At 37.7% G+C, this 60,138-nt stretch overlaps 3 protein-coding genes across 4 annotated transcripts; 1 reads left to right on the plus strand and 2 right to left on the minus strand.

Moving 5' to 3' along the window:
- Positions 1-1,798: 1,798 nt before the first annotated feature.
- SCYL2 (SCY1 like pseudokinase 2) lies at positions 1,799-32,226 on the minus strand. Of its 2 annotated transcripts, XM_058022503.1 has the most exons (19): positions 32,059-32,226; positions 28,132-28,335; positions 24,022-24,179; positions 20,015-20,159; positions 19,231-19,380; positions 18,393-18,614; positions 17,440-17,556; positions 15,970-16,095; positions 14,339-14,515; positions 11,164-11,175; positions 10,909-11,031; positions 9,467-9,580; positions 8,888-9,020; positions 7,026-7,144; positions 6,328-6,428; positions 5,713-5,779; positions 5,503-5,589; positions 4,281-4,400; positions 1,799-3,695 (listed from the first exon to the last, which is right to left on the minus strand). In XM_058022503.1, exons 2-19 carry the CDS (start codon positions 28,306-28,308, stop codon positions 3,045-3,047), a joined length of 2,799 nt encoding a protein of 932 aa, XP_057878486.1. In that variant the 5' UTR covers positions 28,309-28,335; positions 32,059-32,226; the 3' UTR covers positions 1,799-3,044. The 2 variants fall into 2 exon arrangements, with proteins under 2 accessions (XP_057878486.1, XP_057878487.1); XM_058022504.1 differs by lacking the exon at positions 11,164-11,175.
- A 93-nt stretch (positions 32,227-32,319) lies between these two features.
- DEPDC4 (DEP domain containing 4) lies at positions 32,320-44,667 on the plus strand. The gene is made up of 9 exons (XM_058022824.1): positions 32,320-32,404; positions 33,877-34,303; positions 34,833-34,984; positions 35,481-35,667; positions 37,233-37,459; positions 38,292-38,434; positions 38,629-38,754; positions 39,990-40,068; positions 42,459-44,667. The coding sequence occupies exons 1-9, from the start codon at positions 32,320-32,322 to the stop codon at positions 42,674-42,676; spliced, it is 1,644 nt and encodes a 547-aa protein (XP_057878807.1). The 3' UTR covers positions 42,677-44,667.
- A 1,830-nt stretch (positions 44,668-46,497) lies between these two features.
- On the minus strand, positions 46,498-55,275 carry ACTR6 (actin related protein 6). The gene is made up of 11 exons (XM_058022459.1): positions 55,071-55,275; positions 54,299-54,416; positions 52,578-52,646; positions 51,284-51,407; positions 50,393-50,528; positions 50,249-50,305; positions 49,488-49,586; positions 49,245-49,323; positions 48,387-48,558; positions 47,683-47,821; positions 46,498-46,911 (listed from the first exon to the last, which is right to left on the minus strand). Exons 1-11 carry the CDS (start codon positions 55,136-55,138, stop codon positions 46,782-46,784), a joined length of 1,191 nt encoding a protein of 396 aa, XP_057878442.1. The 5' UTR covers positions 55,139-55,275; the 3' UTR covers positions 46,498-46,781.
- Positions 55,276-60,138: the final 4,863 nt, after the last annotated feature.

Raw genomic sequence — 60,138 nt, forward strand, 5'->3', positions numbered from 1 at the left:
AGGTTCGATATGAAGGGCAAAAATTTAGTGTAATTTACTGTCTTCCTCAAGGCATTGTAAAGAGTAACTTATTACCAGGTTACTATTTCATTAACAGCATTTGTAGTTTCTCAACCATGTACCAATTTCAAACCTTTGTTCTTTCTCTGCTTTACTTTACATGAGGACTAGGCAGACCCTCTGCTAGAGGCCAAGCTACATGTAGCACTGCTTTCTATCCAAGTTCAGCTACAGGAGGCTCCTGGAATACCCACATTTTGTAACATTGTCCCTTCCCTTTGTCTTTCCCAAAAACCACCTTGGATGTGAAGCACAACTGCTGCTCTCAAACAATTCACTCTGGCCACAAAACAAGTCTTCCAGCCTCTTGCAAGGCCTCAGAACCACAGCTTGTAAGTGGAGAGATCAAGTTGGCCAAGGATTCCTAAAGAAAAACTATTGTAGCAGGAGCCAAGTGGCACATGGCCATGGTGACTTACCTCTTGCAAGTCCTCTTTCCTTTAAGTTAAGAAGAAATCATTTGAGAACTTCAAACACACTGAGTTTCCTGACACACTAAACAAGAAGCATCTATGTGAAAAAGAGAGTGGACTCAGTGCTTTTGTTTTATTGAGTTAAAAAAAAATTTAAATAACTGGAAGATTTTGTTAGAGCTTTTGTAAGCACCCTTTCCAGTTTTCTTTGTTGTTCTTCCATTCTGGGCATTCTGAAAATTGCAGCAAACAAGAGAAATCAAAGTTATGCTCTCAAATATAAATGAAAAAAGGCCTCTTGCTTGAGTCAGATAAAGACCTTATTCCATTGCATTACCACTTCAAAAAAGAGCTTATTTTAATTTGAACCTGTAGGATTTATTTTTACTCTGTTCTTACAAAACAGTGTATGTTCTGGTATAGCCCATGCCAAAAGCACATACCCAAGCCACACAGTTTAGGAGGTCTAGTAAATGAAATCAGATAATTTTTTTCTACTTTCCCTGCAATAGGCTAAAGTAAATCCAGTTCTGAAAAGCTCCCAGTCCAGACACATCAGGACACTGACTTTTATGACTGCCTTTGCCATAGATGTATTAATTTAATACATTGTAGAGTCCTATGAGATGTTTTTAATATAAACCTATTTTCCTAATAATTTAGAGGAATACAGATTCAAGTAATTCTTCAAAGGCTTGCCTTAGGTTACCCTAACAAAACACATAAAAGAAGACATGAGTGTGATTGAGAGTATAGAGTGCCAGCAACTGTAAATGAATTTAAATAGTTCAACAGTTCTAGTATTGTACTTCAATTTACATGGATATTTTAACATAACCTACAATGCTTACCATGAATATTAACAGCACATAAGCATCACAATGTATTAGGTATTGTTTTCCAGACCACAGATTTATTGGTCCCAGGTATTTTAAAATGATAGGACTAAAGCAGCAGCTATTATACATAAAGAATTCTTTAAGAAATATGCTTAATGCTATCACGGCTTAGAACTGTGGAAGTATAACAAAATACAAGTCATATTTACAGCATAAGGCCCTTTGGTTTCTTAAGCAGCAAATGAAAGAAGAGTTTCTTCAGTGAAAGGCTTTGAAAAATAAAGCAAGTAGGCTTTCCATAAAAAAGGTAACTAGTTCTTTCCTTCTCAAAATAACCATTTATAGTCTGCAAAATTCTAGGTAAGAAAGCTCTTGAAATTCTTAGGGAAAAAGAAGTTAAAACTCAACAGTAGTATCTGACAGAGCAGAGATTCCACCATGGGCAAGCTGAACATACACCTTCTGGAAGCAGAAGAAACCACTATGTGGATTTCTGGAGACCTTTATTGAATTTAGCGTAATACAATAAAAAGGATCTGAAATACCTGTGTATTTATCATACACTCTAGAGCTTACAAATCCGTATTTGAGAAATCACTTCATGTCAATCTATCCTTCATAAGGACTTGATTTAAATCAAAAGTAAAATGAAATAGTTCACTCTTAGTCAAGGCAATTTATGGCAGTCTGCTTTTTCATAAAATCCTGTGCAAATTGTATAAGGTGATCCTTTTTCATTGTCTCAATTGAGCCACAAATTAATTAATTCAAGATATTTCTGTGTAACTATGTGACATGTGTTTAGTTACACAGTTGGGGCAGTCAACATGAATTTTACATTTACATTCATTTTTTGAGGTTTCATAACTACAGGGTTTTTTCACATCAGTTAGAAGCAGCATCATACTAGCCAAAACAATAGAATATACAGTAAATGTGATGAAATCACCACATGTATTTTAAAATCCTGCTTAAGTGGTATGTTGCTTTTGCTATGGGGCTTGCAACAAGGATCTGGCATTATAAAAGAGATTGTAAACCAGCATGACCTTTGAAGCAGTGTTCTTCCTCTGTCCCAAACTTGAACCAAGTTTTAGAACAACTTCTTATGCCTGATGAATCTTGTTAGATCTTACTACCACATTCATTACATTGGCTTACATGAGACAAGAAAGTCAAAATATGCTCCCTTCTTAGTCTCGCCCTTAGTTATGGGTTAGAGTGCTCTCTGTATAATTTGGCTATCAAAATTTTTAGGTCAGCTGAAGAATTTTCTTTTTGCAAACTGTCATAGGACAAAATGACAGCTTGTGACAAATTCAGGCAACATGAGTAATTCTCCAGGTTTGCATCCAATAGCAGCATTATACCCCATAAGTATTTTTGCTGAACTTAAACAAAATTTTGTAGGGAATTTCATTGGACTTGACTGAGTTCAGCTCTGAATAATTTCAATATACTTCTTTTTCAGATGAATATACACATCCTACCTTCAGCACTCTCATGTTGGTAAAGAGACAGGAAATCTTTAGCATGTAAGATGACTTTGCACTCACAATTCCACTGCAGTACCAGGTGAATGAAACATCAGCCTTTTTTCCTGCCCAGAAGTCTCTACTTTGCTGGGTTGAAAGTTTCCCCAAGTCATGCTTTTATTAATAAAAACAAGATGTTAATCAGCTTACCCATGATCCAAATTTCACCAATCTTTGAAGGAAGAAAACAAAACATTTTACCCAAAAAGATCTTTTAAGTCATTGCTAGCTGAGCTGCTATTTGTCATTGTGTTTGCTGGTTGTGCAAAGTTCTGAGGGGAAAAGAAAGGATTACCCTGTATGCCAAAGCCTGGCTGTGCTAGCATGTTCATCTGAGGTCCCAAGGCTGTATTGCTCGCATTCGGGGACCCTGAAGGTGGCACAAACTGATTGACCCACTGGCTTGATTTCTGTTGAGCCAACTGCTTCATGCTAACTTTGGGTTTTTGAGGACCAAAAAGATTATCTAAAGCAGACATGTCTGGGGGTCTGTTTTGTTGCGTCAGTGGAGAGACTGCAGATGCAGCATTCATAGGACTGTAATTTGGCATATTGGCAGGTGGTACCATGTTCATCTTGGTTGCTCCTGTTGCACTTGGACCACTGAAGAAATTCTGAGTGGCAAGACCGGCTCCCATGGTGAATCCAGCAGTCTGAAACCCCATGTTTGTGTTTAGTCCATTTGTCATATTTCTCTTTGTGTTGTCAATGGGTGATGAAAATCCCATCCCAACACCCATAGAAGGAATGGAAGAGAAGCTGTTTGAAGATGCAACTTGAGCTTGGTTGATAGGACGGCTGGTCAAAGATGCCATATTATCTATCAAGGTATCTGTCAAGTCTTTTGTCTGCAAAATACATAAAATGCAGTTAAATGTTTTTCCTGTACAGACACTCTAGCAACAGTATTTTATTGTTTCCCCTGCAGACCCGGGGAAAATTAATTTTTCACAAATTAGAATTCATCGCACAGAATTGTGCACAAAATGTGCACAAATGCGCATGAAATACACAAGAGAAATTACAGTATTTGTGTTCTTTGCTACTTAAAACTAATTGTTATGCAATTTTAATTTGACATCTAAGACTCCACACAAAGCACTACTGTGACTGCTTAAATGCCCCATTCCTATCCCCAAATCTTATATATTTCCTTAAGAAACTCTTCAGAGAAAAACCTTTTTTAGTATGTCCTTTTTCCTTATCTAGTACTATGACCTTCCTATAATAATGACACCCTTGGAAACCCTAGCATTTTGAAAAGTGGAAATATTGCTAATTATGCAAATAGAAGGCACATGAAAATTCAATTTAGCTTTTCTCAGCTGTGCCGTTGAGTGACTCACAGGAGGAAAAATATGCTAAATGCATACAGCCCTTGAAAAAGCATCAGAGCTCCAATGGAAACAATGCAGTTGTTTGTTCTCTCTCACCTGCTTCACTGGAGGTGTCACTGTAGTTGCTTGGGGCTTAAGAGGTTGCTGGCTTTTCAGTTTCTGTGCCTGTTCTTGTTCTTTAGCTAACTTCTGCTTCTCTTCCAGAGTAAGTGAGGCCTTTAAAGGGAAAGTACGGGTAGTAAGTTGCAAAAAACGCTTATTCTGACATTCATATTTTTATTTCATCCTAGCACTGCTGTTTTAATAATCTGTGGTAAATCAATTATTTACACAAAAGAGAAAGGCAATAAGTGAAATCTACTATTATATTTACCATATTGCTAGAAAGTACTTCAAGCAAATAAATATAATATTAAGAGCAGCATAATGAGAAATTTGGCCAGATCTCAAATAAAAGACATATTTCAGCAAAGCCACTTTAGCTTTGTTTCCTTAATATTGGGCGTAAGAAAAAGTGTTCTTTACAGTTTTTGTTTTTATATGGTTACTAACTTGATCTAGAAATTCAGTGAAACCTAATATTGGCTGTGGAGTTGAAAAGGGAATTTCATTCTAAAACTGCTCAACAGTATTTTGAGGATTTTAACTCCACTTTTGCTAATACTACTGAAGGATGAAATAATTAAATCATTCCCCCTTACTTTAATGCAAGCATTCAGATAACTAGAAAAAAAATGATAAAACATAGATTCTGGGCAGCTATTTCTATAATTAGTACAAAAAGAATTTTACAATACTTAAAGCTTATGTTTACTGTATTACTGCTTATATTTTATATTATGCTACATTTTTCCTTTACTTTTTGTATTTAACCACATATTGACTGTTTTCACTTAACTTTGAAAGGTACAGTAAAAGTTAGTCTCTACTACTACTTAAAATTCTACACTTTATCTTCATTTCTCTTTGTCATTTTATCATAAGGATCCCTATTTTGCTTTTCCTACCTATATCCAGTGGTGAAGTTTCAGTTTCATTTAAATCTATAGTTAAGGAGAAAGAAAATGACCACAAATTTATAATCCTAATTGCTGCCTACTTCATTCAAACATAAATTCAAGGAAAGGCTTACATGTAAATTGAAGGATATGATCTGAACGTTTTTCATGGACCTTCTCATGTGACCATATAAAGCAGTTTTTCTACTAAAGCTTTAAATATTGTACCTATTTACACACTCTTTTTCTGAAACCCTATCAGCTTTGGATTAGACAGATGGAAAAAAAAGAATTAAAAAAAAAAAAAAAGCAGAGCACACCTTTCTCTGTATTGATGACATCTCATTCTCTTTACTATCAGATCCACTAGTGAGAAGGTCAGTTCCATTATTAAATACCTTGTCAATCTGTTTAAGTTCAAAGAAAAGAAATTTCATTATGTGAAAGAGTGCAATTTAAGGCTATGTAAATATCAACTAAGTGGTTTTAGATTTCAATGTTCTATGAGTAAGTTACATGTTGTTACTTACCTGATTGCCTGTACCACTAGATCTTGCCTCTTCAGCCCCACTCATTTGGTTGGCAATGTCCAAGGATCTACACAGTGCAGAGTATATTACAACAAGACAACTTTGCAATCACATCCATAGCATCAATCTAACAATGCAGATCATTCTTCTGCATTTAAATAATACCAAACAATTGCACTGAGAGCAACCACTTTTATATAATGCCTTCAGGAGACTGGCAAATGTTCCTTTGAGAAGTAGCAAACACCTCCTAATAATCTCCCATGGTCTTCATTTCTCCCTTTGAGGAGGGTGATCCAGACTTCAGGTATCCCAAATTATTTTGCCTTAGAAATCTCACCTCATATCAGGCTCCATAAAATAGCTCCAAGTACTTCAAAATATCCCAGCCTTCTAAAAGGCTGCAATGTTTATGTTTCTCTGATATGGTTTATTTCTCAGCAAGTACAGGAAAGCAGCTTAGCACACAGAAGTGGATCTTCTGCCAACTGTGCTTATTTGAGATAATTCTCAACTACTGAACTTAGAATTATCTGATTTTTTTATTGCTATGGCTAGTTCTCTAACATTTGCCAAAAAATGACTACTTCTCCAACACAAAACATTAACACTTACTTCTGTTGCTCTTGCATGACATGAAGTTGCTCAAGTTTTGTTTTATGCTCTGCTTCCAATCTATTGAGCATATCTCTTATAACACAAATAAAAGAATTGAACTGGAAAAGAAATACATAAGTAGTTTGGATTTTGCAGTGATGGAATTCAGATAGGTGTAACTTAGCAGGTAATACCTCATAAACCCATAATACACAATGTAAGATAGTGTAGACTTTTAAATAATTTATACTCCACCTTCATTCTCGTGCATTAGCAAATTACAAGCAGAGTGCATAGTGAAACACGGAAAAATACATGCCACTAAAAAAACTGAAATGGGCTAATGCAGACAAAACCTCTACATGAGTATTACCAGATTCATTTTCAAACAAACAAACCATCCTATTATTCCCTTTCCCAATATTTCATAGCATCACAGCATTTTATTTTAATACTTATTATGTTAGTAGCTAACTGCTTTTGCAGGGTATTTGGAAGGTGACAGTAATAATTTTGAAATTTTACACCAGATCAGTTAAATAGACTAAAAATAACAAGCTTCAAACACAGAAATACAGTAAAATTGGAAGGGTTTTTCTATTGCTTATTTTCACAATAGACACAGACATGCAGTAATGAATGAATTTATGACAACAGTTTAAATTTGTTCTCAGATAATTGTCAAGGAAAAGCATGCAAAACAGTTGTGCTCCTACCTGATTGAGATTAAGATTGTTCTCAATACTAAGAGGAATCAGATGGGGCAATACTTTTCCTGCAAGCTGTTCTTTGGTAATTCCCAACTTCTTGTGAGTAAATGTACATTTGTAAATACCTGACACAGAACATCAAAGTAGGAGAAATTGTTTAGTAAACAATGTGAACAAACTCGAAGCAGCACACTCATATATGTATTGATCTTCTGAGCAAGCACTGTGTTTGTGTGCAAGCAGGGACAAACGTGACCAAGAGATCTTAAAGGCTAAGTACTGATCCACAACAAACAAGAGGCTTTGCTACACTTCAGAACAATAACATGTCCAAAGACATACTTTGCAGCTATGAAACCTAATATTAGTGAATGTATTGTTCTGGCCAATTATCTGAGAATATGCAGCTCTGAATAGATGATGTGCAAGCAATTTGCCACAAACTGACACACTGCCACTTGAGAAAACAAGCTGCATCAACTAAGGACATGTTCTCTCCTGCTCACTACAAGTAGCTAGGATTAACTATCATCCTGGTCTCTGACGGTTTTTTTACAAAAACTGTTAATTAGAAGTTTTGGACTGTTACACATAGTATCAGAACTCATGCATAATCTTTATCTGTTTCAAATTCACTGGAAAAAAAATCCTGGCAGGCATGAGAGACCAAGTGTTAAGTTCTGTAGAGTTTCTGACAGGAAGAAACTGCTTAAATAGTCCAGGTTCTGGTGGCAAACACTGAACATACTAGCGTAAAAGACACAGCAGCTTTTCTCACTTTCTATGGTAGTAGAACAGAGCTGTCACCAAGACAAAGACAGTGAAGGACTGTATTATGATTCTGGAAGAAAGGAGAGCCTGCTGATTTCAGCCCATAATTTCCAAACCAGGATTCACTTACTCATTGTACCTGAGTAGAATTCAGAATTAACAGAACTAAAGTAAAAAATAGAGTCCCTTATTCTTAGATAGCAAGTAAAAATCAAAGCTGCAAGGGTTAAGGGAAACAGGCAGCTTTAGATCAGTACAGACAAGATGCCTTCTTGCTCTTTTGAGCAAATAAAATAGTGCTGCCATCACATATGAGTACAGTGTTTAATGAGGCAGTGCAGCTCAGCTGTTACAACTGGTCTACACAACTTTGGTGTCAGGAGGGGAAAGAGTCACTGTCTTCCACACTTGGCCAAGAGTCACAACTCTTCCTTGGCAGTGGCTCTGGTCATCTGGACTCCTTAAGCCCATTCAATTTGCTAAAATCACACACCCAGTGAAAGGCAAGCACCAAGTGGCAGTAGGAAAGCTCAAATGGGAGTGAGGTATCCCCTCCCAGCAGTACCAAACCATTTGGTTTTGTTAGTCATTTTGGGAGACCTCACCCAGACTGTGTTCCACTTCTGCCCACAGGCACAACTGTGTCCCTAAATATCCAACAAAATGAGTCTAACAAAACCTGCAGTAAGGAACAGCAGATTTGTACACCACCATTTACAGCATCTGCTATGCAAGAGAGGTAAAAGAAGGCAACAGTAACATGTCAAAAGCTCCAGCATCTGAAAGATGACAGTTCATATATTCTTCTGAAGTAAACAGCCCCTCTGACTCTGTGGAGCACCCAGTCCATGTAAGTGTCACAGCCCAAGAACTGCAGTGAGTACTCAGAACTGCACCGGGCCCTGAAGACTAAAAATATATGTACTAGTGCTCAAATGTCATACATAAGGTAACTGAACAGGGACATACTCAAGAACCAGAAAGGTTTTAATAGTCATTTTAGGGATACACTATGTAAACATGTTCAGTGGTAACACAGAAAACTCTCAGATTTACAATATCAAAGCACAAAAGAGAAAGCTGGAAGTACTAGTTACCTAAAATTCCCATGAGCACCGCAGGTTCCTTTGATGGAATTTGTTGTAGAAAAGGTAAAATATCATCAAGCACAAACCATTTATCCAAGTACTCCAAAATCTTGCCCAAACACACCAGTGAGTTTACCCGGACCTGTGAAGTACGATAAGAATTAAACAAAGTCTTTATTTATAGGAAAAAAACCAAAACAAATTTACAAAACTAGTAAGATAATCTTTGTACTGAAAAATTCAAGACAAGTTAAAAAACGCTTTTGTATCATGAAAGAAAAATGCTCGTTTTTATGCTCACAAAAACTTAGCTTTTCTGCATGACAAACATTGTCAATGTGTATTACTGTGGAACTCACTTCAGTCATTTTTAGACTATTACCCACACAGTAAATTGTTAACAACTTTAAAAATTGTTAGAGCAAAGAAATGATGCTTTTGCACTTTTAAGAAGTTTTTTTAAAAAAGTTCAGTAAGAAATCAGAACACAAGGATTGGCTTTTCTTTAAAGACACAACATGGTAAACCCAAAGTAATTAAAAGTTACAACATTTTCTGAACACTAGAGAACATTACTATGATACTCACAGCAAGAGAAGAAGTTTGCAAACATGCATTTTTAATTCTTGGAATTAATGAATTTTTCATTGATGGGTAATCTATTAAATTGGCAAACGTGGGAATTATGTTTAGGCAAAGCTCCTAAAAAAAACAAAACCACACAAGTTTAAAAAGAAACATGCATATTTATTATAAAATTAGTACTAATATTACTCAGTATCAGTTAGTCTGAAATGTCTTCTTAGGCTTTCCTCCTAAGGAAATATTTAAGGAAATCTTTTCAACTAAGCTACCCTTAATCTATCACACCTACTTAAAAATAGCTATAATAATAAAGCATCATGGCATGTTTACAGAATCTTCAAAAATGGATTTTAGAAAAAAGAGCATTCATAAATTCATAATATTTAAACAGCAAGAATACCTTGCATTTTCATGAGGCTCCTTTAGATAAAACCCAGCTATTACTACACCAAACTACCAATCTCTTACCAATCTCTCACCAATCTTACCAATCTCTTGATTTATCAATTTGATAAATCATATCAATACATTAACAATAATACCGCAGTAAAATGATAGACTAAATGATAAAAGATCATGTCAGGACTAACCATCCTTTAGCAACAGAAAAAAATAAACACATAATTTCAGTCCAATCTCAAAAAAAAGAGACAGTAATACTAAGTATATGTTGTAAGTAAATACGTCAGTAACCAAAGTACTGATGCAGAAAGAAACTCATGACAGATATATAGAAACAAAAACCTTTGCCCCTAATATTACAAAGCTTTGCAAAGGCAAAGTCACATCTGATTATCCAAAACCACCTTTCAGAAATATTTTGTTTTATTATCTCCCATTTCTGAACGTTTTTGGGTAACTGGAAGTTAATTGCAGTTGAATGATTAAAAAAAAAATCCCCAGAAGAACCTTAGAAAGGTAGAGAAAGCTAAGGAGAAAAAAAAATCATGGATATATTAAAAAATGTCACCAGAATGCAGATTAATATGACTTTACAGCACATCAGGTCTCCTGAGGTAACTGTCAGCACAGATGTTCTCACCAGCAGGAGCTCAGAATCAGCCACCTCTCACTGACTGGTACAGGCATGCATGCCTGCATGGTTTCTGCTGCACAGGCAGAGAAATATAAATGCATATCCTACTTCCTGCTATGGTGGCTAGTAGGAATCTAAGATAAGAGCATTAGAACAACAGTCAAGTGGTTACCTTCCTGGAAAACAAGGAAACTAAATTTTACTTTAATAGAAATAACTATTCTTTAATAAAGCATTCATCTCTTTCAACATTCGGGCATATTATACAGTTTTATCTTTTTTTTTTTAAGTAAACACTTTTTTACAAAACAAGTTTTTACAAAACTTTTTGTATGAGTATACAAAAAGTTGGCATGTCAGCTGAATGAGGAAAAAAGAAAGTTTTAAATAAAGGCTGCAACTACTATACCTGGATCTGAATTGAAGGTGCTTCCAAGGCTCTATAAACCATCGGTAGAACGCTGTTCTTTATTTCATCCGGTGGAGTTTTGGTTAGAAGCAAGTCCATTTTTTGCAGGAAGATTAACAATATCTATTCAAAGAAAGACAATTCAGAAGCCAAAAGTTTTAACTGCAAAGGATATATTTACAATTTAAAGTGTGTTGTATCATATCAAAAAAACTTGAGAAGTTTTCTTATAACTCAAGAAATATGATCACTTACCATGTTGCTTGCCTGAAGGCATGGAAGACAAAAAACACTTTGACATGTTATTGCATTTTAAAAGCAGCAAATACAAATCAAACAAAATATGCATGTTCTAGACTGATTCTTATAAGAAATAAGAAATTATAATAACTCAGTAAGGAGTTCTTGTTTCTACTTACAAGAACTTGTAAATACAAGAACTTGTTTCTCTTTATGGTCTTTTGTTAATATACATCCCTGGAAAATTTTTATACACACATCACTGTTACTGAAGCCAAACTTCCAAAAAACTGTAACTCAAATTCTGTCTTCAAAGCACTTGACCACAACTCCACATATATAAGCTGTATTTCATGTGTCTAAAATCAAAATAGGGACATAATAAAAACAATATTATGTCTACTAGATGGACAAATAAGCCTTTATTCTATTTAACATGGAAATTGTGTATCCTAAAATTAAAAAAAACCTCAAATAAAATATTCACATTGCATTAAAAACTAGAATAGCACATATGCATCTTGCTTAAGATTAGCCATCTAAAGGTTAAACAGTATTCTAAATCACTCAGCCAGCTCAGTCTCAAATACAGAGCACTGTGTAACTCGTAAGATTAATATTACAACTTGGACAGGTGCTAGAGGGGACACTGAGCATCCATTGATAGCAGAACTCCTTTCAGAAAATAGGTTAAACTATTTGGATAAACTGATGGATAAATTATGTTTAAAAGTATCACATTTATAACAAAAAGCCAAGTATTTTATAGGAACACTTACATTTTTGTCTAAAAATACATGGTAATCAATGCTTCTATGTCAAATAAACAGAAGCATTGAAGTGTAGAAACAGAAATGTAGCAAGACCCCATTGCAAATTTTCTCCTTTTATTTATTCCACCTTCTCTTTACAGAGAAGAAAAATAGATTTTTATAGTGCAGCTAATATGTGTTTTCTTGTTGGAAATGTATAATTTCCCAAATTGCAGACACACACATAAAAAATCATTCATTTGTTCCATGAACATTGATTCTGATGTAATCAGGGTGAAATGGATGAGACCAGTTTTAAAGCTAAATTTTATGGTTTTCTTCAATACATAATCTTTGTCCTAAACTTGAGTTTTTAAGCCTTACGTGTTCTCTTAACACCTGCTCTTCTCTAACAACCCTAACCATGTAATGTGGAATTACAGTTTCTATGTTTAAGCTTCTAGGATTCTATTTGATACTTTTTATCTATTTAGGTAAAAATTAAGAAGGTACTGATTCACACACACCATTTAATTAGCAATTAACAGCAGCTGCACTCTAAGTAACAATGCATCATTCATTAATGCAGGACCCAGTACTTGTCAGGGACCACTTCTGAGCAGTGAATTAGAAAATGAATTTACAGCACATCCTATGCTGCCTATGGAATCCAGTAGATACAAACTAAGGGTTTGTCTGGGAAGCTATGTCAAAGTAAGCCAAGATGTTAACATACAGCACACATTACTCCACACTAACAACAAGAATAAGTTCATCTATATATTCCATTTTCATATTATGAATTCCCTTACAAAAAGACATTGTGAACACTACCTGACCTTCTTCATATTGAATTAGAGCAGCTTTCCTATGATGCATTCATTTCCTAATTTGAATATCCTACTAAAGTCAAGCAACAGGCCCCTCATACAAATCTGTAACATCTTGAAAGAGTGTTTGGAAGAAACACTGGCATCTTCCCTGAATGCCCTTCTCCAGGAGTTAGAAGCACACAGAAACCAGACATTTCTGCCTTGTACAAAGATAGATTTCCAGGTGTGACAATCCTCTGGCATTCTGAACCTCTGTAATTTTCTCCAGAATTCCTGATATATTAACTTTGAAAACATGACATAGATTACTTCAACTTTGCCATACTAAAAAGACCATAGAAATAATAGTTGAATAAGCCATGCAGTACTTTGCATTAAAAATACCAGCATAAGAATAGTGTCTAGATAGTCACAGAAAAGCTTTGCAAAGACCTATCTTTATGAGTTGACTCCAAGTTTGTATTTTGCTTCCTTCATGTCTCAAAATACAAACCAGCTTTTGGGTCCATTATGCTCCAGATGTAACTTTGCTACAAACATTTGCAGCAAGGATTATGTCACAAATCTAATGCTAAAGGCAACAGAACACAGATTTACCTTTTAGGATAACACAGCACAAATGAGATGTTCACTGGCTTTTGGTTAGTTAAACATTGACTTTTTTCAAGACAAAAGAACTAACATAAAGCTTCAGAGTACAAAGTATAAACAGCATTAAGTCGTACAAATTTCCTGAGGTATTCTCAGACAGCTGCCTCCTTCCCTGCCTCCACAGTGTAATGACACTTCTCTGGTCCGGTTTTCTGAAACCCAGAAATCAAAGGTCTGCTATGTTTACCTTGCCCTTTCAGTACTCTGCAGATAAATAATGGCACACAGGAGTGAGCTAGAAGGAATGCATAACTGTCTCTCATCTGTGGAGGCACAATGCCCTACTTTATGACAGATTTCTCAGGAATCATCAGGGTGATGACAAAAGGATGCAAATTTTTGCTCCTTTACAGTAACGACTATGTCTTAATGTTATACATTTAATCAGCACAGAAAACAGCATATTTTACTTACCCATTACATTTGCCAAACAAAAATGAAATTAATTTCAAAAATTTTTGCACAGTCCTCAAACAAATGCTACTGTTAAAGAGCACTTCTTAGAGAGTGTCAATGCTACAATTTTTCCACCCCATGATCCCAACGTCAGCAAACTGGATAGAAGAAAAACCCAACTCAAAAATCCCCAGGTTCATCTACTGGTAGAATATATGCAAACTGCACCGTACAATCCTGCTCAGATTGCCAAGATATGTGTTAACATGCATAGAAATATATCTCCTACAATCAACCAAAACCAAGTGGTAAATGAAATCTTTTTTGCAAATCTCATCTCATCTATAAATGCAATATACCCTCAGAACTCATATAAACAAGCAAAGGTAGAGGCTTTGAGAATATCCTGGAAAAATCTATTTTGAATGAATCAAGACAACTACAGAGCAGACTGGGCAATGCATGTGAAGCTGGAAAAGGGAAATAGAACAATTAGTCATTTTTTCAGGGAAAACAAAAACAAATGCAAAAATTGTAATATGAATAATATTAACATACCTGGATTGGTTCTTGCTGCTTAAAAACAGGACCAAGATCAGGTAGAATGAGTTTGATATATTCTTCTTTGGTGCACTCCTCAGCAATTAAGAGAACATTAGGCAAGACAAAGGGTACCATATCCGGATTCACAAATTCAGAAGTCAAGCAAGGCAAAATTCGCTGAATTATAACACGCTAAAAGGAAAAAATCCCCAAGTATGAATCATGTACTGCACTGCAGTAAGTTACCATTGTGCCAGTTCAGCAGCTTTTGTATTAGCCTGGTATTTACAAAAACGTAGAGAGATAATTTTTAGTTCTGATCACTTATTGGCAGAGTACACTGTAGTTAATTTACACTGTGCTACTCTGTTTAATTTTCTGTTTGCACTCAAAATTAACAAGTGTGAAGATCAACAAAAAGCAATTAATGGTACAGGAAATATGACTTTGAGCCACACATGAGTTATGATAATCATGCTCCATATGCTTTCTTAAAAATACCCTAAGAAGACCCTTAAAAATACCCTATAAACCCTCCAAATTAGTAATTTTTTGTTTCTGAACCCCATCATTCACTGAACAAACACATAATCCTACTATACCTTCCTGCAAAACTCCAGACACATTCCCTAACTAGGATTCTGCTGATGAAACAGCTATTAAAACTGTGGATGTCTACTGTAGCGTTAGACATCCTTAAATGCTCTTGAAGTCAATAAAAAGAAATATATGGTTCAAGGGCGTAGTCATTTCCCTCATAAAATATACTTTCAAGACAGAAAAAAAATATAAAAAGAATGCCCTAAAGATTATTTGATTAATCAGTGGCTGTCTAAAGTTAGGTGAAATACATGCCACTTATTTCCAAATTCAAAGCACCTACCATTTCTGATCAACCAAAAAAATTACTAAATTAAAAATAATAGAGTATTGACTGTGGAGTCTAAGTGTTGCACTGTGTAGTGCAAAACAGAACTAAAAATACAGAAATTAAATGCACTGGTTGAGAAGCTCAGTTATTCTACTATGTATTAAACTACTTTTCTATCACATATGCATTATGGCTTATATAAATTAAGGTATACCACAAAAGGAAAGAGAGCCAGTCTAGACATATTGCTTAACACTGCACAGGAGAAATATGTAATGACAGGCATTTGCCTTTGAGATTTCTGAGCGCTGCCAGCACAGGAAAGCACTTAGTCTTCTAAGGGAAGGAAGCTTTGCATCATTCAACATTAAAGTACTGCCTTGCTATGAAAAAACTTGAAGCAATCTTATAGGAAAAAAAGGTGGCAAATTGGCTTCAAAGAGCAATGATGGCATCTGAAACACAGGGAAAGCCTTTAAGCAGAGAGAAGACAACTCCCTTTCAAACTGGGATGAACTACAACAGGACATGCAAATGATGGTTCCTAATTTGGCCTATTTGCCATTTTCCATTTAAAGTATTATTGATTGCTGAGGAATACCTCCAGAATAAGCAGATTCTAATCTCCCTTTATTTCCTTCTACTTTATTCTGACAGTCTCACGGCAGTCTATTATGGTACAATGCTACAGAATGTCCAGCATTCCAGTGCCAAAATGCTAACAGATGTTCATATATTTTCAAACTTGCTATTACAAGACATCATTCAGACATACCTTAGGTAGTTTTGGCAGAACTTTTGGTAGTCCTTTAAAGAATTGTGATTTCTGCAGGTTATCCCTTTGAAATAATGAATCAAAATACTGAAGTGTCATTGCTCCTACATCATCAAAGAATGGTATCTAAAAATAAGATTAAAAGGTTTTGATCTTGAGGGGGACAACACTGACACTGCTACAATTATTCCAAAATATTATCATCTACCTACCCTTTCAATGCATGACAGTAAGCCTTTACAATGACATGTCTGCAACTAACAATTAGAAAATTAAATTTTTACATTAGTAGTAAAATACTCAGATACAGGTTGATTATTAAGACAGAATTTTCCTAGCATTTTTCAAAACTCATGCATGTTACGTGTATCTAAGTTAAAACATTATTTCATATACAGTAAGGGGCTTACAAAAAATGTAATGTAAAATAAAAACTTTGATTAAATATTCTTCTAGGAATAATTATGCTGTATTGTATTATATTATATTACAACACAGGATGACCTACATCTGGGCTCCCACCCCTGGAAACTCCAGAAACCCTGGAAACTCTGATATCTCTACCCTATAATTCAGTGTGCAGATGTGGTAAAAGAGACTCAACATCGTTATAAAACCATACTGCTTAATACAACCCCTCACAGATTTGTTTGTTGTAGTCCTTCAGAAAATTGAGCTGATACCTAAGAAATATCTACCAATTCCCTCACTCTCATCTTTCAGCATATACGTGCACAAAACCATCACCTGCTCCCTTCTCCCTTCTTCACCCACTGTTTTCTTCAACAGTTAAATCACTGATTCCTATCTCTGCATACCATCTTTTTACACCACAGCAAAATAATAAAATCCTTTAGCAAAACAAAACTATAAGCAGGAACCTGAAAAGCTATCAGATTGGAGAAAATGGAGCATAAGACAAGGGAAAAACAATGCTACTTTCATATAGGAGAATGGAGCAACAGTTTTGCCTTATTAAAATTTACATTAAATCCTACTTGCAATTAAATTTTGCTTTGTTAGGGTGAACAATTTCTGAATATACTTTATTATTCTGCACACTTAAGAATATACCAAAAATCATAAGCCAAAAGTTAATCTTTATGTTTACTGCCCTTTATCATTTCCTCACTTTCCAATCCTTCCAATATAATTTTAAAGATTGAATTGTATAAAATCATAGCACTGAAAGAATTCCAATTGAATGGAAAGGAATAAAACAGTGTTGCATTGAATAATTTTTGAATAATTGAATAATTTTCTAAATTCTGCCTCAGCACCCACTTTTTCCCTATAAATAAATGTCAGCAAAAGGATAACTTTTGCCATCAACTAGCATTACATCTAAATGGTTAAAAAATACTTAACATTTCAAATAAAATGCTTCACAGAAAACACTTCAAAATAGCTCTAGAAATCAAACAGTAATTTCTCTCTTTCCTATGGCTGCTGTATTTTCCATGGACTGACCTTAGTCATTTGATCAGCGTCTGGTCTGACTGCTGGAGCTACGTTTAGGAGGAGCTTTACGTGCTCACGCACCTCCTCGGGTATGTTCTCAAGAGTACTGGAGCTTAAACGGCTCAGCTGTGGAAGTAATTCAAGCATGAACACCATGAAGTCAGAAAACTCTGCATGTAACTACTTCCAATATACAACATTTGTTCTCTTGATGGTTTCTCTATCCATGCATTTGATATCCCTCTCTTCTTGCTCACAGTCTCCTCTGTTTCCCAAGAGCCTACCTGTTTCAGGTCCCATCTCTGTTTTTAAAACTTCCCGCTGTAGTTCAGGTTATCAGAGAACACAAACACGATATTTTAAACAGGCAAATGTCATTATCTGAGGTGTTGTCTATACACATTAAAACACAGTACACACTGTGTGGCAGTGGGCACCCAAAGCACTTACAACAAAGGAAACCTGCATATGAGCAGACATTATGTCAGCTGATCCAATTAACTGTGATGCTGTCCTCTGTTAATTCTCACAGTCCACAAAGAATGTGAAATGGTGATAGCTAAGTGGACACCAACTGCCATGTCAAGTGATCAAATCACTCTAAACCCAGCCCTCTACAGTGGTCCTACACAGGTAATTTGCTGCCAGGTGTTTCATACTGTTCATCCCAACAGGTAAGCATTATTTCACAAAACCACATTCAACAGGTTTACCGAGAAATTAGGTGAAAAATGCAATTTTTAGTTTATAAAGTTGGTACATGTAACCTCCTCTAAACATATTTTTATTTCTCATATTTTGCTATGATGTTTTTCCTTGTTATATTTATGCAGGGTAAGATACCATTGTCAGATGGTTTATGTTGGAGCACTGATAGTGTTCTCAATATTCAAATCTATTTTACAGTAGTAACTTTTCAAATATGAAAATCAATAAACAATAACCATAAAAAGAACAAATACCTGGTCCAGCTGTCTACTAAAGCTTTTATAAATATCTTGCTTGTTGACCTCAAAAATTGGCTTCCCTTTATTAAACACCGCATACATAACAGCTCCCAGAGAGTACATATCACTGGCTGTCTCACAGCTCACAGAGAGAATATATTCTGGCGCCAGATACTCAGGATTTGGAAGACACAAGGATGGCAAGTTTGGATCCCATTCCTTACAAGGGAACTTTGGCTACAAGAGAAGTATGAGAAGCAAAACAAAGTACATTTATCAAGGATTTTTAAAGACCGTTTTCAAAAAGAAATTCAAGCAGTGAAAAATAATTAAGCCACTCAAATTCAATTATGAATCAAACAGCAACACAGTAAAGCAAAACTGTAAAGATTCTCTGTCTAGCTTAGAGTGATTCCCTGATGCAGTTTTATCTGAATATTAGAGCTGGGAAGTGTAATGTAAAATCAAAGCACTGCTGTAATGAGGAAACATTAGATATGATGGAATTAATTTTCAAAGGTAGCAGCCAGGCACTGAGTAAGTGGAACACACTAAGTTAGGCTTGCAAGTCATCCAACATAAAGGGGAGCAGAAGTGGCACAGGCTCCAGCCTCTGTTTGAAACCAGCACTAGTCTACTGTGACCCCACTGAGCTCACTCAGGCTCTTTTTCTGAGACTACCAAATGCAGCACTTCAATCCAGACCTGTGCCATATGTTCTAACTTCTGGCCAACAAAATACAGAGGTGAATATTAAATAAATGGCTATGTACTGGAATGCAAAATCATGAAACTGGTTTCAGGCAAAGACCTGAATTTGAAACTGAATGATGATAAAGATAAAGATTCCTACCTCCTGTTCAGATGGATTTGTTGATTGGATACAAAAATCAAAGCCCATTATTTTCCATGCTCCACTCTTATTCAAGATTATATTTTCAGGAGTAATATTTCCATGGACCATTTTGACACTGCTATGCAAAAATGACAAACCTTCAGAAACCTGTTCATAAAAGATCATTATTTCAGGTTAAATATTTCCCCAAACATTCTGTAAGACATTTACAAAATTCTGTTCTTATGGTCACAGTTAAATTCCTTAGTTAACTAAGAAACAATTTTTCATATTTTAGTCTATGCCTTAAAAATTATGCATGAAGGAAATTAAACACAGATGGGTAATCAACAGGTGAGATTACTAGTGTTAATTAACTATCACAGCATAAGTGTGGTGGTGCATTCCCCTCTCCTCTCAGGCCACACCATCTCAGAAGAACAAAAATGCTTTATGAAGCTGGTCAATATATTCATCAAAAAAACCCTTGGGAGCTAATGGTTCTTCACAGAACGTAAAGGAAAGATTCACAGAGACAGTTGTAGCATAGACATTTACATGGTAAATAAAAATGAACTGAAGTTTCTATTTTACATGTCAGAACAATAAAAAAAAGTGTAGCACCTTAGAGCTTCTAGTGTTTATCCTCTTTTACACTTAGAGAGATCAGGGCACTATTACCTCACATCACTATTACTTGATTTATATAGGCAGACAAAACTTTGGCAGTGTACTGACTTCATTAAAAAAAATCATTAATATTAAAAGAAGAAAAAAATTATAAAGACAACCTGTACCATACCTGAAGCAAACCATATTTGGTCTCCACGTCATAAAGTTTGTATTCTTTAATGTCTGATGGTAAAGGAGAAGGTAGGTTGTCCCAGCTGCCAAGAACATTAGCTAAACTTGCACAGACTGGTTCTGTACAAAATGCCAAGCAATCCCTGTATAGGAAATGCATTAAAAAATTTCTTGTACATAAATGTAATATATCTCTTGACTGCAAATAAAGAACCATACAAATATCAACTATATTGCCAAAGCACCTGGTGCTACCAAAAGCCACATTATATTTCAGGTTTTGAATTCTTTTAATATTATACTAAAGAGAAACACATAAATGCCTGAAGTTTAAAAAATTACTAGAATTAGGATATTTTATTCTCTAACATTCATATAAATCACTAATGATTCACACAATGCCTCATAATTATTTTTTTTTAAATAATGCTTTCCTTGTCCTGATCCAGGACAAATTCATCAACTAATTCTTATGGCTATTAAAATTTGTAAAATCAGACTTCTACCTATGCCTTAAACCAACACATCCCTGACTGAAGCAGTACTTAATGAGGTCAGACAATGATCAGAAACTAAATTAATATAAGGGAGCACCTGAATATTCTTTTACTTTGACAACTGACAGAGAAGACCTACAAAGACAAATACACTTGTTACATGAACAGCAGTTTGCATGTGAAGTGACTGTTCTCTAATTATTTTACTGATTTTCTTTTCTTCATGAAAAATTAATGGTCTTGCTTATGCATTTTTGTGTCAATTGTTTTTGAAAACAGAAGAAGCAAACTTCCATACATAAGGACTGGTTGTAACACTGTCAAAATTTCAGAATTGGTCCTATATATTGGAAACCAATAAATGTCTCAATTTCCCAAGCTCCATGCAACACAGAGAGAGTCATTCTTTACATCCACATTCTTCACACTGCTCTGCATAGCAGTGGAGATCCTGGAGAGCCATTGCAATTCACTCCTTAATTGCTTTAAAGGGATTCTTTTGAGAAAGCACTACATGGATGGTAGCACACATACTTGCTTTAAGGATCATTAATTCATGAGAACACTAAATACTGCATCAGTATGGACACAGAAAACAGAAACCAAAAAACAGTAACAAAGATATTTTTTTAATCTAAAGTTCTGGGCAAGAAGACAGAGCCTAACTTTTTTATCACTCCATAAAAACATCAGAAGACACGTCTCAGCATGAAACTACCACATATTTTTTTAGTATTTCAATTATTAACAAGCTTGACCTTTGAAGTAAAATAAGGCCACTGTAACATGCAAACCTCTTACTATCCATCCAGACTTTAGTTTTATCTACTGCCTCTCTAGAAGAAAAATAAGTGAAAAGTAAAATACTTTGAATGCTAAGTGTCAGCCAACCTGACACAATTTTTTTGCTTGGTTTCCTCCCTCCCATTCTGATAATTACATACCTTTCATGTTTCTATTAATATGGCTAGGGTTATAAAACTTGTTTCTGTCACAAACACAACTCAAAATGAGAACATAGAATGACAAAGTACTTTCTTTTCAGTCTGACTTCAGCTTTACCATAGAGCTTATCCATTTAGTACTGGTTAAGGCACAGATGAAAATACCAAGGGAACAGTTATTCCATGGTTTTCATAACAAACTCTCTGATTACTGCTGGTTTGAGGGAATAAAAATATGGCTGTTTATTTTTTACTTTAGGAGGTAATTTTAAAAAGGGCCCAAGCCACAGTATTGCACAGTATTGGAGGGATGCAGTAAATCTAATTAAATAGTAGAATTTTGCAGAAGGTGATGTCTGCCATATAAGGCAGCTGCCTTAACAGTTTCCTGAATAATATCAGCATGAAAGTCAGAATAGTAAGATAAAAACATTTTAAAAATAAAAAGTGACAGCTAAAAATACATATGCTTTCTACAGGGGAACAATGTAACAAATGCAATGTCTAGTAAATTATAAGGGCCAATTCACACTACTACTATTTTTAAAGGGTAGGAATGATATTATGAGTAAACCCACAATTTGTTTTTTTATCCTTTTCTTCAATAACAAGCTAAATATAAATTAATAATGCTTTCCAGTGCTGTTAATGTAATTCAAGACCGTTTGTAAATAAACATACTCATATTACATATTCAGTATAAATAAGGAGTTACTCAAATAAATGCATGTTAAGAGGTTTTAAATCATTATATGTAATACGTACATTTATATTTAATATAACTATGTTGGATACCAATAATTTCTAGTAGAAACATTCTATTAATAGCAGAAAAACTATCTACACACTAGAGTCAGAAAGGTATGGCCTTTCTTTCTATATCTACTTCAGCCCTCCAGGTGCATCAAGTATCTATTTGCATCATAAGGGAGGAATATAATGGGTGACCTGCAAGCAGTTCATTACAACTGTACGCTACTTTGGGTAAACACAAAAGAAGAAAAAAGGAAGAAAAAGAAAGATCAGGTACAGTCTAGCTAGAACACCCATGAGAGATTTCTTCAAGAACAGACACTCTGCAAAGACCTGAAATCCTAAAGCAATCTTACAGCATGCTTGCACAAGGTTAGACACACATATATTCTACATAAACCTTTATTTTATTAATCTTCTCCAAAAACTGTTACACCAGTAACAGCAACTGTACAGGTTTTGTGCTTCTGGCGTTTCTACCAGCAGCTGAGTGTGCTGAGTATGGAAACAAAGACAGCAGAAGCAAGAGGTAAGGCATTACTAAAGACTCACAAACAACTCTGATGTGACTACACTGTTACTTTTACTCAAAAGGTTTAAATACCTCACAAGACCACCACCAAAGCTTTCTTAAAGGTATCAATCTGGGTGTTTTCTTCTGAAAGGCAAAGTTCAGGGGGAAAGCTGCTGAGTCAACTGGAAAGCTGTGACAATTTTAGGAAGAAGGCAGAGGTATACTCTGGGATTCACTTGCATACACTATAATTTGAGATGACTCTAGGCCATTCAGCATGTAATAGTTTATTTACTGTTGTAGAGTACTGAGAGCTGTCTTCAGCTACCTGATTTTCTTTTGGCCATTGTAAGGGATATCCTAGATCACAGGTGCTATAGCAGCTTTGAGCCCCTGTTAATGTGAAATGTGTTTAGCACTGGAGGAAAGATAGATATGAATATGTAAGTGCAATCCAATAAACCTGTCTCAGAGCAGGCATTGCAAAGATGAAGCAGTCCTACAGTATTCTCAGCTTCTAGAAAGCATTTGGAAAAAGTCAACACAGAAAGGAAGGACATTATAGAATGAATCTTTATCAGGCTACCTAGGATAGGATCACTTCTGGAAATCATCTAGTCCAACCCCCTTCCTCTTTGGGGAAAAAACCCTAAAACCTCCATGATCTTCTTTGGTATTACCAGGATCAGCTTCCTATTTTAACATAAAAGCTTGATTTTCTGTTAGATTTTAGTGTGCTGTAATCCCTACAGCTGAACAATAAATCTGTAAGACAACCAGTTATTGTTCCTAGTGACCAACCTTTCATAAATCAAATAAGCACTAGAAGAACATGCTGAATTTTGTCTTTCTTGATGGGCACCTGAAGGCCTTTTCAACACATATTTAGTTACAACACATACAATTTATCAAAAATCTCTAATCTCACATGTACTACATACATGTAATACACGGAACAAAATGTATGAAAAAGTTTTTGAGAGAAAACTATTTTAAGAGAATTCTTTGAAAGCAAAATCAATTAAAGCACCAAATTTTCATGCTGTAATGGTCATGTGTAGCCTTACAGCTGCAACTGGACTAAAATCAAGCAATAGATTATTAATTTGATTCACATCCAAACTGCATTCTGTGGTGGGGGGCGAGGAATATGGGGATAGGGTGAATACCTTGTCATATGAATAAATACACTAAACTTGAATCTGATCAAATGTATGTATTGAATGTTCCAGACAGTTTACATCCACTACCAAAACAATGATTAAAAGTAACTGTTCTCTACTTTACTACGGCTTACCTGGACTCTTCTAATGGATGCTGTACAGTAAGTAGTCTAGGGTGTCGAAGCCTAGTTAGCTGTTGAACACCTCGTTTTAACGAATCAATAATCTGATCTTTTTCAAATTTTTGGTACTTGTCTATTAGCTTCTTATCAAAGACAAAAACAGCCACTTCCTGAAAATAAGCAACAGAATTCTCTCAGTATATAACACAGCCAAAATCTAAGCCTACACACAATTATATACAAATGTGGTTTTTCAATCAACAGTACAATCCCAGCAATACAATAACCAAAGAAACTGACTTGTTCTTTCTTAGTCCCAGTCATGGAAGACCTTTCATGGAAGACCTTACTGTAGATAAATCCTGAAACAGACATTTTGAATTCAGGTACTAATGTTCCTTTATTGTATAAAGGAACATTAGTACCTTATTGTAATGAGTAAACTATAACCCCTACCTACACAGTGACAAAGCAGCAGATCCACAGTCAGAAATCAGCCTGATTTTAAGTAGATCAAAGCATTTATATCTACTATGAACAGTTAAAATATTCTGAGTATATATCAAGTGTTGCTTTATTAAATCAAGTCCTGTCTTAGTGTTCTGCTCCAAACCAGTACAATCTGACAAAGGAGTCACAGTAGTCTATTAATCTGATCAGACCATTCACATGATAAAACACTAAGAATTCTGTAATGCTTAAAGATGTGAAAAAACCAAAAACATTAAGAACAGAGAAATCCTCTCCAACTTCTGCAACCGGAGCAGGAGAAAATTAAGAAATCTGTATGAAACTTTGAAATTATAGAGGTCGATATAAAATAAAAAATTAGATTACATCAGCATCTGGGAAGTCGTTAACGTCGAAATTTATCAACTGATGAAAACAAGAAATTAAAACCTTTCATCATGAAACAGACTTTTATATGCTGCTACAACAGCATTATGAATAATAATAAAGGTTAGAAAGCAGTAGAAAATAATATGAAAATACAGTTTGCAGTCCCAAGAGGAACTCAATGCTCTTTTATTGCACATTTTATAATCATTACTCTAATTAAAATCTCACATGAACAACTTCATTATTAATTAAATAAAACCCTATAAACTTTCAGAAATAGGCTATCTAAAATATGAAATTCAGCCCAATACACAAAAAATTGATTTTTAGCTATTTTCATTAAGCCCTTAGCAGGTGAATACTTGTAACTAACTCAACTAAGTACACTTTTCCTACCTGTTTCCTGCCTCTATCCATATCTGCTCCCTGCTCCAGCTTTTATGTGTGATGGATCAAACATTTACACAAGGCAGAGAAGAGCAATAACAGGGGATGGAAGAAATGCACTGAGCAGTACATGAACAATAACAAAATTTCAAACTAAGACTGCACTTATGAAAAAACTTCTGTTTGACGACAAGTGAAAAGAATCAGAAAGTATTTAAATCACCTATGGTTTGAATATTTTCTGATGGGTCTAAGTAAGTTCTATTGGTGCTTGCTGCAATCCTGCATGGTTTGTTTAAACTCATAATTCCCTGCACCTGGCAGCAGAGAACACAATTTGTGCTTCAGATCCTTAACCAGCTGACTCAAGGCCATTAGGACCCTATTGACTGTCTGTAGCCTTGTTGTTGGGACTTACCTTCTGATTTCTGCTAGCTTTACAACTGAGCTGGCAAGTGCTTTGTGACCTTACCCTATCTATTTATGACTGCACTTTCTAAGCAGAAGGACAAGTGCCACATTGTGCCAAAAAAAAAAGTGTAAGTGCATAAAGTCTAAGTTATATCTAAGATGAGCTGTAATACATACTGTGAAATTATACACCTATATATAACCAGAGTGACTCATAAATCTTTCAGACAAACAGCAGTAGATCAGCTATGAAATAGCACCAGACAAACATATGCACACAGGTAAGTAATTTCCACACATTCTGTTAGGTTGTTACTAAGTCACCTACACAGTAAGCAAGAAAAGACAAGGTACATTAAAAAAATAATAACAGATAAACATTCAGAAATCCTAGAAAAGGAGCAAGGCAGGAACCAGGCAGAACTCGGAAAAGAAGAATAAAGTTATAGATATTTACTGTCACCAGAGATGGAATATTTGTCCACTGACTCAAAACAGGAACAAAAATAATCCTGAAAACAAAGATTTCAGGGATCTACTGCTGTAACATTAAAACCTTCAAATTTAGTTGTTTCATCTGGCTACAATGACTTAAACTATTAAGTCTATTAGACTTATAAGACTTAAATTACTGTGTTGTGGTAAAGCGACAACAACAAGGTCTTACATCCTACTTGTCTGATTACAATACACACTGCAAAAAAACCTTGTAGCTTCAACCTAAGATATACACACTTGTAATACAGCAAATATGTGCAACTTCACAAAAGTGACTGCTATCACCTTGAAAATGACAGCCAGCCCAAAGAACATTCAGAAGGTACATGGGAGGGAAATAAAAAATGTTAAAGAACATATATTGCAATACAACATACCATAAGCCTGTATTGCTGCACCATTTGTTTTGCAATGGCAAAGTGAATGTTGACATGGTGTTACCTAACTGGTAATATTAATACTTAATGGGAACTGCATGTCAGAAGACCAGCCATCTAAAATTCCACGCAGTACAACTGCTGCTGTATTTTTAATTACTAATGATGGCATGCAACTGCACGGATGTTAGTCAGGGTTTACAGATATATTGCAGGACCACATGGAGCACCTGAACTAAAACTCTGTAAAAGTATTGGTCAGAACACCCATTCAAGGCTTGAAAAAGGTGATTGACAGGAAACTAGTTACATATACTCTGTCAACTATACAGTGAAAGAAACTTGCTGTAACTCTCTAGACCTTAAGGATATATACCTGCTACAGGTCAAATGCTTACTGGGCACATAGATTGTATAAAACATATCAAAATTATCATGCTTCTAATGTTATGACTGTGTATAGCTGAGTAAGACCAAAAAAAAGCCCAAATGAACAGCTATGTTGGGTTAAAATCAGTAAATAAAAGACGCACAGAGCTCTGCACCAGCTAAAAAATGAAAACATGGCAAAAGTACCTGATTAAACATTGTTCAGACTCTGTCACACAGAATCAGATCACACATTCTTTGCAGATTATTTATTCTATTATATATATCTATTTGCTACTGTTTATTTGCCTATGATCTAACAGATTGTATAAACATTTTCCAACTACATTCCTTTGTGTCCATTTCTTTTTGGTGTATTTGCAGCAAGCTGTTGCATTGTCTAAGTGACTTCACATTTCTTAGCATTACTTTTAACTAAAGACTATAATTTATTAACACTTCATTTACACTTTGAAACTTGTATTTTCTCCCTGAATTTGAAAAAAGACTTTTCACATTTCTCCAGTGCAACAAAATAATTTTCTGTAATAATAATTCTTAAACTCTGTTTTTTACAAACCTTCCTATGAAGTCATAGTCCTATATTCATTTATACATGCAATTTCAAATGAGTCAAATGCTTGAGTATTGGTGCTCTATACCCTAATACTTTAAGGAAACTAAAAAGGAACAATACTGATCTGAAAGCAGCACACGAAAGCATGACTTCCTTCACAACCTCCTCCTCTATCCCATGCCTTCCTGTTACAGTATCTCATAACTTAACATTTCTAAGTTCTCAATTTCTGTAGGGTAGCTGAGCAAAAAACTACAGTGTGGGTTGCTGACAACAAATGACGACATACTTCATGGTTATTCTAAACTGTAAAAATTCAGAATTGTTACCAAAAAAAAAGCTCAAGCTGCAACAAACTGGGGAACCAATCCATGGTAAAGTAAACTTATTGTCAGGTCACTTTTAACTTGGATGAATTCTTGATCTTGGTTCAAAATTGTATGCTATGAATGTAGAACCACTTCTTTCTGGGACAAAAGACTTAAAGCAAGTAATACTTACATGTCTGAGAACAAAGTACTTAAACAACGCTGAGTTTTTTGTGTCATTTCACTACCCTTAACATGAGTCTGTCCAGTCAGACTGCAGCTGCCACTTACCAACTGCTACCAATCAATCTGCCATCTAATGCTTATAAACACAGGTCTTTAGTTGGTAACTCACCTGCTTTGTTGATTTTTTAGTTCCATGGAATATCTTCCAAGCAAGACCATTACCTCCACTGGCAATGTGTCGCCCGACATCGAATTCCCTGGTGACGGGATTTCCCATGACTGCACTGGTGACATCAGCCGTCACCTTTGTGACAGTGCTCTTCAGCTTGTTCAGCATGGACTCCATGGTTTCAGTTTGCACCAATGGCTTATCCTACAAAGATAAGAAAACAAAGGTTTCACAGTCTTCTCAATTCAAGCATTTATTGGAAACTGTAATCAAATAATGCAAAGGATTTGTAAACTATCCCCCGACAGGAAAGTTTCACACTCTGTGTATTAGTATCCATCCAATAGAGAAACAAATCTGAAGGAACACAGACTCCTTTAATTCCAGTGCTCACAGAATTACTCATTTGTCTGAGGTGAAGGATTGTTTAAGATCCCAGGCCAGCAAAATAATGGAAGTGTACTATATAGACAGCAAGTAAAAAACAGAAATATTTTTTCCTATGCAGTGCTTTCCAAAATACAAGCTCAAAATTCAGTATTTTGCCCATCAGACTGGTGACATTACCATTTGTATGATCCAACGATTAACGAGCTTAATACTTAAGTGCATGGGAAGGAAACAAGAAAGTATCTTTTTATGCTTTACCAAAATTGTGCAAGGAAGCTTTTTGCACATCACCTTTCAAATTTTAGAGGTAAAAGACTATGGCAGCTTCCAATTTACTTCATCTTCCCCTGTAGTGTGGACTTTCAGAGTTTTCTATATTTTCTTAATAAATCTGACTTGCCTATTCTGCCAGATACAAGTTCTGAAGCCATTCATGCCATTGTTTCTCTGATAATGTATACACAAGAAAGAATGCAGGCAGCAAAGAAACAGCAGAAAAAAAAAGATATAGACATCCAGCTTCCTTATCTGTGTGAGCAAAGAAAAAGAGAATGCAATAAGAAATTATTTCCTGGAATCAGTATTGTGTAGTATATTCAAAAGCAACACTTGGGGATATTTCTTCAGTCTCTCTTTCAAGTAAGATGTAAGAACATCTGTATCCTTCAGTCAAACTTAAACCAAAACCAACCACACTGAAGTTACCTGGACATGCACTCCTTCTCTCCCTGGTACTATAGATTTGATTCTACTACAAACCAGGACAAATAATCTGATTAGGTTGTAATTGCAAAGACAGACCTGTAATAGAGGTCTGTAAATGTAAAAGAGGGAATAAACATACTAAACAAAACTGTTTAAAAAGTTCCCTGTTATGGGACAATTCCCTCCAGTGCAATTGTGTGTAACAGTATTAGCCAAGCCCCAAGGAAATCTTAGTGCAGCACTGCACGTAGAACGGCTGTGCTGCTCTATCTTGACCCTTCAGATAGGAGAGGCTGTGTCAGAAATCAACGAGACAATCTTAAGAATAACTACAAACTTGTTTGGTATATAGTTAGTGTTTTGTTGAGAACACACCTTGAAATAGTTATGGAAACACAGAATTCCTTTATTAAGTAATTTTATTTCAGTATTTGAAATGTTATTATTACAAGAAATTAATTTTACTTTATGATTCATGATATGGAAAAACACACGCAAGTCCTAACTGTGCAGCCCTACACCAAACTTTTATAAAGACACTGGCTAATATCCCTGTATGGAGAAACTTTTTATCAATCTAATAAATAGGCACAAACAAGGATCATGGATTATTCTGAAAAGGATCTATAGGCATTTCCAGCTCTCAGCAATTTTATTCAGCAGCTATTCTGTGGGTAAACTCTATATGCTAAAAGACTATAAAATCAATCCTAACGAGTTTAAGATAATCCCAAATCTAATTTACTTGGGTTTAGATCTCGTGCTTTTTCCATTGTTTTGTTCACTCCCAGCCATCAAATCTTCTCTAGCATCAATGCAACACCATCTTGTTAGGACTCTAAAACACTTTGCAAAATTAACTGCAGAAATATTATTAAGAAAATGTATGTGGATGCATGTTCAAATTCCTTTGTGTAAATCTGAAAGGAAACTTTCTCTACAGAGATAGTGGGAAACTGGGGTAGTATTCATTAAATCAGAAGTGTCCTCTGCTGTGGGTGACAGACAAACTGCAGTGAAGAGCCTGAAAAAGCCACTAGGTGAGAATGTCAACAGCATTCCAGTATCTGAAGTGCCAGAATTTAAAATTCAAGCCTGGTAGACCCTGTCCAACCTGTTCCCCTCCAGCCTGACAGTAGGCAAACTATTGTTTAATTTAGCTTCTGAGCAAGCAGTACCAAGCAACTTATTTCTCAATCAGCAGATGGGGTTTAAAGCTTACATCTATCTAACTGTAAATTTGTAGAAATCCTCTTATCAACATCTGAATATAAGCTAAAATAATAGATTTTGCTTTATAAAAACAATTGCTATCACCAACTTCAGGAAAAAAACCTATACATGTCAACAGGAACAAGGTACCTGGAAAATCCATACCCCACCAAAAACATCTCGTTTGGATAGTATCTCTAATACCACAAACCATGACAAGTTAACCACATCTGAAATACAGAAGTCTAGTTCTCAACTGTAGGAAAACTTGTTTGTTCAGTTAAGACTGGTCTAGTATTTTTAAAAAATAATAATAACCAAGTGGCAATCAAGTCAGTCACCCACAATGAAATTTGCATTTCAAGTTAAAAGGTAATAAATGAGACAAATGCAAAATCTGAAGCATAACAGTGTCTGTACAAGCCACACAGGACATTCAATAAATGTTAAAAAACTCTTCCTGTTTGAATTTCATGAGTAATATCAATGCTACTGATTCTGCAAAACCTGGAACTAATCCTAAAAAATTCTGAATGTTCAATATGTTTTTTCATGAATGCCCCTCACAATCAGTAATGGTTTTTATACTGATGTACATCAGCAATCATACGGCAGCATGATGAGAACAATCATTTAGCAAGGTAGTAAGCAACAACCAACATTGCACTCAGAAAGCAGGCAGAACTTTCAAAATGTTGAAATACTGGCTGTTGAAGTCCAAAACAAAGACTGTCCACCATTTTTCAATTCTCACTCATAAAAAAAAAAAACCCTGCATAATGCAAACGCAGCAGTTTAACCTCAAACTAATTCACAGCTTCATCTGATGTATGGCTGGGAGTGCACACTGCACAGTAGTACCACAGTACTACAACAAGCTGGGATCCCCCTTTGGGAACCCACACCTGCAGGCTGGTGCTGCCCAGCCGCATCCTATCCCCCTGCCCCAAGCCAGGATCAATCCACAGAAGTAAGTGCTGGAACAACTGAGTCACAGCAAATAAAATGACAAAACCCCAGCATTTTTAAAGCACAAGCAGGCTTTTGCATTTGTTACAAAATCATCGAGAGGCTCAAATGCAATGAAGCACTGGACAAGGCTGCCCTCACCGCACGTCAATTTCTTAACTTTCATGTACCATTTCGGTACTGAGCTTCAGCTGAATCCCTACCAAAATCCCACGGAACGAGATCCATGAACAAGGTTCCGTCTGTCGCCTGGTGACAGGTGAAACCAGCCTGTGCACTGCACAAACCCCGGTAAGCCTGCTGCGGGCCAGTCCTCCGGGATGAAGTGTTTACTGTTATTTCCAGTGAGAGCGGACTCGCACCGCTCCGCGCCGCAGGGCCGGTGCTGCGCTCCTGCTCCGCGGGGCAGCCGGCAGCAGCGCGCCGGGGGCGGCCACAGGGGGCAGGTGACCCGCGATCCGCCGGCTCGGGCAGCTCAGCGCTCCCCGCGCGGCGATCGAGCCTCCGGGGCGGCCCTTCCCCTCCAGCCCTCAGCGCCGGGCACCCGGGCCCCGAGAGCACCGGCCCCGCGGAGCCGGCCGGCCCTGCCCGCCCCGCGCAGCGCCACCAGGCCACGGGCAGCCGCTGTCGACCCGGGCCGCGGCCTCTCACCTGAGCCCGCGGAAACTGCCGGCGCAGCGCCCGGCCGCCCGTCGCCCTGTGGGCCCGGCGGGCCGCCTGTCACGCTGGTTCCGTCTCTCGCTCTGACCCCGTCCTGCCGCGACTACTCCATAGTGACGGCGGCAGCCTCGGCGGCGGGGCGGGGGCGGCCGGAGCTCGGCTCACTTCCGACCCGCAGGGGCGGCGCTGGGCGCGGCCGGGGGCGGCGGGCGGGAAGTGATGCGCTCTGCCGGCTTCCGCCCGGCCGCGGCCATGGCGGGGTATTTGACTCCGCGCTTCAGGAGGATCCGCAGCCAGAGCGAGTTGCAGCCGCGCCGGGGGAGCGGGCGGCGTCGAGGTGGGCGAAGAGCGCCATCCCCGTCTCTCCGCCGCAGTGCTGGAGGGGCCGAGGAGCGGAGCCGGCTGCGAGGGGCCGGCGTTTCCCCATTGTTTGAGCTGCACCCCCGGCTGCCGGTGCGGCGGGACGGGCGGCGGGCAGAACGGGGCTAGGGAGGCTCGGCAGCTGGACGGGGGGAGAGAACCTTCCTCCGGCCGTGCCGCTGGAGCTGAGCTTACGGAGGACGCCGCTGGCAGAGCTGGGCTGGGTGCCAGGCGCGGTTAATGCACTGCAAACACTTTTGTTTGTCGTCTGCTGAGCTGGGCGCCGTGTGTGAAGGTCAACTGGGGGCTACGGAGCATCTCACCCAAAGGGGCTGAGAGCGCTGGGGCTGCTCCGCCGGGAGAAGGCTTGGGGGTGTCTTTGGAAGAGTGCAAAGAGCATGGAGGCAGACTGTGAAAAATGCATGTATTTTATGATTGGCTTTCGCAAATATTAAAAGGAATATTATATGTGTTGTGTTAGAAGGTAGTGCTGTATTAATTCTCTTAAGTAGTGTGTTAAACATAGCTTTAGGTTATAAAAATGTTAAAATAGAAACTATGCTGTGTAGGATACTTTTTTTAAAGGAAGGACACCTAAATCTTTCAGAGAAAAAGAATTTATTGCCCTCTTATCAGAAGAAATTAACTTCTTCCTGCCTCAAAGGTGCTGTTAGGATTCAGAGGAAGAAGTTGACGATGACCAGACAGAATCCTGTGTTTGAATGGAATTTATACATCATGTATGAGGTGTATGAATATGCATCAGGCTATTGCTTTTAAGGGTTAATCCTTTGTTAACAGGTGTCCTTTTCTGGGCTCGTGCTGCTCAGAAAAAGGTACCAGGACATCCATAATTCCTTCTCTCTATTGTCTCATATTGTCCTAATTCAAATTGTCCAAAATATTATTACTCTAATTGTATCACTATTTTTATAGCCATTTTATTACTATCAAACTCAAAATTTTAAAAACAAGTGATTGACATTTTTCACACAGACTCTCTTCAGTGATGCCCAGAGAGGTTGTGATATGGTGTGTGGAAATCTCGGCTTCTGGAGTGATTCAAAACCTGGTTCTGGGTGGCCTTGCTTGAGCAGGGAGGTTGAACCTGGTAGACCCCAGAGTCCCTGCAAACCTCGGCTGTTTTGTGATTTTCTAATGATTTAATGTGTATGTGTGCAGCACATACATACAATATGTGTGGTCACAACAATGGCAGAAAAAAATCTTCATCACCTCTCTTTAGTGGATTTTTGTTCTCTTCTCTTGACTCTACCGTAGTGGGTGTGAGTCAGCTTACAAGGACTGAGTCATGAAATATTATCTTTGTCTTTGTAAAATTCAGCTGATTTCTGAATATTTTTTTAAATATAAAACCAAAATCACAGTGTATTTTCTAAGTATTAAAAGTTTATAAATTTGTACAAATTTCATATAAACATTTTTCAGAGTGCGATGGTCCTTTTCAAGCAACTCAGCTGTGGAATAGTATTATACATGCCCTTCACAATCAAGTGGAAATCAAAAGACGTAGACAACACCTGAAAACATACAGAAACTGTTTCACGGGCTCCAATGCTGTTGATGTGGTACTGAGCCATCTTATGCAAAGCATGTACCTTAGCTGCAATGACATTTCTCGGCTGAAGGGGGTCCGTGTATGCCAAGCATTGATGGATCACAAAGTGTTTGAGCCAGTTGGAGCCAAGCTTCACTTATTCAAGAATGGGAAGGAAACAGAGTTTGAAGACACGGACACTAGTCTCTATAGATTTGTAAACAGCAGTCTTGATCCTCTTCTTCCAAGAAAGAATAAGGACAATGAAAGCTTATCTCCTGAGCAAATCTGCAAGCAGAAAACAAAGCGATGTTCCAAGTGAGTTATTCTGAACTATTCTAATTTTACTCTTAAAAAAAAAAAAAAGTTAAGGAGGGATACCTTTAAATGAAGTTATGTCTGACTAAACCAGGTGTTGGAGACTTCTGAAAAGTCTGTGCCACTTTGGAGAAATGTCATGTCTGAATTGCAGATGCTTCCAGGTATTTTGGGGTAAAGTATTTTGATCTGCCGTTTGTTATTTCGAATAGAGTCTGGCACAGTAGCCTAGGAATAAGACTAGGAATAATTTGGTTTTGCTATCAATTGTGCTGAAATCTGAAACTTAGCATGAATGAGCTGGTTACTAAAAGCCAGTAAACAAAGTGGAACTAGCAAACAGTATTTGGAATCAATATTCTTGCCCTTTCCACAAAGCAGATGTGGATAATAGGAATTCTAGCAGCAGGATAGACTCCATATATAATGAAGCCATAAAGTTCTGATTTAAGAGCATTTTAGTAAGTAACAGAAAGCCAAATGTGTTCTAATAGTATTTGTTATACATATTTTTTTCCCCCTCCCTAAGCAGAAAGTGTGGCACCACACTTTCAAACCCCTTAGCATTGGAAGCAGCTGATAAAAAGAGAATTGAGGAGCTTCTTCAATCAATACATGTTCATGCATCTTTACCTCCAAAGATCATGGTTAATGAACCAACTCGCCTGCTTTCAAAAGGAGGTGAGGATTGAATTTTTTCTTTTGAAAACTTGATTGTTCTTCACTATATCTTGCAGTGAGTGCCCCATTTTTGTTGAACAATGCTCCTCAGAGACCTAAATTTAACCTGTCGCTAATAACAAAATATCTAAATAAGTGTTAAAGGGGTTAATGTTTATAAACAGAAGGAAACACAACCAGGTTATGTTTTTGCATAATGTACTATTTCTGAAAATACTTAAGATTATCTTTATTATGTGATTCCTTTGCTTTTCACTTGTCTTTTTTTTTCTTCTACTAATTAGAGTAGTTTATTCTGAATCCTAATATGATGGGGGAGACTTTTTTTTTTAGCATTCCTATTTTGATCATTTCTTACCCAGCACAGCAACTTCATCCTATTCTGTTATTGTGTTTTGTTTAAACACTTAAAAGATTCTTTAGTGAATAAAAACAAAGGTTAGTTGTTTACGTAAGATCTGGTTTCTGAGGGTTTTTTGTTTGTTTATGGTATCAGTAATAGAAGATGTCTGGAAACAGCAAGCTCTGCTACGACTGCTGCAGTTAATTGATGTTCCCCTTCTAGAAGATATCTTGGTGTCTTCAGTGAAGACAAAATCAGACAGTTTTGGCAAAGAAGAAGACATGATTATATCAAATACTTTCCTGGACAGAGAGGTTGCATGTAGCTTAAACTTGCCCGAGTAAGTTTTATATCTGTTAAATGAATTTGTTAGTAAAGGCTTTATTTTATTCTTGATCAAAAATTTGTGTTAAATGAACAAACAGACATCATTATGTTTGTGTAGTTGTAGACAGAGGTGACATTAGTGTGATTGACTTCTTTTCAGAAGTGCTAAGTGATTTCACAAAAAGTATGTATTTAGAGTTGGACATTTGAGCATTTCAGGTAAACATTAGAACTTTAACCTTGAATGTTGTAAACATGCCCAGTTTCTAGATCAGATTCTTTACTCTTAGGTCTCTGTAACAGATATCAGAACATGAAAACTTTATTCTGAGTCTTTGTCACAGTTCCTGGTGGCTGTGGTGTGAAGATACAGAGTCAATAATGCATCTGTTGTTAGCAAGAGAAAAGAAGAAACCAAGCTGTAGCACTGAATGCTTATATAATGAGAATATAAATGTGGCTGCATGTTGTCAATGTTCTTTTCCTTATGTCCTCTCTTACTTTTGTAGTGTTCCTGTTTAGTGTACTGAGGTTGATCTCTATCTTGCATATACTTCTAATGAATATGTCAAGGCTCATGTGAATGTCTTAGGAATGACTATTTTTGTCAAATTAATTCAGTTTTTATCTGTAATTTCACTATCTTTATTTCTGTTCTCCATGATAAAAATAAGATTCTGTGGATCTTAAATTATATTTGCAACTTGTCATTGGTTCAGATCAAATTATTTTACATCCAGAATCAGGTAAAAGCAATTGTTCTTCTGCCCCACACATTTCTTATGATTTTATATTCATTCTGTACAAAATGGTTGGGACTTTTTCCTCTGATTTTCTGGCTTCCATCCACAATAAATTATACACCTGAATTTTAGGTGTATAATTAGGTTACATTTTCTTTCCTTAATTAAGATATAGAGACAATAGATGCTTGTGAAAACTCATGCCTTTATAGTAGGTTATATAATAAACTGCTTATGTAGTCCTCTGGGATTTAACCAATTTTATTTTCCTCTTTTTTCAAACTGTCTTTTTCTCTTCTGTAAAGATCAGGTTTTTTCACCCTGGTTAGCCCTGGTGGGTTCTCAGTGTGTGTTGGAGTAATGGTGGGGATGGTGTTTGGTTTTTAAATACTAGCTGAGTTCCTGGGGTCAGTGACAGTCTGGCATGATTGCAGCTTGTTTTGGTCTGGGTTTGTCTCAGGTGTATTGCCTTTAGCATCAGAAAAACATGAAGGTTGCCCATTTTGAGCAGGTTCTTGAACTGCTGTAGTGAAATAAGTTACACAAACTGCTTAATAAACCAGTTCAACATTGTGGTTCATATATGTGACTTGACCTGCCTGGTTATTTCAATCTAGTTTTCTTTTAGAGGATTAAATGGACCCTGAGATAGCTCAGTTGTTTAGAGCATGGTGCTAATTACACCAAGGTTACAGATTCAATCCCATTTACTTAAGAGATGGATGCAATGATCCTTGTGTGTCCCTTCTGACTCAGAATATTCTATGAGTCTGTGAAAATAAAAATAGGTAGAGCATTTTAAAGCAAGCACTAAAACAACCTTTTCCTTCTGCAGGCTTGACACATGGCTCTATGCTGCAATTGAATGCTTGGAGTATTTTCCTGACCAATTCCTAGTGATGGTTAGTCAGCAGTTACCTGAAAGCACTGACAACCCCAGCAGTCTGAATACATACAAGAAGATTCTTTTTGATGTTATTATGAAGTATTACAATCAAAAGAAGGACTCTCTTCTTGCCACTCAGGATTTTGATATCCATTCAGGAATTATGGAACTTATAGGTAAGAGCAACCTGGAACAAAAAATAAAGATGGAAGCTGTGTAGAAGTCACTAAGTATCAATTGACTGAATCATGACACCATTTGCAATGCCATTTTAGATGCACTTTTTAGGTTGGAAGGAAATGCTCAAGATCACTATTATGAACCTCTACTCAAGACAAGGACAAATTTCAAAGTTAGATCCATTTGCTTAGGGCCTGGTCCAACTGAATTTTGAAAATCTGGAAGGATAGAGATTCACCAACCTCTGTGGGTAACTTGATATGTAGACTTTCCCATTGGAAAGTTACTTACCCCAGGTCAGAATTTGTCTTATTGCTACTACTAAGTAATAACATAAAACTAAAATCATTGCTATACAGTTTTTCCTCTTAACCAGAATAAGGTTTTTAAAGTTATGGACATACGGTCCTTTTTAGTAATAGAAGTTATTTAAAATTATAAAAGGGACTATTAAGAACCCTCCTATCATATGCATGCAAGTAAACCAGAGGGGTTTCATTTAAATACAAGTTTAACATTAATCCCACACCTAAATAGGCTTTGTTGCTGCTGCTTGAGTCCTGTTGGGTTGTTGTTCCTTAACCCCAGCTGCCAACTAAATACTATAAAGCTGCTCACTCACTGCCTGCTGCCGTCCTGCCCCTGGTAGGAGAGGAAAAAGGAAAACTTGTGGATTGAGAAAAGAATCGTTTAATAACTGGAACAATATGGAATTTTGTTTGGAAGGAAACACCCCCAAAAACTGAGATTATTATTGGGATTTAAATAAGTATTCATGACTCTGAAAATGAATAGTAACTTTGGATGTGCTGTTTAACTCCATGACAGAAAAAGGAAAAACAGATCAAGCTCTGGAGGCATTACAACTTTATTTAAAATTATTAGCACCAAATATCAGTGAAGAACTTCACAGGCTCCTTACATTCCTAGCCATTGCATCAGAATCTGAGGGCTACAGATTGCAAAAACAAGTAAGTGTCTGTTTTGCTTAATGTGAAAAATAGCAGTTTGTCATAGTAAAGCTAAATTTTTTGTCTAGTTAGAAGTATTCCATTTACTACCTTTCCATGTGATCTGTTTCCCACTGATAGCATCCTGTTGCACTTAGTCTTTGCTAGCACTCTGGAAGTCAATCTAATGCCAAATCTGGGTACTATTTTTCTAGTTTGAGAACAGATTTGTGGTCATCAAGACTTGTACAAAGTTCATCTTACAAAACAGGACCCTGTCAAGAGCGCAGGCAGAACTGCTGACTCAGTTTCTGATGGACAATCACGCAGAGCTCTTCAAGGTATCATTCTCCTTACATCAACATCATTGGCTTTGTCATTTTAAATGTTAAATGCCATGAATTGCCTTTTTTTGAGTATGACAAGTCTGAGGAACTGTGTTTAATGTTCCATTTTATAATAGTACAGCCAAACAGGGTGAGAAGTTATTCCACACTATACAGGACAGATTTTTGAGAGCTTTGCAATCCTTTATAAATTATATCCTCTCTTTGTATTTGAATGATTTCTATTAGGAAAAAATTTAAAATATTAATAATTTTTATAGAGTCATTTTGACATCTTGTTGGTAATGAATGCCTACTGAATATCTAAGTATCTTAATGTCTTTCTCCTTTAGAAGTTCACTGGCATACTCTGAGTGGTAGAAAAATGGCATGCTCGTGTACCCCAGTGTATATGTACAGCTCTGACAACTCTAAAAGATCCTTCAGCATTTTGGAATGTTAGCTTCTAAATTGGAATGTTACCTTCTAAATTGAAGAAAACAAATAGAACCGCAACATGTTAATAGCCTTTCTATTAAACTTGATGAGTTGTGTAAATATACACATATAATCTCCTTCATTTATGTTTCATCATATTGTCATGTGTGAAAAGATGAAACTTTACCATACCCTTTAAAAATGAGCTTCACAGAAATTTGGTTTCAGTAAAGTACTGGTTTTTATTTTTATACAACATATTGATTTCCATTTCCGACTTCAGGTCAAGACATGGGAGAACTTTTTTTTTTTATTAGCTCCATTTTAGTTTGAAAGCATTAAGTGGTTAGTGAGGGTTTTGTATTTGTTAGTACACAGCCAACCCCCCCTTTTTTAATTTTTTTTAAAGGTTCTGACTTGAGGGTTGGGCCTTTTTTCCCCACTGGAGTCAGGGCCAGAACTGTGCAGCAGTGACAGCAGGATGGTGGTTCACTCTGACAGCTGCAATTGAGAGCCTTGTGTGAAAGCTGAAATCAGCTTGTTTTAAACTGCAGTTTTTGCCATGGAAAACAACATCTAGAACTTTTTGCTTCCTATTTCTTTGGCCAGAAATAAACACATGTGTCTTAGTAAAACTATGTATTTTAGTGCAGTTCTGTGAGAGACTTTGAAATGTGTACAAAAAAAATGTGGGTATAGATTCTTCTGCATTTAACTATGTGTTTTTAAATTGGTTATCTGAAAGCTTTACATTATAAAAAATACAGAAGTATTGCTTTTGTAATCTTTTCTTTGTTGGGTTGGATTTTCAGGCTCCTTTAACTCTTCTGGAACTAACGAGTAGGAGACTTCAGAGTTTGCTAGAAGGGCAAGATCCAGATATCAATTCAGGTAGATGATGGAATAATGTTTTTATATAAATTATTGTATAAGAACTAATTTATCATCAGTTGACTATAATTGTGTGTAGACTTCTTTGTTGCAAGAAAGAAAAGAAAATCCCCCCCCTTGATGCGTTAGGGGGATTAGTGGCTAATGCACTAAATATTAAATTATATGCTATCTGCAAAATTGGTCTGTATATTGGAGAGCAAGGACTTGATTAATCTAGTTTGGATATGCTATGATTTTTTTTCTTTTTTTTTTTTTTTTTTTTACCAAATAATTTATTTCTGGAAATAGTAGTGCAAAATGTGCTTCCTGAAGTGATTTGCTTCTAATTTGGTTTGGGAATTTGATGAGACTTTGTATTTAGGAGCAGTAGTCTTTTATTTTTGCCATAAGACACCTATAAATTGTCACAGAACTCAGTAGTTCAAGGTTCTGATATACGACTTGAGCACAGACTTTGTCTGGTTTTTTTTGACTGTTAAGTATTTTGAAGAACTCTCTCCTTTTTCTGGGTAAGCTTAAAGTTTATTAAGATCTTAGGACTTATGCACCAAGTGTCAAATGCCTTCCTTTTAGGCTACACTACCCTTCTGTATGTGGGGTTAATGCTTTCCAGCTTATTTCTTTTGAGCTAACATTCTGTCTGGCCTTGCTGCCAATACTGATTAATAGGGTTGGCTTAAATAATTGGATTTCTCTCTGACTCTTCATCTTCTTTGACTCCTGTATTGCCAGTGCATTGTGTGCTTAAACACTGAAGAGAAATCCCTCGGGAAACAAATTACACTAAGTTATTTTGCTGTGTAATATTGCATTTAATACAGCAGCTGCTGGAGAAGTAGTTTGGTACAGAATCTTTTACCATCTGTGTTGGATTCTGGAATGAGGCCAAATTCCTTCTTGTTCAGTGTTCTGAGAATCACATATTTTGAAGCCAAAGAATACAGAGATGAGCAGCAGTGGGAAGAGCTGCCTGTCTGTAATATTTTCAGAGCCTGTGTGATCTCCATTGACACACTGAAGAGACAACAGAAGCACAAACCTCATATTCAATTTTTCTTACTAAGTTTTGGGGTTCCAATCTATAAATGCATATAGGTTCCATCAACTTGTTGAAATAGTTTGATCTGATTGTAAGCTCTCTGGCATGGCATATTCCTGTTTTCCTCTGTGCCTCATATGCTGGTGTCATATTCCCTTTTTCCAAAATCTTTCCTAGGAGCTATTGAGCATTCTTAGCTGGTGAACTTCTTAAGTCCAGGTGGGAGCAGGAGGAAATGCTGGGAGACCCAGATAAGAAAAGGGGTCTGTCAATTGCAGGAAAGTAATCCTTAGGTCTGCTGGAAATAAAAAAGACTAAAACCAGCAAGAGGACTATGGAATTTGTTTTAATCTAGTAAGACACTTGAAACCACAGAACTCAAGATCCATGCTGAAGTTTTAAGAGTTAATCTCTTTGTCATTTATTAAGCCTTCCCTTTTAAAAGAGCTGTCTTTTTTCTTCATCTGATTCTACTAAACCATAAAAGTATTGGTGTTTGACAAACTCACTTTAGAAGAAGGGAAGGACAGGTCCACATGAAAACTCTGACAGCTCAGGTTAATACTACTCTCTATGTGAAGCCTAAAGATGGTGTTTGTAAAGAAGGATTAATAAGAAATCTTTCCCCTTTAGGCAACCGACACTTGTTCAACCAAATTGCTCTCTAATATGGATAGGAATGAAAAGTGTCTGTGGAGTAGCTGAATGCCTGTCTTTCCTCAGGCCAGAACTCACCTGCCCAGTGAGGGGGCTTGAGTCCTTGCAGGGCAGCACTTCACTGCAGAGATTCACAACCTTTTAATAGCTAAGGTGTGCTGAGTTAAGTATCCCTCTTGCACCACCTCTGCTTCTGGTGCCCAAACCATGCTCAGATGTCTACTCATGTAGAAGCTCCTAAATTCTGTTCCTGATTTTTGTAGTCTGGTTTAGAGCCAACTATTTCTCCAAAGTATGTGTTCACTTGCATTAGGTACTGAGCCTTGCTACAGATCTGATTTAGTCACAGAGAACCTTTGGATCCTGACAAATGCAAGGTGCCATTCTTATTGTGTAATGTCCTTCATTGTGGTTTCTGTGTGAGAAATGTGTTTGCTCTTTGTCTTGCAGGCCTGTTTTGCAATACAGAATCTTCTAGGATACTGTACTTGTAACACTGCTTTTCAACTTTGTTTTTGCAATTCATGTTTAGATTTCTGTCCATTCTCAGTGGAGAGCTGTATGTTTCACATTACTTCTAGCTGTAATCACATCTGAACTAAAATATCAATATACCTATGTTTCTTATTTTTTTAACAAGACTTTTACATGATGCATGAAACTTAATCTGAACCTCTGATTTCTCACAAAGGCTTCACCTTCTGTCAGCGCATTACTGCTAAAGAATATGAAGATCAAAAGCAACAAACCAATCAGTATCTTCTAGCACTGGTTCAAGAGATAGACAATGACCCTACTGTTCCTTTGAAGCAAAAGAAGAAATTAATCAAAGAATTCCGAAAATACCATTCTTTTGTCTACTGTAGTGGTTGTAAAACTACATGTGAATTTTGTACTCCAAATGGTTAGACTTCAATACAGCCTTTTTAAATATTATTTTAAAGACTGAAGGAGGCACATGAAAACTGCTCATAAAAATGCTTTTATCTTACGTCTTTACATCTTCAATTTCAGGAAGCTACAACTAACAAAATTACTATGCTGCTATAAGGCATTAAATCTAATTTATCTTTTAAGCAAAATATACTTAATTATTTGTAAGTAAGTAGTAACAGCTCACTGCTTGGGCTGCCTTTAGTTCAGGGTTTGGCACTTTTTTCAATCTGTCCCACAACCCCATGGCTTTCTGTCTGAACCACATCTATGTTCTGAGCCATGCTTGGGTTGATAATCAGTGGGGGGTTTTAATCTTTTCTATCTTTAATTAATAATACCTTAATCTCATCTTAAACCATAGGTTATGACTCCTGTGGATATTGTAAAAGTGTACAAAGTGTGTAAAAAGTGTTGGAAGCAGGTTAGTGGGTTTTGGATCTGCAGCAGGAAGGATTTATTAGGCAGGTGAGCTGTGTGTGCTTGCAGTCAGTAATTACAACCTGTTGTTACTGCCTCCCCACTCTGGCAGACTGAGCCTCTGCTAATTCAGGGAAAAAGTTACATTTTGAAGAAATCTTCTCCACGTCTCTTGGTAGGCTCCCTTAAGGTACAGGAAGGCAACAATTAGGTCACCCCAAAGTCTTCTCTTTTTCGTGCTCTGTCAGCCTTTTTTTAATAATAAATAAATATGTGATATAGTGTGAGAGGTTACATTACTTCTTTGATGTTTGCAACAGACATTTAGTCATGTATTGGACAAAGGCTCAAAGACTTGGTATTGGAAGGGATCTCTGGTCTACTCTCATCAGCCAGATTGGAGTTGATGAGTGCAGGCTGCTCAAGGACTTTTCCAGTTGAGTTTAGAGTATCTACAAAAACAGAAATGCCACAGCCTCTTGGGTGAGTCTGGTCCAGACTTTCACCAGTCTCACAGTATTTAAAAACAAGCAAACGAACCCTACCTCCACACAAAAAAGAAAAAAGAAAATACCCAACCAAAATAAGCTGCCTTATGCTTAGGCAGAATTTCTTGCACTGCCTCCTGTCCTTTCACTGTCACTGCTGAAGTGTCTGGCTCAGATTTCTTCACTCCCTCCCGTGAGCGTTCTCAGGGCTAAACAATCACAGCACTCTCAGCCTCTTCCCCGTGTGACAGATCCTCTACTTTATCATTTTCTTGGCCCCAGTGCTGGACTAGTTCCACTAGAAGCATGATTTAATGAGTTATGTTTTGCTGTTGTGAGTGTGCTGCTTTAGGTGTCTCCATCCTCCTGTAGGCTCTAATACAGTCAAGTGAGCAGGATACCAAAGCTTTCTCAGAACAAGTGCTGTTTGTTTGTTTGTTTTAAATTAAAATAGTTGCACTGTAAGATATAAACAACACAACCTATTACCTGTGCACTTAGTTAACTTGCATATTTGAAGTAGCCTTATTTAAATTACCTGGCCCTATTAGAAATCAGGGAATGTAGTTCAAATCTCTGTCTATGAATCCATGTTTATGCACTTGTTATTTAAGTGTGACTCACCAGTGTGAAATAAATAATTTCTAGAGGAGGAAAAACATCCAAGTTTCCTCTTTCAGAGGTGAATGCCCTAATCCTTACACTACAGGGCCATGTATTCTCTTTCTAGCCCTGTGTGGGGTTTTGGTCACTCTCCCAGAAGAGGGAGCATATACAGAAGCAGGTTATTGAGACTTGTAAACAGGAAGGTATTTCCTGACTAAGTGCTTCTGGTGTTGAGTATTAGAAGAAAGAGGTTTTGATTGTTTTTTGGGGTTTTTTTCTAATCTCTCTCTTTCTCTCTCTGTCTTCAGTCTGTTTACTGTGTCTTACTCAAAATACTAAACCTGGTAATAAGGTTATCACCTGGCAGAGGTGATAACATGGTAGTTTGTAGGCTGGATGGGCTGGAAATTGCTTTGGGGAAACACTGTGTTGTTAAAAAACAAACTTGCACTTTGTGACTTGATTTAGAATTTTCTTGTGGTAATTTAAATGTAATAAATAATTGTATAAAAAGTGATGAGCCTGTCATTTCATAGTGTGTTCATTGGGAAGAGGCAGTTCAAGGGGAGTAGAACCAGGTATTAAACAGTAAGGAAGTGTTCTGAGCAGCAGTTCATAGCTGTCCTGTGGTTCCCTTCAGTTCATGGCACAAGAAGCTAAGATTGATCTAGTTCTGAAAGAGAAAGGAAGAGCTCTTGACAGCCATGTTTTATTCACATACCCTAACAGAGGATCTACTTACCTTTTAATCTTCTCTTGACAGAAGCTTGTTATTTTACATCTAAGGGCCCACAGAATAGGTTTGGTGAACTATAGACTACTGGTTTTCAGTTAAATTCCAAAATTAGAAAAATTTTATTGGACTTTAGAAAGTTCTGTCACGTATTTTTAAGTGTCTGATACACAATCATGTGCTAAGGAAACTTGGAACCTGTCACTCATTTCTGTTTATGATTTCTAGCATACAGCTATCAAATTGTCAGTATGAATTTGTTTGAAGTAGAGAGTTTTCAGAGTGAAGAGTTTAATCAAGGTACTTTTCAGTACAGTCTTACCAAAGCACAAGTGTTGCCATCTTCAAAGGAGGCTTGCTTCTATTCACAGAGCATTCATGTTTGCTCCTACAAAAAGTTCATTAGTGCTTTCATGAGAATGTGTATGTTTGAGTCCCAGCTAAAGTATGCTGACACTTTCATGAAGCACTTAGTTAAAAAACCAGAGCTGGGACACAAGGCTTCTCCATGTGGCTGTCAAAGTGACAGTGTACCAGACTTACTCATGTCCTACACAAAGTCATACAATCTGTGTCCAACAAGTTGTAGGTGCTGGTCTCATGCCTTCACACCCTAGCTGCCTCCTGTGTGGCTCACATAGCTGCTAACAGCAGGAGGAAGGTACTCCTTTCATTCCTTTCAGCAGGTTAGACTAGAGGAAAGCAACCTTGAGCTTCTTCCAAAGTAAAAAAAGCCACATTCAACAAGTAAGATTGTCTCCCTCTCTCTGAAGCACTGGCTGCTCTTCCACGTTGCCCTTAAGCAAGGTAGCCAGGTAAGTGCACTGTGTAGGAATATTTACTGGCTTTAGGTTAGGATAGACAAGAGAGGGAGTATGAGACACAACTGCATACTCCAGTGTCCATTTTCCACCCTGAGTGCCTCTGTCTTGGCAAGCAAGCAGGCCAGGTGGGGCACCCCCATCTAGCCTGGCCCTCCAGCCTTCTGCCTCTTAGGCCAGGCTCCTCTCCCTCCTGCATGCCATGCTGCACAACTGATGGCAAAGTAACAGCTTCTGATGCCAGAAATAACAAGTTCTGGGGTGTTTGTGTTTATCTAGGATGCCTGGAGAGGACACAGATGGGTCATCACTCAGAACACAGCTACAGGCTTTGTTCATCACCTTTGTGGCAACTTCTTATCAAAAAGATGGGAGTGGCAGGAAGCTTATTTGCTCAGGCATTGTTTAAAACAAAAACCAAACAAAAAACTCCACAACCTACTAAATTAAAAACCCTTTAGAAAAATGAATTGTTCAAATTACTCTTTTCTCAAAGCCTAAGCATATTGTCTATAGCAATGGTCACATTTCAAGTATATTTCCCTCGTAGCTACTGACTAAAATAACCAAAAATAAAACTCATGTATTTCTTTGCAGGAAAGGAAACATCAAAGGCTCCTTCTAAGATACATTTAATGCCCTTTCAGTGGAATATGTGAGGTAGAATAATACTCATTTTGAAAAAAAAACCAAAACATTTCTTCTCACTATGTATTAGCATCACACCAATAAAAGCATTTGATATTTTTATTGCCTCATGCACTGAGGTGTTCTGCAATAAAAATACAATGAAGCCATCAGAAAAGATACAAACATAATGAAATTACAGTGAACATATTACTTCATAGTATTACGCTTGTAAAACTTTATTTCTAAACTCTTAACATTTTTTCTCAACCCAATTCAATACAGGAAAGCTAAAACACAATCCTAGCTGATGGAAAAGAGGTTGTAGTTCAAAGAATTCCATTCTAAGTAAATCAATGGAATAACAACATATCCAACTATGCTACCTATATATCAAATTTTTCTTCACAGATATTGTGTCCATGTTCTTCATAGTCTTCTCTAGTTACTATCATGTCTTCAAAATCATCATTTTCAGAAATGAGCTTCCCACCTTCCCAAGAATAAGTGATAGGGCTGGAAAATGAAAGTTATTATTACTCCTCTATAGATTCATTTAAAATAGAAATATGCAGTGATGATTTCCAAGACTTTCATTTGGCCATACCTATTTAAACTACATTTTTGATTGCTAAATCAAACCATCCAGCTCCAGAGAAGTTATGAGACAAAGTCTGAAACTTTAGCAGGGCTACCTGACTTGGGTTTTAAAAAGGGGCCTGTTTGAATGCAGGTGTGAAGAGGGAACAACATGGATATGCTTTGTATTTGCTTTGCACAGATAGTAATTCTTTATGAGTATTTAAAAATACTCCTTAACAATACTTTTTTAAAAGTAGACTTTTTTGGTATATTCAAAATATACTTATTTTGTCTGCACTCCTTCTGCAAAGATGTTACCCCTCTCTAACCCCTGAAGTGGTATATTAATTATATACCACTTGGCAGCTTTCAGATGCTGAAAATTCTAAGTAAAAGACTTAAGTTCTAATCTTACATAGTTACAATACAGCCTTAATTATCTGTTTACAGTAAAAAGGCTGACTCTAAAAACAATTCCTTAACTTCATTAGGTATAGTACAGAGCAAAGAGGTGATCACTAGTTTATATGGTTTGTCTGAAAATACACTGATTTAAAACATGCTTTTTGCACAATTTTTGTTCACTTAATATTTAAATAACTGCCTTTACTCAATCTACCTTCTTAATCAGCAGAAGAAACCCTACTTTATTGTTTGTTCTGCTAGAAAGATAAAGCCCCTTCTATTTATTAGTTTAGGACTTACTTTTCAGGAAGAACAACGGAAACATCATAGTCAGTTGGTGTAAGACATCTAACTTCAGAATAAACCCGATCTCTGAAGCCTGGAAAAAGGGTGTTTCCCCCAGTCAGAACTATGTTCTTGAAGAAATGAGGCTGCATTTCTGTAAAATAATTAAGTAAATATGTAGTTAAGAGATGGAACATATATCTAAAGATTAAAGGTGGTAATATTTCCAATTTTGTTATGAATTTAAACAGAAGTAATAAATATGCGTACAAAAAATTTATGATCATCTAAACAGCATATCAGTTAAAGAGAAATCTGAGACGGTCATCAATCACCCTATGTTCTCTCTGATTTCAGAATTTGGCTTTGATAACTACTGTTTTCTTGTATTTATTAAATTTCACAATCGCCAACACAATTTCCCTTTCAAGAGGGATTTTAAATGAAGGCTTTTTAAGAGTACATTAATAGCCTAAATGCTGCCATACATGGCATCATAAAACCTATGAAAATCTTCTTTGTAATAATAATACTTATACATAATCTATGAAATGAAAGCCCTGGTATTACTTCTGACAAACAGCAGTCAGAAAGGTTTTACTCTTTGGTGCTTAAATTACTGACTTTTGGTCAGTTTCACACCAAATGAAACCAAGCCATTACAACAATCCCTCCTTCTCCCACCCCCCTGTCCTTTTCAAAATACTTTCAGGATATACCTTCAGGTAAATTCTGAATAGAATAAACAATGGCTTCAGGAATTCCCATCTCTTGAATACCAATATCCGAAGGATGGAAAAGTATTTCTGGAACTGCAAATCTTTCATTTGTTAGACGAAGTATTTGTTCACCGGTCTTGTATTTTCCACTTAACACCATCTCTTCCCTTGGCTAAATTAAAGATATGAATAGTATCCACTGCTTAAGAAAAGAAATCACATCCTAGAAAATTCAGCTGATCCATTTAATGTCCTGCAGAGGTAGGCAGTGTATGCTGCCATTGTCATATTATCTATCAGCAACTCTTTTAAGAATGATGCATACTCCAGTATTAAATCTGAAGTGACTTTGCTCTTACCAACTGCAGTTTTGCCCAAAGCAAAATAAAACTAGGTAGGCATGAGAGTAGCCTTAAAGTATAGGACTGCATTCAAAACTATGGCTGGCTCAGTAAATGAGATAAAACTGTTAAACTGTCTTCACTGATATTTCAGGCTCTTCTACAACATTGAACTTTCAACCTTATTTGGGTGTTTAAATGTAATTCAGAGAAACTCACAAAAAACATCAAAGCAGAGAAAACATTTCCTAACTTAATGTTCAAAATCTTAATAATGATATGGATAAGTTACATGACAGAGCACAAACACAGAAAGCTAAAACTGTTAAATAATAGAACATAAAATGCTGTGCTAAAAAACAGTATTTTGTTGTCATCCCAATTTACTGAGGAAAAACTTTACCAATGAATACATAGCAAGAAAGATGCTACAGTACATTAGAAAAAAGGGAGTATTTTTAACCTCTCCACTAGACTTGTGCAGGAAACAGCCAAAAAACTTTAGAATTATTATTACCTTACAAAATCCTTTTTTGATTGTGCTGAAGTCTGGCAAAACATAATCTACCATTACAGTATTTTCCTCTCCTTTCAATCTGAAAAAGAATGTAAAATTCAACAGAATAAAAAACAAGTTCTAAGTTCCAGCTATTTTATACCAACAAGACTTCTTCAACTTAACTGGAAAGTTTTCTGATTAAGAGTATAGTTTTGTTTGTACAAACAGATTATTCTACATTTAGTACCATTGCATACATACTTGGCAATGTCCATGTCTTTGTAAAAGTCTTGAGAAACATAACACACATCTTCTTTCACTTGGTTAATTACATGTGTTTCATCCATAACATGTAGCTGCCTGTGAACAACAAAAACCAAAACCACAGAAGTTTGAGAATAATTAAGCGTTCCCTTTCCTGTCCAGTTTTGGTCTGGAACTGAGCAACCATTGTTTTTCAGCCACAGGAAGCTACTGTCTCAATACCTAAACTTGCATTCAATTTACAAAAGCATTCCTGGCCTACTGGAGCTTAATATTGTCCCGTTTCACAGTTCAGTAAATCCATCAACCTGCATTTGCCCACTGTCTTGCTAACAAGCACAGCTGTAATCCTGCCAGTAGCTCTTTGGTAAAGACCTTTACCTAGATATACTTCCAAGCTGAAGGATCCCAATGAAAGGTTGATCCTACTGCATTTTATTTTGCAGTATTGATATAATCAGTCAGCAAACTGACTGATGATCTACTCAGAAAATATGTTAAGACTTGTATAATTGTAAACACACAGGTAACCTCAACAACTTCAAAAACACTGGTACTTTGAAAAACAGCCTAATTCTTCAATCTTAATTCATCTTGATCTTAAGGTCAAGATGGTAGCTAGCAGATTATAACAGACAAAAAATTCCCTTCTCCATTAAAGAGCAATTCATCTAAAATTCACAGAACCAGTAAGAATACCCCATAAACTTCTAGCTCATTTCATACCAAGTTTCAGAGTGAAAATTAGGATGCTTTACCTGTAAGAGATGATCTCCTTTAGATGGTTGGTTAAGAGTTTCCCTCCAACATTAATCCTACAGAAAAAGAGTAACATGAGGAATTCTGTCATTGACTTCAGGCACAGCAAACAGTTCTTCGAGAAAATATATACTGCAGCATACCTGATGATTGCCTCTTTTTTCTTTTTACTTCTGCAGTAAGGTACAATGTGGGTAAAAGAGTATCCGCTATCCACGATGATACAGCACAGCTCAGATGGGTTATCCCGGAAATACCTGTGTGCACTAAGAGCTCCAGCTGAAATAGAAAAAATTGAATTCCATTTTTATATGAACATTTAGAATTCACAGTGATATGAAGGTGTACTTGCTTCATATTTTAAATGCTTTTGACAGACTTTCAAGACCTCAATACATAGTAATACAGCCGCTGCATTAATTCATTTTGGCAGTGGGTAAAATTAAGTGTTATATATGGTCCTGTTTAATCTTTTTCAGGAATTCCAGTCCATATTCCATTTCCTCTAAAGTCTAATCATGCTACAAACTTATCAAACTTATCAAAAGGAGTATCCTGTGTCCAGCTACCTGTCAGAAGGGTGGTATGGTTGTTTACACATTCCCTTTGAGACACAATACATTTCATAATCATAATGCTGTATTTTATTTGCTAACACATAACAAAACCAAACAAAAAAACCAATCCTATACCCCTAAAAAAGGAAAGCTATCAAAGACTTCATGCAAAGTTTTGGTAGAATTCTTTAAATGTTATTCTGTTCCAAAATCCATCTGTTATTTCTGTCATCCTTACTCTCCTCAAATTTCCTGTCCTTATATACCATGACACTCTTTAGGAAGTAATACAAGAGTACAGCTGGAATTTGTAAAAGATATAATTTTAAAAATACTTAATCCACTTTTATTCAAGGAAGCAACTGAAGGAATACTTTTTACTATTTTTTACTGTGTGCATGTGTGCTTGCTAATTCATTTATTTAAAGAGTTAAGCTTCAAAATACATAAATGCAAACTGGAAGGAGACATACTCACCATTTACTCTAAGAACTGCTTGAAATTGATATTCTTCAAATAGAATTTCATTCATAGATTCTTGTATTGAAGTGAAGTTAAAATAAGGTTCGGTAATAATTATATTGGTATCTACAAAATCCACCTATAAAAAACACATTAAGATTGTCAGTACATAAAAGGTAAAAATTAATTAAAAATCCCTTACCATCTTTTGCAGCAGTGGAAGATCATGTAAATCTGAAGTCATGATTACCACTTGCCATATGTGTTTGTAGAAGCTAGACTTAGAATGTTTTAGCTTTTTTAAGGGCTTCATGATCAGTGATACAAATTTATCTAATTAATGGGTAAAAAACACAAGAGAAGGCAACACTTTCATACATACCCTGATTCTGTTCCCATCCTTACAAATTGTAATCCAACATTTTAAAGAGACACCACAAAGCAACACTACAATTTTAATCTAAAATACTTTACACTAATCCTGTCAGCTACAGAAAAATAAGTCCCCTTGACAGCTCAGCACTTGCGCCACAGATTACTTGTGTAATAAGCAAAGCCCTGTACAGTGAGGAATCAATAATGAAACTCCCAGTGGCCTCTGCTGAGGCCAGCAAAGGATCCTGGATTTTCCATGTTCACCAGTATCTAAAACACTCTGTTAGAAAGGACTTAATACGGTTACTTCAATCATAACTGGATATGGCCATAAAAACATTACCAGCTGTATGTCTCTGTAGACTTGACTTGTGAAGAAGAATTAAAAACAAATTTTAAAAACCATAATTACATTAAATACAGTTCCAAAACAAAAATGGAATTTATGTATCAAAAGCCAGCACTTTATATTTTAAATATAAAAATGTACAGAGACTAAGTTGATTTGAGGGATGACTTTCATTCTCAGTACACAGGTGTTGGAAAAAACTCAGGAATTTCCAGAAAACATAACATTTTAAAAAGAAAAAAATTAAAAGAAAAAAGTCTTAATACGCTTTCTGTGCTAAATCCAGCTTGTGTGATATGAAAAAAATAAAGTATCAGATATTTATATTTTATACCTTTAAGTTATTCAGAGGTAGAAAATGGCTAGCCAAACATGATTACTAAATGGGTATGTATTTTGGCCTACTGACCCAGCTCATTCCTCCCTTTTACATTTACTATTTCTTGATTTCTTAACTACATTGTATCTGTCTGTGACTGAAGGCACTTTTAACAAGAACAGTAAGATCACTTGTTCTACTTAGTATTTGTTAATTCCATTAGTATTTAATGCACACAAAATATGCAGTTAAGAAAAGACTCTTACTTGATACATTTCTTTTCCAAAGAGATAATCCCAAACCTGCCTCTGAACATCCCAGTTCACCAAGTAACCCTGTAGGAATTTAGAAACAAATTTATACCTTAAAAAAAGTCAGCAATTGATACTGGTAATATAAAAAAATTGAGAGTTAAAATGTCTAAATTTACATTTTTAGGCTAAGGAGTAAATGTTACATAGGATTAAGGTATGTCACAAATATTCCCCATTGATACATTGATTACTGCACTACAAAAACAATGTACATGATGTTTTCTGTGTACATTATTGTTTTTGGCAAAAGTTTTTCAGTCTTCCTCAGTGCCAGGGAAGGAAATTATGGAGCAGATTACCTGGAGTGCCACCACCCAGCATGTAGGGGACATACAAGTGATCAGGTCCAGTCAGCATGGGTTTATTACAGCTTGACAAACTTGTTGTTCTTCTATGACTAGGTGCCCCACTGAGTGGAGGAGGGAATGGATGTGAATGCTGTCTACGTGGACTTTACCAAAGTCAGGAAAGTCTTTGACAGCAGTTCTCACAGCATTCTCTGGAGAAGCTGGCTGCTCATGCCTTGGGTGGATGAACTCTTTACTGGCCAGAAGACTGGCTGGATGTCCAGTCCAGAGAGTGGTGCTGAATGGTGCTACATCCACCTGGCATCCCATCACCAGTGGTGTTCCCCAGGGCTCAGTATTGTTATCAACAATCTGGGCAAGGAAATCAGGTGTACCCTCAATAAATTCACAGAAAACAATAAATTGGGTAGGACTGTTGATGTGCTGGAGGGTAGAAAAGCTCTGTAAAGATTTCTGGATGGGCTGGATTGATGGACTGAGGACAATTTTACCATGTTCAGCAAGGCCAAGGACGGGGTACTGCACCTGGGTCACAACAACCCCATGCAGCACTACGGGCCTGGGGCAGAGTGGCTGGGACACTGCCCAGGGGAAAAGGACCTGGGGGTGCTGATTGGCAGCCACTGAGCATGAGCCAGCAGTGCCCAGGTGGCCAAGAAGGCCAAGAGTACCCTGGCCTGTGTCAGCAATAGAGTGGCCAGCAGGACCAGGGCAGGGATTGCCCTCCTGCACCAGGCACTGGTGAGGCCATCACTTGAATCCTACTTTCAGTTTTGGCTCCCTCCCAACAAGAAAGACGTTGAAGGACTGAAGCAAGTCGAGAGAAGAGCAACAAAGCTGGTGAGGGGTTCAGAGAACAAATCCTGTGAGGACCAGCTGAGGCAGGCTGTCTAGAGAAATGGAGGCTCAAGTGGGACCTTTTGCTCTCTGCAGTGACCTCAGAAGAGGTTGTAGTGATGTGGTGGTTTTGTCTCTTCTCCCAGGTAACAAGTGACAGGACCAGAGAGAATGGCCTTAAGTTGCACCAGAGAATTTTAGACTAGAAATATTTTCTTACGAACAGGGCTGTCAACTACTGGCAGAGGCTGCCCAGAGAACTGGCTGTGTCACCATCCCTGGAGGTATTTAGAAGATGTGCAGATGTAGCACTTAGGGACACAGACAGTGCAGGGTTAACTTTTGGACTTGATGATCTTAAAGGTCTTTTTCAACCTAAACACTTCTATGACTGTTAAACTTCACACTGCTGACTGATTCTTCTATGATACCACATATAACCCCGCAGCTGGGACATACAGTATGAAAACTATTCCTTGGAACAATTTACATTGGGCTTTAATGTTAAACTGAAGATATCTTACTTACTTTCTGAAAGGGAAGAATATAAAAAAGACCAGAGGGATCCTTAATTTCATCCAGTTGATTTGCCGTAAAGGTTTTCAAGCGTGCAGTCTTTGACCTGAATTGACAGTTGGGAATAACGCTGGAAAAGATTGGGAAGTTTCCTATTAAACATGGTATGAGACACATTCACTTTCTTTAAGCCACTTTCATAAACAGTGTACTTTCAATAATATTTTTGCTGATGTATTTTGGCTTTAGTCCATTAGTTGGAGACAGTTGTGAGGGAAATCTTTAATTTCTGACAACTGCTGTATAGACGAGACACTTTTTGGAAAACCAAGTACCACCCCCACCTCCGCCACCCCCTGCACAGCAGGAAGAGCGCCAGGGGCTCTGCCCCCACCCCGCCCGGTGGGGCACGGTGTGACACGGAGGGACACGGTGTGACACACAGGGGGGCAGGGTGTGACACAGAGGCAGAGGCACAGAGTGTGACACAGAACGACAAAGTGTGACACGGGCACGGTGTGACACAGAGGGACAGAGTGTGACACAGAGGAGCACGGTGTGACACAGAGGGTCTCAGTGCGCAGCGCGGCGCAGGGGCGGGCCCGCGCCTCTCCGCAGGGGCGGGGCGGGGCCAGGCCGCGCCTCTCCGCGGCGAGCGCAAGCGCGCTGCGCGCCGGTGAGCGGCCGTGGGGCGCGGGGAGCGGGGCCGGCGGAGAGCGGCGGCGGCGATGCCGTGAGGGGACGCCCAACGCCCGCCCCGCCCCGTCCCGTCCCGGCCTCTCACCTGACGTTCGCGTGGCTGTAGCCGATTTTGGCGTTGTAGGCGCCGTTATCCAGCACCAGCGTCGCCATGTTCCCCACGGCGCCACGGCCGCCGCCGTCCCAGTATAGATCCGCCACCGCCGTGGATCTGTACGGTGACCATAGAGCGGAGGAGCAGCGCGCGCGTGGCCGCGGGACGCGGGAGTGCCGGCAGCGCTCCGCCTCTGCCGCGGGGCGCGCGCCCTGCCCGTGACGCCGGCGGGAGCCATTGGCCGGGCGTGACCCGGCAGCGCTCGTCACGCGGTGGGCGGGGCGGTGACATGGCGTCACCGCGGAGAGCGCCCGGCCCGGAACGCGGCTCCCCGCCGCCGTCACGGCTGGGGACAAGGCGGGGATGGCTGGGGCGAGAGCCCGGTGTGGCGGTGGTTTAAAGGTACACACTGCCTCGGGTGACCCTGCCGGCTCGGGATGCTGCGGTGCGGGAGCGCCGCCCCGCGGGATAAAGGTGCTGAGTGACGATGTCATTGAGAAGTGCGCAGCAACAGGGGCTTGGGCTATGTAAGAGTGTGACACAGTGGAAAGGGAGACAACTCTAAATTCCATCATCATTGTTTTACTGTTACAGAGTCACAGAATCAATTCGGTTGGAAAAGACTTGAGATCACTGAGTTCAACCTATGACTGAACACCACGGCACTAATGCATGGCCTTTCTTTAAACACCTTCAGGGACGGTGACTCCACCGCCTTCCTGGGCAGTCCATTCCAAAGTCTAATCACCATTTCTGTGAAACAATAACAACAAGTTCTGGTGCAGTTTAAGAGTCAGCCCTTGCATCCTGTCCCTGGTTGTCTGGGAGAAGAGGCCAGCCCCCAGCTGCCTACAACCTTCCTTCATGTAGAAAGTCTTTCAAAGCATGCATAATTAACACTTTTATTGTAAATAGTATGGGAAACGGTGTTATTGGAATTCTCTGTTGCTGACCAGTTTTTGTTTTACTGAAGTCTGTGCAGTATAGCAGCACACACCTTCATAGAATCAGAACCATAGAACAGCACCAGGTGGAAGGGTGCTGAAAGATCATCTGGTCCAACCTTTGGTAGTAAAGGGAACCATGATGAGATAATCTAACACCTTGTCCAACACCATCTTGAAAACCTGCAATAGGAGCTCCCTGAGGAATGGTTTTTGCAGTGATTGGTTGTTCTCACTGGGCAAAAGTTCCCTATATCAAGACAAAAGCTCTGCTGGTACAACTTAACCCTTGTTTTTTGTCATCTTGTGAAGAGAGTGCCTCCATCATTGTAGCCACTCTGTAAGTACCACAATACTGTGATAAGGTCCCCTGAGCTTCTCCAGAAAAAAACAAAGTCCTTCAGTCCTTCTTCAGTGCGTGTTCTTGAGCCTTTGATCACCTTTATTTCCTTAGTTTGCATGCTCTCCAGTTGTCCACAATTTTTTTTGGAACTGCTGGGAGCAGAAGTGGACACAATACTCCAGGTGTGGCCTGAAATGCACCAAGCAGGGTGGGATGATCAAGTTTCTGTCCCTGCTAGCAATGCCCCTGAGGATGCAACCCAGGATCTGCTTGCAGCAGTGGGGCACTGCTAAGGGCAATTCAGCCTGATGTCCATGCAGACCCCCAGGCCCTTTTCCACGAGGCTGTTCCTGTGACACACAGCTCTGAGCCTGCACTGGGCTCCGTGGGTATGTATCTCAGGTGCAGCCCCTTGCACTTGTCTTGGTGATGAATTTTTCCTCTATTTATATGTTTGATTTGCCATCACTAGTTCCTTTGTTGTATTCCAGTAAAACTGAAAGAGCATTACAGTTCTGTATTTGTGTGTAATTGACTTTCCTGAACTTAAAAATAACTGTTTCTCTGTATGATGACTCTTCTCCCCTAACAAATAAAAAATGTCTTTCCACGAGCCGGGATGTTCATTGGAACACATGGTAATCTGCTTTTAGACAAATCCTCTTTATGTGCTTGTGAAGGAAGTGTGTCTTAAGGACAGCTTCCTTAATCCTGACCGTAGCAGATACATTATTTGATTCTTGAGAAGAGGTCACAGGAATGATCAAAAGTCTGTTTTTCAAGTTCAGGAGCTCCTGGGTGCTTTTTAAAGAACACTGTAGGTTGTTTTCCTTCTTTGCCTACTGACAGGTATACTCATAGTAAATTTTGGGTTTGTAATTAAAATCCAAAATACACAAAACATAGAATAGTAACAAATTTATTAGGTATTCAGTGTTATAGAGAAACATAAAATACTACTCTTAAAACTGCATAACTTTAACTTAATCCTTTTACTAATATAAAGTTCTTAGAATAATTGTTTAGATTAAAAAAGTCCTAATATCTATTGCTAACTTTTGCCTTGTGAATATAAAAGTGAAAGCCAAATTTTAGTAAATTAATGTTTCCCTTCTAAATACTAGCTCCAGTTCTATGAAGCTTCATCTCTTATCATCCAATGACTTGTTAGGAGTTACTTTTGCTTTTTTCCTTTTTTTTTTGTCCTAGGATGTAGGACAAGTGCCAGGCTTTTAAGAGTTTACTTAGATGTAGTGGTTGATATACATAAATATTTCAAATCTCTTCAAACTAAAGTTGCTGTATTTACTGTCACTGCTACTTGAGGGCAATTCATACATATTTATTGAGATTGTGTACACATTCACCCATATATTCCAATGGCACTTCTGATAAGACTTTCTGCTGTTGTTGGAGGAGGTAACACAGACCAAGTCAGCCACATAGCAAGGACAAATAAATAGGAATTTCAGAAGTCCATGTGGTAGCAAACCTTGTACATTGCCCCTTACAATAGTGAGAATTGATATTTTGTGATGTTCTTTGAATAATGGTACTAATTAGAGTACTTAAGCTTGCACATCTGCATTTGAAGACAGACCATTATCTTTTGCATTATCTATAAGAAGGCATGCCAGATTTCTCCTTCTGCAAGTACTATACAAAGCACTAACTGAAACTTAGCTCAAATTTAGTTTGTTCTCATACATCTCCTACTGCCTTATTTAATGGGGGAAATGATTTTTTAAAATTAGTTTTTTTAAAAATTATGTGACCTTCATGTTTCTGAAGTTTCTTGAGCTCTAGTTGGTTTTGTTTTTTTTCCTCTCAACTCCATTCCAGTTTTTACAGTTAAGAAATCCCCATGAACACATGAAACTGTGAGAGAGTCAAACTCACTGTGCACACCCTCTACAAAGCACAGGTGCTCCAGTCTGTGGGAACAAGCAGCCTCAGAATGACTGAGTGGGGCCAAGTACAGAATTTCCAGGTTGTTTGGAGCATCCAAAGAAGGATTACCTTGAGGAAGAAGTTTCCGCACTCTTTGACACAGAGGGCTGTTATCCTGGACCTTGCATCAATGAACAGTGCTCCGTGTACCCATGTTTGGGTGATGGTGAAGGACAGGGTGCTGGCTGAGATGACTGCCTGGTGGAAAAATCCTCATCCATGGCTTCTTGAGTGTTCTGTTGAATTCACAAATTCTGTTGTGTTTGCATATAGGCCCTAAGAATACCTATGGCAAATACAAGACAATTTTTTTCTTTGAGATCATTTCAGCATCCTGGATATGCTCACAGGTGGGGTTCTTTTATAGTGACATGAGTGCCAGCTGCTCTGAGAGGGAGAGAACCCAGGAGCTGGGAGGGCTACTGTGGCCAGCAGGGTAGGGCCTCCCTAGCCAGGGCTGTCCCACCACCCCCAGCCAGGGAGCAAGGCAGACAGGCATGAGAGTGAAGCCCAGAGCCCAGGTTATCAAGCAAACATGACAATTAAGCAGGTGGAACATCAAGCACATAAAACAATCCTCAGGTCACAATCAGGATCAGGACTGGTGGGATTAGCAAAGGCCAGACATAGTCTGAGGATCATCATGCAGGTCCATGGTGTCTGGGAAGGTCTGAAATCAACATTGTTGCCCTTCTAATTCCCTTCTGGGGGAGGAGGGTGTGGTGTGTGGTGGGTGTTAATCTGTGCATTTTCCTCTGTTCCTCCTCACAGTATGCTCCAGGACGTGGGGATGCAACATGAGGTCACAACTCAAATCAATCCTGCTGGACAGAAATATTTCTGGTCTTCAGTTCTGACATCAGTGAAGAGCGTCAGGACTTCCCCTGTTCTTCCAGAGCTATGCTTGCAGGACACCTGAAAGAGAACATATGGCATGGCCCTGCTTTCCTTGCCCCTTGTATTTTCTCTCTTAATGAGAAGCTGACCCATCATGATGATGACTATTGTTTCTCCATGATACTGGTAGACTTTTTCCTAATTGAGAAAACTGAACGGAAAACAGGCATAAAAGTGTTAGCTTCATACACAGCTCATTCCTACATTATAAATCTCCTTAAGAGTATAATGAGGTCAGTATTACACAACTGATTTTTAAATGCCTGGAAAAATCAATTGAAAATGTTCATCTCCTGACCTATTTTTTCTATACTGCTTCATATTTCTGACTTAAAGGTCCTTGGGGTTTTCGTTCATCACTTGTAAATTATTAATGTTATGTATATGAGAAGCAGAGAAAATAGTATTTGATGTCTTTCCTCTGCAGCTCAGGCTCTATTACAGAGGCCCATCTTGTGTATGGAGGTCACATCTGAAACTTTTTTTTTTTTTCTGACTGATAATTTTTTCTTTTTCTTTTTTTTCTTTTTCCAGGTAATGTTTTAATGTTTTTAGGATACTTGCTTACCCACCACTGAAATATTTCAAGATGCCTTTTATGAATGAGGGAGTGCCAGAGGAAAAGGGTTACAAAACCGTGTCTGGATGAACAAAACTTATGCAAGATATTAATTTCTTAACTGACTTGGAGATTTTGCTACAGCATGAGCGGCTGTTCTCTCAAAAGTAAAATAACTCATAGGCTATATACTTGTCACAGATACCCAGCAAAATGTAAGCATCTGGGGAACAGCCTGATTTTACAAGTCTCTGGGTTTGAGCAATTTGGGGATAGGATATTTATATGTTTGTGTGTGTGTACATGTAAATTTCTTGCCATAGCATTGTAAGTTTCTGCCGGTAAGCTCTTTATCTTATCCAGCCT

Source organism: Melospiza georgiana, chromosome 4 (genome assembly GCF_028018845.1).
Source record: "Melospiza georgiana isolate bMelGeo1 chromosome 4, bMelGeo1.pri, whole genome shotgun sequence".
Taxonomy (NCBI): domain Eukaryota; kingdom Metazoa; phylum Chordata; class Aves; order Passeriformes; family Passerellidae; genus Melospiza; species Melospiza georgiana.

Excerpts from the sequence above, each read along its gene's own strand:
- SCYL2 (XM_058022503.1), bottom strand. The coding sequence starts at position 28,308 with ATGGAGTCCATGCTGAACAAGCTGAAGAGCACTGTCACAAAGGTGACG. Across the intron at positions 19,381-20,014 it reads CCAAATATGGTTTGCTTCAG|GTTTCTGAAGGTTTGTCATT; the intron begins GTATGGTACAGG and ends TTTTATGAACAG. Across the intron at positions 17,557-18,392 it reads TTAGTAGACAGCTGGACCAG|CTGAGCCGTTTAAGCTCCAG; the intron begins GTATTTGTTCTT and ends TTACTTCCACAG.
- DEPDC4 (XM_058022824.1), top strand. The coding sequence starts at position 32,320 with ATGGCGGGGTATTTGACTCCGCGCTTCAGGAGGATCCGCAGCCAGAGC. Across the intron at positions 32,405-33,876 it reads GGGGAGCGGGCGGCGTCGAG|AGTGCGATGGTCCTTTTCAA; the intron begins GTGGGCGAAGAG and ends AACATTTTTCAG. Across the intron at positions 38,435-38,628 it reads GCTACAGATTGCAAAAACAA|TTTGAGAACAGATTTGTGGT; the intron begins GTAAGTGTCTGT and ends CTATTTTTCTAG.
- ACTR6 (XM_058022459.1), bottom strand. The coding sequence starts at position 55,138 with ATGGCGACGCTGGTGCTGGATAACGGCGCCTACAACGCCAAAATCGGC. Across the intron at positions 54,417-55,070 it reads TACAGCCACGCGAACGTCAG|CGTTATTCCCAACTGTCAAT; the intron begins GTGAGAGGCCGG and ends AATCTTTTCCAG. Across the intron at positions 50,529-51,283 it reads AGCAGTTCTTAGAGTAAATG|CTGGAGCTCTTAGTGCACAC; the intron begins GTGAGTATGTCT and ends TTTCTATTTCAG.